Here is a 72,089-nt window from a genome sequence, read left to right on the forward strand (position 1 = left end):
GATCACTTAACTAGTAGGGTGATCTCTTATTAGAAACATCACCTTCATCTCAAGGCATTTCTTGCTTCTCTAGCAGATGAGGTTCTCGTTGTGCCAATTCATTTGGGCAATGTTTCGCTTCGGCCAATTAAGACCCTTGACGAGTCCCAACTTTCTGCCGACAAGTCTAAAGCTTTTGTTATTGAAGAAGTTGCTTCTACTCTAGCTGCTAAAGCTTCCACGGGAAAGGGCGTGACTGTTACTTCAAAAATTGAAAATGGGTAGGTTATCCAACCCTATTTGAAAAAATAGATCAGGATATAGTTTTCAATTTTCAAAAATTGTGGCTACCTAATCCTACCCACACATGTGTAAGTCTGGTTAGGGTTACCAATGTACAAATCTGAACTAGAATTTATCTAGTCATTTACTAATAATTTAGGAAAAGTTTATTTGCACTCCTATTTTTATTAATCACACTCACAATATCACTCTAATCATATAATTTTCATTTATTAGACTACACGATAAAATAAATGGTGGAACTGTAAATTTAAAAAATAGAATGCAAATAACATTTCCCATAATTTAAGTTAGAATGTCTATTATACATCTTCTTTTTCATAACTTATAAACTTATTTACCTAACCTAAACTACCATTTATCTTTTCCACTTTCTATTTGGTTGGTAGGTTTTTAGAGTTGTAAGATTAAATACCTTAATTAATTTAAGAGTTAATCTTATATATACTGTTAGTGTGTATACTATTACGGTTAGATGCATGACACACATGCAAATTTTGAAATTTAAATTCAAATTTAGATTAGTTGTGATATATTTAACGGTAATAGTGTATACACTAACAATATGTAGAAGATTAATCCTTAATTTAAATAGACATTGTATTGTTTACTTTCTTTTCAATCTGATTCCGATTTTTTCTCCTACAATTAGAAGAAGATTAAGTCACTCTACATATCCGGTCGTATATCATAGGTTAACCCAGGTGAATTGAATTAGATTATGGAATGTAATTTTGTTGAGCTAGTACATGCAATTAGGATCAGTAAAATTGCAAATGAACTGGTTACCTGGTCCATGGATACTCCTATGTCCAGGTATTTCTTTTGCCTTTGATTCTTCTCCATTCTAAGTTTTATTTTTTTTCTTTGGTTTTACACTCTTATTCTTGACTTTATTGCTCCCTTCTTTTACTTGACCGTCATCACTCAATCAACTACCTCTTTGACTTGCCAGATGATAGAAGAACTCGTAAAACTCAAACTTGCTGTCTCAATGGCAGCCACTGAGCTTGTTACCGTTTCTTAGGAAACATCTTCCACTGATTCCAAGAGGACATTTACTACAAATATTGAAGCCAGTGATTCCTTAGGTTCCGGTGGAGAGGACTTCAAGGCAGCTGACCCCAAAGGACAAGACTCTGTCATCGTTAATTCTTCTAGCGCCCTCAAGTGCTAGTGGTGGGAGACATTGCTGGGAATAACGTTGAGGATGCAACAATTTTGGCCATAGCCAAATCTCATGATGCACTTGCCTCATTTAGGCCTCCTTAGGTTTGTTATTACTCGCCATCCGTCTTGCTATTGTCCCCATCTTTTCCATTATCTCCATCTTACTTTGTTTCTTTATTTCAGATTCCATCGACCAATGCTATCACGACCAACGTTAGGGTACCAGTACTGTCCTCCTCTCTACTTCTACTTTCATTTCGTCTCCTCTACCACTGAGCTCACTTTCTATTCTTATCCAAGTTCTCTCTTCCATCTTTGCTTTTGTTTTTACCAGCTCGCTAACCGTTCATCTTACTCAATCAACAATCCACATCATGACGTTTCCTATTGCTATGGCTCCTCTTACCATATCTAACCTTCCTCCCATGGTCAACTTTCCTTTCTCATCAGACACCCTTTAAGGCGTCATGCCCATCTTGCTAGTATTACCATCCTTTGGTTTTTGGCATCAATGACTTGGCCACCTACTTGTTTTCTTGGGCAAACAGATTTCCTCACACTGTTACCACAACCACCTCTCCACCAGTCCATTTCTTATAATTAGAAGAACTTCCTTCTCCCCTTCGCCTTTACAAGTCTAGTCTTATTCAGAATGAACAAACTAACTTTTTTTTTGTTCTTTGCCTTTAATAAATAAAAAAAAAATTTGTTGTATTTTGCCATATTGCTGTCTTAATATTTGCTCATCCTATATCTGTTTGTAATTGAAATTGACAATTATAGAGGCCTTGAAACCATTTCAAATTACTCATAGTGGGATATTATTGTCTAGTGTAAATGTAGCAGAGGTTCAATTTTTATTAGTTGGCACCATCACATTAATATTTAGGTTTAATGCGACACTTTGCCAGTTGGTACCCCCAAAAGTATTCCAAATTTTTTTGTTTTTCGAAAGAAGCATATAAAACTAGAGAGTCCATGGATTTGTTAAACTAAGGAACCGACCAAACTGGCACTGCTTGATTATCAGTTTTTTGTTAATTCATTAATCATCAAACCATTTTGACCCAATCTTGAGTATTGTATAGGTAATTCGGCATTTGTTAGTTACCAGTCTTGAGTATTAGAAGGAGTTAGTTATTGATGACTACCAGTTGTTACTAGTCAACTATAAAACTGGAGCCCACTGATGTACGGAGGATAACGAAAATTATGAAGCATTTCTGTTTCCTTCTCTCTCTGATCTCACTCAATCCTCTCTTACTCTGAATTCTCATTTCTCTTCTTAATCTCTTCTTCCCTTTTTCAATAATCTCACCATTATTCAATTCCTTAAGCTCAAGAGCTTGACAAATTGGTATCCAGAGCTATTGATCCTTGGAGCAAATTCTGCTATTCTAAATGGCAGAGAGCATAAGATTCGAGACACTAGAAGAACAAGTTAAAAGGCAGGAAATCAGGCTTCCAGAAATAATGGAATCTGTGCATTCTTCACAATCTGCATAGCAACAGATCAGAAATGAGATAAAACAAGAATTGGAGGAAAATAATAAGAGAATGGAGCATCTGGTGGTTGGAATGGAATAGAACTTCAGTTCCTTTATGGAACAGAAATTCAACTCCCTCGTGATGAAGATGATGTCAAGAAAAGAGAAAATGGGGGAAGATGATGAGAAAAAAGAAGATTGGATCAAATTTCATCGTTGCCAACCCCACCAAGCCACTTAAGACTGCAACCAGAATCTGAACTTCAAAGAACCTTCAAGAAGGAGATGAGTAAGTTCCAAGTTCCAAACCCTCCTAAGATTGATTTACAAATTTTTTCTGGGGAGAAAGAGATTGGTTGCGTAAATTTAATAAGTACTTTTTGAATTATCAAATTCCTGATGAACAAAAATTAGAAGTAATTGAGATGCACCTGGATGGAAAGGCTAATAGGTGGTTTCAAGGGGTCAAAATTGAAAAACCCAATTTGAGTTGGGAACAGTTCCGAGAATTATTGTGCAGCAGATTCAATGATAGAAATTGTATGGATGTTGTTTAGGGGTTTAATAAACTGCAACAGGAAGGCAATGTTGAAAAATATCAGGAAAGATTTGAGGAATTATAACCATTGATGATGATTAGGAATAAAAATCTTGTTGAGAATTATTTCATTTCCAGTTTCATAAGCGGTTTGAAGGAGGAAACTAAACCAATAGTGAGAATGCTAAAACCAACAACCTGGTCTGAGTCCTTTGAATTATCACAATGGCAAGAATACTCACTCAAAGTCCGAAGTAAGGGCACTAGGAAAACTCAGAAGGTGGTTGCAGAACATAAGTTTGGAATGATCAGATCCACAGCAACAACTGCAATGGGACGTAATATGTACAAGGTGCCTTTTGCTAGCACTTTCAAGATTCCAAATTCAAGAGTCATCAGGATGATTCTCGAGACCCCAAGAAAATTAGAGCCCAAGAAATTCAATATAGAAAAAATAATGGACTGTGTTTCAAATGTGGGAAAAAATATGGATTGGGCCATCAATGTAAGTTGGGACACTTAAATTTCCTGATATGTGAAGAAGAGGAGGAGTCTATATTTGAAAATGCATTAGGGGAACAGGATGAACAGATTGGAAATGTTGGTCAGACTATGAACATGTCTCTTTTTGCCTTATTTGAAGCACTTAAAAGGAAGACAATTACAGTGACTGAAAAATTGGATAATGAAGAAGTTCTGAAACTGCAACAGGAAGGCAATGTTGAAAAATATCAGGAAAGATTTGAGGAATTATAACCATTGATGATGATTAGGAATAAAAATCTTGTTGAGAATTATTTCATTTCCAGTTTCATAAGCGGTTTGAAGGAGGAAACTAAACCAATAGTGAGAATGCTAAAACCAACAACCTGGTCTGAGTCCTTTGAATTATCACAATGGCAAGAATACTCACTCAAAGTCCGAAGTAAGGGCACTAGGAAAACTCAGAAGGTGGTTGCAGAACATAAGTTTGGAATGATCAGATCCACAGCAACAACTGCAATGGGACGTAATATGTACAAGGTGCCTTTTGCTAGCACTTTCAAGATTCCAAATTCAAGAGTCATCAGGATGATTCTCGAGACCCCAAGAAAATTAGAGCCCAAGAAATTCAATATAGAAAAAATAATGGACTGTGTTTCAAATGTGGGAAAAAATATGGATTGGGCCATCAATGTAAGTTGGGACACTTAAATTTCCTGATATGTGAAGAAGAGGAGGAGTCTATATTTGAAAATGCATTAGGGGAACAGGATGAACAGATTGGAAATGTTGGTCAGACTATGAACATGTCTCTTTTTGCCTTATTTGAAGCACTTAAAAGGAAGACAATTACAGTGACTGAAAAATTGGATAATGAAGAAGTTCTGATACTGGTGTGATACAGGAAGTTCTAATAGCTATATCAGTAGTGAATTATTTATTGGAATGGATATAAATTACCAATTAGTCAGCCCTTTCTCTGAGATTGTGGGAAATGGAGTCTGCATAACCAGCAAGGCCATATGTCCAAATGTAATTTGGGGAATTAATCAACACAAATTCAGATTTGATCTCAAGGACATGGAATTGAGAGGCTGGGACATCATATTAGGAGTAGATTGGATGGTGCATTTCAGTCCTATTACATTTGATTTCCATCAATTAAGGATTTCTATGTACCATGAAGGAGAGGTGATTCACTTGCAAGGTAAAGCAGAAGATTGTGACATGGACTTAATCAGGGAAAAGGATTTGAGGCATTTCATTGAGTATAAAAGGTAGACAAGCATAACTATGGATTCCAAAATTAGTGAAAAGAAGGTTGAATGCCCTGTACCTGAAAAGATACAAGAACTTCTAAGTGAATTCGATGATGTTTTCCACTGAAACCAGAAGCATGACCATTCAAGTCAAAACCTTATAGATATCCTTATTTCCAGATTGAAAGACAGATTACTGAGATGCTAAAGAGTGGGATAATTAAACACAGCAACAGCCCTTTTGCTTCACCTGTGCTGCTGGTTAAGAAAAAGGAAGGCACTTGGAGATTTTGTGTAGATTACGGAAAGCTAAATGAAATCACTATCAAGGATAGATATCCCATACCTAATGTTGATGAGTTACTAGATGAGTTGGTAGGAGCTATGTTCAAAGCCAGTGTGGATTTGACAGCAGGATATCACATGATCAGAGTAAAATCTCAAGACACTTACAAGACAGCCTTTCAGATTTATTGTGGACGTTATGAGTTTCTTGTTATGCCATTGGGGATAACAAGTGCCCCAGCTACTTTTCAAGCATTAATGAACCAGGTATTCTAACCCTATTTGAGAAGGTTTGTTTTGGTTTTTTTTAATGATATACTGGTATACAGTCCCATACTGGAGTCCCATGTACAACATATAAGGACTATGTTGTCTGTCCCGAGAGAAAACCAGTTATATGGTAAGAAATCTAAATATGCCTTTACCCAATAGAGGATAGATTATCTGAGACACACCATCACTGATGAAGGTGTCAGTAAGGATCAGTGAAAAGTAAACAACATTATGCAGTGGCCTGAACCAAAATCAGTTAAGGAACTGAGGGGATTTTTAGGACTGACAAATTACTACATGAGGTTTGTACAACATTATGGTCTTATTTGCAAACAACTCACTGAATTGTTAAAAAAAAGAGGGCTTTAAATGGAACTCAGATGGTCAGAAAATTCTTTGACCATCTTAAAAAACTCAAGTGTTCAGCCCCAATTTTGAAACTACCAGATTTTCAGAAATCTTTTGTCATTGAAACTGATGCTAGTGGAGGGGGGAATTGGTGTTGTACTAATGCAAGATAGTCATCCTATTTCATTTTTAAGCAAGGCCCTGTCTATTAAGAACTTGGGATTATCAGTCTATGAGAAGGAACTGCTTGCTCTTGTCATGGCAGTTACTAAATGGAAGCATTATCAGGTTGGCTATCACTTAATCATAAGGACTGATCATCAATCATTAAAATATCTTTTGGATAAAAGAATTGAACACTACAATCCGGCACAAGTGGATGACAAAATTGCTTGGGTTGGATTGTGAGATGCAGTACAAAAAGGGGGCAAAAAACATGGTAGCAGATGCTTTATCTAGAAGACATGGAGAAATTGAAACAAGTACAGGAGAAGGGTCTTGCCTTGCTGTTTCAACTGTTAGACCTAATTCAATTGAAGAATTACAAAAGAGTTATGAAACAGATACCTACTACCAGGAATTAATGGCCCAGTTACTGTTGGACCCCAATTCTCAAGGACCTTATTCACTGGCTGATGGACTATTGAAGTAGCAAGGCAAATTTTATGTTAAAAAATGCTAATAGTATCAGAACTCAGCTTATTAAAATCCTACATGCATTAGCATTAGGTGGTCACTCAGGGGAAAGAAATTGCTGGCAAAGGATCAAAACCTTATTCCACTGGTCAGAAATGAAACAGGATGTGATAGCATTTGTGCAATACTGTGATCTCTGTCAGAGAAACAAATCAGAAAACATTCCTTATCCTAAGCTATTACAGCCTATACCAGTGCCAAAACAAGCATGGTCCCATATCTCAACGAACTTCATGGAAAAATTACCCAAATCTGAGTCATACCTTGCATGGATACAAACTTGTGCCTATATCTTTGGGGCCATATCTGGATTCAGTCATACCAACAGCTTCACACATGCTTCAAGGAAAGGAACAGGCCAATAGCATTAAGAAGCATTTGAATAGAGCTCAACAGAGGATGAAATACTTTGCAGACAAGCATAGAACTGAGAGGAGTTTTTCTGCAGGAGATTGGGTGTTTTTAAAGCTTCAACCATATAGACAACAAACAGTGACTATTAGGAAATGTTTATAGCAATCAGCCCAGTACTCCTTTACAAGTGGAGGAAAACATTGGCATAGTGCCTTACAAACTAAAGTTACCAGCAGGAACAAGATTGCATCCAGTTTTTCATGTGTCCTTGTTGAAAAAGAAATTGGGACCACTACAAAATAGCTCTCCTACGTTGCCAGAATTGAATGAACAAGATCAGTGTCCGCTGGAACCTGAAGCTATTCTTAAAAGAGAGTCATCCTTAGGGAGGGCAAACCAATTATCCAATTTATGATTAAATCACTTGAGCTACGATGAAATTCCATGGGAAGACAAGTCCTTCATTGAGCACTAGTTTCCTGAGTTCAAGACTTGAGGACGAGTCTTTTTCTCAGGGGAAGGCATTTTCAGGATAAGAAGAATTATTGTAATTGAGGTGCCAAATTGTAATAAATTCTGGATTGTAGTAGTTATGAATTATGTGAAAGTTAGGACGTTAGTTGAGCTATTAGAAAGAGTTAGTTATTGATAACTACCATTTGTTACTAGTCAACTATAAAACTGGGGCCCACTAATGTATGGAGGATAACGGAAATAATGAAGCATTTCTCTTTCCTTCTCTCTTTGATCTCTCTCAATCCTCTCTTACTCCGAATTCTCATTTCTCTTCTTAACCTCTTCTTCCCTTTTCAGTAATCTCACCGTTATTCAATTCCTTAAGCTCAAGAGCCTGACGCCTTGCTGAATTCTGGTCCAACTTGATGACCTTAGCCTTAAATTTTTATTCTTATCTAGTGTGGATCGGTGATGAAAAGACCATACGCCTCTGAGAAAGACGAGATTTTTAGATTGAGAGGATCATTCTTTTCTGTGGCGTCCTACTCTAGGTCTGACTAACAATTGCCATAAAAAATATCAAGGTAAGAAAGGAAGGAAAAGTTTCCTTGTCAGATGTTTGGGAGATTTTCATGAAATAGAAAAGAAAGAAAAGAAATAGATTTAGAAGGATAAAACTTGTGCTAAAGTTTAAAAAAATTTTCCGACCAAATTCAGGCAAGAAATGAAAGAAACTCGTTGAAAGCCTACTAATATATTTTAAATATCCATCTTGCCCTTAAAAACCTATTGCATGAATTTGTATTGATTTATATGCTCAAAATCATACCATTTCTTTTCAAAATTCCTAAACAACATTATAATCACTTTTCTTCTCTTTGTTTCTTTTCTTCTCTCTCATAATTTAAGTTTTCTCGTCCTTTACTTTTTTACCTAAACTCACAAACTAGCTATTAGGAAAAACACTCAATCAAAAACCTAGAGCCCTTTTATTCTAAATGGTATTGAAGTTGCCTTTAGGGGCAAGGGTCTATGAATTGGGAGTCCAGCCTTAGGTAATAGGATTCATTCTTTCTTCCCCAACAATTGTTCTTTATCGTCAAACTAAAGATTAAATTTTCACTACTATCTCTTTTAGATATTCTCATTCCTTGCTCAAGTTGCATTTGACCTAGGATCTTGTAGACTCTCTCTCTCTCTCTTTTTTTTTAGGGTTATCATCTTGGGACGCTGGTAGTTGTTCTTCATCATCACTTTGCTTGGCAGTCTCAACATTTTAGGGAACCCCTAGTACTCTGTAATGTAACAAATTGAAATAATATATGGTTTTATGTTGGATTTTTTTCGACAATAATTAAATATATACATAACAGAGATAACTGGCCAATGGACAACCCTAATTACCTAATGAAACTTGACTGACTTATTCCTTTTGGTGAAAAGACGAATGACACTTGAGCCAACAAAATAACGAGGCTAAGGTCACGAGGCGTAAGAGCAATTTAGCTCTTTACGCTGTCATAGTGCCAAGTACAAGAACTTTTTCTTATTCCTCTCATCAAGCAATATAGTTTCTCACACTTCGAAACTTCTCAATTTGCTCCAGTCATCATAAATTCTTTGGAATTTGTGTTAATTTGGTCTATCATTAATTAGATAAAGACCTTCTGCATTAAAGAGTAATAGTCTAGCAAAATGGGACAAAATTGAGCTACCGCCAGTTTGACTAAGTTATGAGCAGTATAGCAAAGTAAGGTAAAGTTGTAATAACTATTTGAGCAAATTGTCCAAATAGCCACTAAACTTTTAGCTTGGAGTACTTTCGGTCATCTTACTATTAAAAAATTAAACTTACACACTAAACTCAATAAAGTCTACATTTCTAACCATTCTGTTTATTTTTTTTTTAGTTAAAATTGATAGAGCACAAAACATGCACGAGCAAAATTATAGGGTCATTTTTGTCAACCTAGAAAATTATTTTTTTGTTCCCTTTTTTCATTAGTTTTCCTTGTACTTCTTAACCATTTCCTCTCGAAAACCCTAGATTTGCACCAAGAAAAGAACAACATGAACTGTCAAATTTAAATCTAGCTCTGTTAAATTCCTTTTTTTCTCTCATTGTTTACAGCTCAATTAAATCTATCTTGGTCGAAGGGAGAGGAGGGATGTTTGGATAATTGGAAGAAATGAGAGATGGAAAGAAAACTCCACAGCAAAATTGTTTGGAAGCCTGAGAGGCATTCTCGAAGTTAAAATTGTTGCCACTCTTGAGCTAAGAGTAGGCATTGAACGTAAAAGAACTGCTTGGTACTTTCTTTCTTGCAAAGCTTAATAGGAAAAATTCATGTGGGTTTTTCTCAAAGATCTCGTTCAAAAAAAAATGTCATTTGAAAAGAACTAAAAAAAAATAATTAAACAATTGTTGAAGTAAATCTCTTTGAGAGTTACCCAATTGCAGTGGATATGATGGCTGGAGCTGGTGATTGTGGGGCAAGTGTTGGGCATGTTGGGTTAGTGGTAGCGTCTATGAAGAAGAAGAAAATTTTTAAAAGCCAATTAAATTTTTACAAACTTGGTATTTGACTTGCAATAGAGTTGTGCTGACAAATTTATCCTTGGTTTTGCTCGTACCTCACTCCCCTTCTCGTTTCCGTCAAGTTTTTACAGTAGAAGCCAGATGTAATGGCAAGAAATATATGCTTTTTGTTGAGTTCAGTGGGTAAGTCTAAATTTTCAATAATTGGAAGACCAAAAGTATACAAAGTTAAAAATTTAGTGGTTATTTGGATAATTTGTTCCAAATATTGGGGAGGAAGTGCTAATTGCCAATAGTCAAGGGGGCAAAATAGAATTAACCCTACCAAAATTTATTAGTAAGAAATGAATATTGTGAAAGCTTTATTCCACAGAAAGGTTCATATTATACGAAGCAGAATAATGTAATATTTTTTAAATATTTTATAACTCTATGTAAACTTCTTGTACATCTTTACAACAAATGTATGATATTTTGTTATTGCTCATATGAGTTTCATATGTAATAATTGTATTTCTGTTGTTAAGTTTTATAAGTAATTCATGTAGAGTTGCGCCTTATTCATGTAGAGTTGCTAATGACAACTATTTGTGCCCTTGATCTATATTATACTACCTTTTTTTAGTGACATCATACTACGTAATCGTGTGTAATAGGTAATTTTATACATGTAATATAAGTCTTTTTTTCTTCTTTTTTTTTGGGTGGAGCATGAGGCAACATAAGCCTTAACCAGTGTTGTTGATTAGATACTTGACCTTTTTCAAACCAAATGGATGTAACATATGTATCTTTAATTTTAGACATAACATGACCAGATGGATCCAGCCAATTTTCATCGGGTCCGTTTGAATTGCTTTTTTTTAGGAGTTTTTGAATAAAATTGTAGTGTGATAATTTGATGCATGTGATATAAAAAGGTGATTGGATAATGTATTCACGGAAAACGTAAAAAAAAATTTATAAAAAATCACAATCCAAACAAGGCGGATAAAAATTGGAAATAACATATGTAAGCTAGATTAAAATTATTGCTTTATTCAACATAAAGGTCCATATCATACCGAGCAGAATAATGTAACTTTTTTGAACATTTTATAATTCTATGTAAACTTTTTATACATCTTTACAACAGAAGTGTGATATTTTGTTACTGCTCATATGACTTCCATATGTAATAATTGTATTTCTGTTATTAAGTTTTATAAGTAATTCATGTAGAGTTACGTCTTGTTCAAAGAGTATTACATCGATCAGAACGATTGCTACTGACAACTGTTTGTGCCCTTAGTCCATATTATACTACCTTTTTTTAGTGACATCATACTATCTAATCGTGTGTAATAGCTAATTTTATACAGGTAATATATGTCTTTTTTTTCTTTTTTTTTTGGGTGGAGCATGAGGCAACATAAGCCTTAACCAGTGTTGTTGATTAGATACTTGACCTTTCTTTCAGACCAAATGGATATAACCAGATAGATCCAGTCAATTTTCATGTTTAAATTGCTTTTTTTAGGAGTTTTTGAATAAAATTGTACTGTGACAATTTGATGCATGTAAGATAAAAAAATGATTGAAAAATGTGTTCACGAAAAACTTAAAAAAAACTTTTGCGAGAAACCACAATACAAACAAGACCGATAAAATTGGATATAACATATTACTAGATTAAAATCATTGCTCACCATTAATTCAACGTGAATCACATCGAAAACGTTGATTAGTAATTAATAGAATCAACAGCTCTGCAATGATTGTGCATGTGGAGAAAGTTGATCAAAATGACCAAAGGGCAAAAGCAACCACTGAAAAAATAAAGATAACAGTACAAGAAGCGCACAGAAACAGACACTCTCTCACCATTTGACAGTCAGAAGATTCAGAATCAGAACAAACAGGGAGGTGGGTGTGAAGTCCTATGTGGTACAAATGGTGCCACTTACAGCCATGGCGATAGTGGAATGTTATAGACGCTGGCTTATCCACACCGAGCAAAGTAGCCATGTCCGAAGGAACGAGTCACTTTGTCTTTGTTGTGTACTCAAATGCTATTGCCACTTTATTCTCTTCCCTTTTTCCTTCGTCTTTGAAAGGTGTATTTGACCTCTTTAATTTTCTCTTCCCATTCAAACAATTTGAGCTGATTTTCAAGATTCCATTTTCAGAAAAATTAGGCCACATCTCAATTTGTCTCTCCTGTGTAAATTTTTCCTCCTCAGCCTCCTTGGGTATGTATTTTTGAATCCAACTGCTACATTTTAATTTTCTGTCTTGTTATTGAAATGGGCTGCACTCTTTTTTCTTTGTTGCTGAATTTCTGAAATAAATTACGCTTTTGCGGGATTACTATTATGCAGAATTGTGTGTTTACTGATATAAGTTACAGCTCTCCCACACTTGGATCTGCAACGACCAACTTAATCCCAGCTTTTACATTTTTGCTTGCTGTTATCTTCAGGTATCTCCTCGACCCTTTTTTTTTTTTTTTTTTGTAAATTTCCCCCTTTAATCCCCAAGCCTTACGGCTGTAAATTTTTGTTGGGAAGATACCCTTTTTTTTTTTTTTTTTTTTTTTTTTTTGTAACTGGTATGAGTCAATTCTTTATTGGGATTCTTAGTTTTGAATCTCGTTAGGTATTTATATATAAAACTTTTAAACAGACGAAGATGAAGGGAAAACAAATAAGCTTTAAATATATAATATTTGCTCATAATCGCCTAATTTGGGGTATGATAGAAAATTTTGCTAACGCATGCTAGAGTTTGGAATATTTGAAAATCAATCATGAAAAAAAATTTATTTGAGAAGATTAAATCTAGACACTATAGTTACTAGATGCATGTCCGTTTTCTTTTATAGGATGGAGAAATTGAACTTGAGAAGCTCAAGAAGTCAGATCAAAATCATTGGAACTCTGGTGTCAATTGCATGAGCACTGGTTTTAACCCTTTACAAGGGTCCTTCAATTGGCTCTTTTGTAACGAATTCCCTTTCACCTCCATCTGAAAGCTCTCATCGGCCTTTAAACTCTTCCTCCTATCTATTGGAAGTGAGAAATAATTGGGTTATTGGAGGCTTCTTCTTTGCAACTGCTTGTTTATCCGTCTCATTTTGGAACATTTCTCAGGTAAGTGCTATCAAGAATACCAGTCACAGATTCGTTTTTCAGAAATTCAGATGGACTAATATGTTACTCTGCACTCTTGTGAAGGCAGCACTGCTTAAAGGGTACCCCTCTCAGTTAACTACAGCAGCAGTCTATTGCTTATTTGGCTCCATTCAAAGCGCTGGAGTTTCTTTAATTGCAGAGAGAAACAACCCAAATCCTTGGAAACCAAGGCCAGATATTGAAGTCATTACAATTGTCTGCTCGGTTCGTACTGCAAACAAGGATTCGATTCTGATTCAATTTAACTTTTGGCTAGAAAACCAAATAAAGCTCGATGATAGGATCATATTTCTTCCTTCTCCTTTTATAATGGGAATTTGATTCTCTAAGTTTGCCTTTCGCTCTCCCCGTAAAATGAAATAAATAAAGGACAAATCAATTTTTGTTGTGACAAATGAATGCATTTTAAGTGATCTGATATTTCACAGGCTGTATTCGGAAGCATTATGACATTTTGTGCGCAAACTCGGTGAATACAAACTTAGCGTATTCACAGGAAAGGCCCCGTATTTGTGGCTATGTTCAAGCCTCTCGGCATAGCAATTGCTGATTTGCTGCAATGATGAGTGTCATCATCCTTGGCGACACACTCCATGTTGGAACGCAAGATATCTCTCAACATTGCTCTGCTGTGTATCAAGTCAAACCACTGACACCAGTTCATAATACAGCCAGTAGACCTACTTAATTACATTTGTGAACTTCGAAAATGCAAGTCAAAAGGTTCTTCAATGATGTGGAAAGTTTTGCTAAGACAATTTGCATTACAAGGAACAGAATTTCAGTGGGTGATCATAAAGACATAGAGAGGCACTTCATATGATTTTGGATGCCATAAGAATAAACAGATCAAAAAGGAGATTTTCAACCAGGTGCACTTAAGTTTTTTGTTTCTTTTGCAGTGTAATTGGAGCAGTGATAACCAACTACTTCTAGAGTACTTGGCCACCAGGGAGAGGTTTAAAGCTCTCCTTGGATGTAGGTCAAGGAATCAAATCCCTTGACTTGCATTCTTGTACAGAATTTCTCTCCTTGGGTATCGGTAAGGATTTGCATTCTTGTTCAAGATTTTCTAAAAAATTCCCCTTAGTGTAGAGTAGGAGTAATGTAGAATAAAATTATCGTGGCCGAAAAAAAAAGGTTTGAAGCAGTGATAATAATTGTCGGATTTTATCGAGTCATCTGGGCAAAGTCTATGATATTGTTCGTCAGGTTCTCTCCCGCGTGAGAGTTTCAAAATTTTCTCTCTATTGGGAACTGTGCCTTGTCTCCTTCTTTTGGGAGTTTCTCTCCCACGCGAAAGTTTCAAAATTTTCTCTCTATTGGAGATTGTGCCTTGTCTCCGTCCTTTGGGAGTTGAAGTTCCTGTCTAAAAATCTAACAAGCTTCTCTTGGGAATTGTGCCTTGTATTCTTCTTTTGGGAGTTGAAGTTCCTGTCTAAAAATCTGACAAGCTTGCAAAGCAATAAACAACACTGAAGCCCAAACATATGCGAATTAAATACATAGAAGTGCGTCTGCTCAAACTCAACATAAATGGGGCTCTTAAAGGCAAAGACAAAGATTCTCCCAGTTCCAATCCTGATTGGCTGATGGAGGGTGTAATAATCAGCAAAGAATTCCACTTTTCCTTCACTCTACCTTGATTTCAGCCTAGACAGATAGTTCCAAAATTATCACATGATAGATCTAGCCTAGTAGTTGTAGTACTCCTTTCTTCTAGCTTTATTCCTGGTTATTATTATAAACAAAAATAGTAGCAAGAAGGTTTTTATTTTTTTAAAAAAAGGTAGAAAGCTTTTTTTGGTTTTAGAGTCTGTGTTTTCTTAGCTATATGAACATACTAGTTTTCCCTATACTGTTGAGTTTTCTCAGTGATGGCTTTCAACTAGACCAAGATGGAGAAAAACCTAGATTTCCCTAAATAAACCTCTGTGCCTTTTGTCCTTGAACTATTTTGAAATATTCTGGTATATGGTATTCCTAAAGGATAATTGAAAGGTGAGTTATAGCTGATGAACTCACAGAAATCTTGCAAAAATTTGCTCTATCCAACATGGAGATGGACGGAGCTGAAATTCATCTAGGAGATGTTGGACCTAGTGTAAAAGAAAGTGGGGAGAACCTGGTGAAAGAATGAAAAGAGAAAAGATTATTAACTTTGTTGGGGTAAAAAATTTTGTCACTTTAGCTTTGGGATATCCAAAAGGTCTAAAAGTGGTGGAACAAGGAGCAAACCCTTTCCATTTTTCATCCCCAATGAGAAAGACAGGGACAGGATCCTAAAAAGAGATCCATGGATTATTATCAAATTTTGGTATAAAGACAATGGCTTGACGGATTTAAGGAGGAGGACGCAAAATTCAACATTGCCCCACTATGGATTCAGGTATGGAGCAACCTATATACTGGATATCTAAGGAAGGGGGAAAAAAGATAGCCTCAGTCTTTCAGGAAACTAGAGAAGTTGTAATACATCAACGACGAGGAAAGGAAGGTTGGCATATCTATTTACTGGTAATGATGGATATTTCTCTGCCATTAGTGAGAGGAACTGCTGTCAAACTGGAAGGAAAGGTGAAATGAATAAGCTTTAAGTTTGAGAGATGTATTGATTTCTATTATGAATATCAAAGAATAGGTCACAGTGAAAGGAACTGCAAGGAAATAGTGCTAGTGGAAAAGCGTAAATTGGAAAACCAATTTGGTCCATGGCTTAGAGCAGGCAATGGTAAAAGATCACCCCAAAAAGAATTGAGAGAATAGGTTATAGCACAAGTTTCTTCAAACAAACAAAGGTAGGGTTTCAAAGATGGGGAATTGATTCAAAAATCAAATGGAAAGAAACTAATGAAGCAGGACAAACTAGCAAAAATGAGACAGAAACCAGTGTTTCAAGAAAAAACTCTTCAAGCAAACATGGAGAAAATGTCATTTGGACAAAGGAAAAACAAATGAGGAAAAGTCCAACACGTGCAGACTTGACCAAAGAGGAAAAAAGGAACAAAAAAACAAATACTATGATGCCTGAAGGAGAACAAGAATCAAGGTACAGAAAGGAATTTGGAACAAAGAAGCAAGGAAATGGAAGATGAAGAAATGCAGGCGAATGGGAATTTGGATGTCCAAGTGGTAAAGACTAATCAAAAAACCACAAGACGGACCAGAAAGCAACTGAAATCACCTAACATCATCAGACAGCCTCTGAGAGAAATACAGAATAGTGTGAAAATATGATTGATGTGGAGGTGGGAAACATGATAAAAAAAAAAAAGGTTAAAGTGAAGACAATTGAAGAAAACTGTGCAGTTGCAGCAGAGGGGGTGGAGACTATCAATGGTATCAATGGCAGAGATTGTGGCAGAGGTTATGGGAAAGATTGTGGCAGATATTATGGGAAAGATTATGGCAGATTATATGGCAGAGGTTATGGGAAAGATTATGGCAGATTATGACAGACATTGTGGCTAAAATCTGTATATATTTCTTACCTAGAATAGAAAATCGGTTACAATAGTTGTATATTAGGTCAATCAATCAAGTATATATAGGGATTTACCAAAAATAGATTGTACAGGAATTCTTATTTAATAGAAAGGACCAGGAAGAGGAAAGCATCCGATTCCAGTCAATTTACTCAAATTTTGTCATGGTATCACAGCCTACCTTTTGAATCTATAAGATATTTTGAGTATTTTTTTTTCTATAGCTTTTTGGGTTGATTTCGAATCAACATTCTGGTTTTGATATTTCTTAGTTTATCAATCTGTGATTTCGGATTTGCATTTGAGTTTTGTTAAAGATGGCTGCTGAGAATTCTTTTGGAAGACAATCTGCAGAGACTTTGGGTATCAGACTTGCAGGGAAGAATTATGCAACATGGGAATTTCAGTTCAGAATGTTTCTGAAAGGGAAGGAGCTTTGGGGTCACATTGATGGGTCTTCTACTGCTTCTGGAACTGAGAAAGAAATAAGTCAATGGGAATCAAATGATTCACGAATTATTTCATGGATTTTAGCATCCATTGAACCTCATATGGTGAACAACTTACGTTCATTTAATACTGCAAAGGAGATATGGAATTTTCTGAAACGCATATATCATCAACACAACACTGCAAGACGATTTCAGCTTGAACTTGATATCAGTAAGTTCAGTCAAGGTAATCTCTCTATTGAGCAATATTATTCTGCGTTTCTAAATCTGTGGGGTGAATATTCTGATATCATCTACTTTGAGATACCTAAGGAGGCCTTAGCAAGCTTTCAAAAAGTTCATCAAGTTAGCATGCGTGATCAGTTTTTGATGAAACTGAGGCCAGAATTTGAGACTGCTCGGGGTGGATTGCTGAATCGAAATCCAGTTCCTTCTTTGGATGTGTGTGTTGGTGAGTTGTTACGGGAAGAACAAAGATTGGCTACACAGTCAATTCTAAGTGCAGCTGGTGGGACATCCGAGGTTGTCAATGTTGCTTATGCTGCACAAGGAAGGAATAGAGGAAAGGGACAAATGCAGTGCTACAGCTGCAAGGAGTTTGGCCATATTGCTCGCAATTGTGGTAAGAAATTCTGCAGTTACTGTAAGCAAAGTGGACATATTCTCAAGGAATGTCCTACACGTCCGGAAAACAGGCGAGCCAAGCTTTTCAAGCTACTGTTCCAGATGCTCCTGTTATTGGTCCGACATCTACAATCAGCCAGACTGTTATGACCCCAGAAATGGTCTAGCAGATGATTCTTACTGCATTTTCTGCCCTTGGACTTCAAGGTCAAGGTAAGCCAGCTTCATCTACTTGGTTTATCGACTCAGGAGCGACCAATCATATGACTGGTTCATCTGATTTTTTACAAAATTTGCGGCCCTATACTGGTTGCCAAAATATTCAGATTGCTAATGGTAGTAATCTTCCAATTACAGCTATTGGTGATATTGGACATTCTTTTCGCCATGTATTTGTTGCTCCTAAGTTGTCTACTAATTTAATCTCTGTTGGACAGCTAGTGGAGAATCATTGTGATGTACATTTCTCTCGTGGTGGTTGTCTTGTGCAGGACCAGATGTCGGGGAAGGTAATCGCGAAGGGGCCTAGAGTGGGAAGATTATTTCCATTGCAATTTACTGTTCCTAGAACTTTATCTTTAGCCTCTATGATTGTTGACAATAAGGCTGAAATTTGGCATAGACGATTGGGTCATCCAAATAATGTCATTTTATCTGATTTAATAAAGCGTGGTTTTCTTGGTGCTAAAGATCAAGGTTTTGCTCATGCATCATCTCTTGATTGTTCTGTGTGTAAATTGGGGAAGAGTAAGATGTTACCTTTTCCTACTTCTGTTGGTTGTGCTAGTGCATGCTTTGAGATAATACATAGTGATGTTTGGGGTATTACTCCTGTCATTTCCCATGCGCAGTATAAATACTTTGTGACATTCATTGATGACTATAGTCGGTTCACATGGATATATTTCATGCGCACTAAAGCTGAGGTGTTTACTGTTTTTCAAACCTTTGTGGCTTACATTGAGACACAGTTTTCCACTTGTATTAAGATCTTACGGTCTGATAATGGTGGGGAATATGTGTCACATGACTTCCAAGCCTACTTGCAACACAAAGGGATTGTATCTCAGAGATCATGTCCTTATACCCCTCAACAAAATGGGGTGGCTGAACGCAAAAACCGCCATTTGTTGGATATGGTTCGAACATTACTCTTGCAATCTTCTGTACCCCCTAGATTTTGGGTTGAAGCTTTGTCAACTGTTGTGTATTTGATTAATCGATTGCCTTCTCAACAATTGGGTTTTGATTCTCCTTATTATCGTCTTTTTGGTGTACATCCTAATTATCACATGCTACACACATTTGGTTGTGTTTGTTTTGTTCACCTACCACCTCCTGAGCGCCACAAGCTTGCAGCTCAGTCAGTTCGGTGTGCCTTTATGGGATATAGCACCACTCAAAAAGGATTCTTATGTTATGATGCTGTTGCTAATTGTTTGCGTGTCTCTCGACATGTCATTTTCTTTGAACATGAGTACTATTTTCAGCAGCACACTTTTCCTTCCCACAATGTTGTTTTTCCTAGCTTTGATGATATCTCTTCACCAATTCAACGATTTAGACCTGGCATTGTCTATCAACGTCGACGACCTCCATCAGTAGAAATCCTTCCCGATCCTGCTCCACTGCCTCTTACCACTTCTGATGATTCTGTGACTCTGCGACGATCTTCCCGTATCAGCAAACCTCCTGATAGGTATGGTTTCTCTGTCGCTTTAGTTGACACTGCAGTACCTTCCTCTTATTCTCAAGCAACTAAACATGCATGTTGGGTAAAAGCTATGGACGCAGAACTTCAAGCTCTTTTGGAGAATCATACTTGGGACATCGTACCATGTCCTACTGGTGTCAAACCCATTGGCTGTAAATGGGTCTATTCCACTAAACTACGGTCCGATGGAACGCTTGATAGACATAAAGCGAGATTGGTGGCCCTTGGTAATCGACAGGAATATGGAATCAATTATGAGGAGACATTTGCTCCTGTAGCAAAGATGACTACGGTACGACTTGTTCTTGCTATTGCTGCTTCTAAGGGATGGTCACTGCGACAGATGGACGTTAAGAATGCCTTTTTACATGGAGATCTGAAAGAAGACATTTATATGACTCCACCACCAGGGTTATTCTCCACACCTTCAGGTGATGTTTGTAAGTTGAAACGATCACTCTATGGTTTGAAACAAGCTCCACGTGCTTGGTTTGATAAATTTCGTTCCACACTTCTTGGTTTCTCCTTTGTCCAAAGCCAGTATGATTCCTCTTTGTTTCTTTGCAAGACATCTAAAGGCATTGTCATACTTCTTGTATATGTTGATGATATTGTTATTACCGGGACTGATTATGCATTGATTTCTCAACTTCAAGACCATCTTCAACGTTGTTTCCATATGAAGGACCTGGGTTCTTTACAGTATTTTTTAGGTCTTGAGGTATATTCTAGTTCCACCGGTATTTTCTTAACCCAGCACAAATACATTCGGGAGTTAATTGCTTTGGCTGGTCTTCAAGATGGTCGATCCGTTGATACCCCTTTGGAAGTGAATGTTAAGTATCGTCATGATGAAGGTGATCTTATCTCTGATCCGTCTTTATATCGACAGCTGGTGGGTAGTCTAAACTACCTGACTATTACTCGCCCTGATATCTCTTTTGCTGTTCAACAAGTTAGTCAGTTTATGCAAGCACCTCGGCACCTTCATTTGGCAGCTGTTCGCTGCATTGTTCGCTATTTGAAAGGCACTTCTTCTCGTGGTCTTTTCTTTCCAGCAAACTCTCCTATTCGCTTGATTGCATATAGTGATGCTGATTGGGCTGGTTGTTCTGATACTAGACGTTCAGTTACTGGTTGGTGCATGTTCCTTGGTACTTCTCTCGTTTCCTGGAAAAGCAAGAAGCAAGACAGGGTGTCTAAGTCTTCTACGGAGTCTGAGTATCGTGCTATGTCTTCTGCATGCTCTGAAATTGTTTGGCTCCGTGGATTGTTAGGTGAGCTCGGGTTTCCTCAAAAAGGGTCTACACCGCTTCATGCCGACAACACTAGTGCAATTCAAATTGCGGCTAATCCAGTATTTCACGAGCGTACCAAACACATTGAAGTGGATTGTCACTCTATTCGTGAATCATATGATGCTCAGGTCATCTCTCTTCCGCATATCCCCACTGATCTCCAGATTGCGGATGTGTTTACTAAAGCTCTCTCCAAAAATCGTCATCACTTTCTTGTTGACAAATTGATGCTTGTTGATCAGCCAGCATCAATTTGAGGGGGGATATCAATGGTATCAATGGCAGAGATTGTGGCAGAGGTTATGGGAAAGATTGTGGCAGATATTATGGGAAAGATTATGGCAGATTATATGGCAGAGGTTATGGGAAAGATTATGGCAGATTATGACAGACATTGTGGCTAAAATCTGTATATATTTCTTACCTAGAATAGAAAATCGGTTACAATAGCTGTATATTAGGTCAATCAATCAAGTATATATAGGGATTTACCAAAAATAGATTGTACAGGAATTCTTATTTAATAGAAAGGACCAGGAAGAGGAAAGCATCCGATTCCAGTCAATTTACTCAAATTTTGTCAGAGACCAACCTATTTTGGTCTCCAAAGGACAAATAAGGTTGCTAGTGTGGAATTGTCAAGACAGGGAGCCCTTTACAATTCCTCAGCTAAAGGAGGCTTGCAACCTCCTCTCTCCAAATCTGATTTTCCTCTATGAGACTAAAAATAGACAACCTTTTAAGGAAAAAGTAAAAAGACAGTTGAGATTTGATGAATATGTTATAGTTGAGTTTATGAATAAAGTTGAGGGCATGACAGTTATGTGAAACAATGATTTCAAAGTGATTGAGGTGCTAACAACTACTTTCACCATAGAAGTACACATTTTGGATCCAGAAAAATACATGGATTGGTGGTTTATTGGCATTTATGCTAGCACTGATAATCAAATCAAAAGAAACCAATGGAAAGTTATTGAAAGGAGGAAGGAACTGTGGGGTACCAGATGGATGATTGCAGGGAATTTTAATGGTATCACTTCAAATGAGAAAAAATGGGATGGAAGAAGAAGGGGGGAAGGAAGTTTCAGAGAGTTTAATGGTTTCATAGAAAAAAATGAGTTTATTGACCTAGACTTTGAAGGTAATCCCTAGACCTAGAGCAATCATTGGTCAGCTGAAGGGGAGATTAAACAAAGGTTGGAGAGAGCTTTTGGAAACAATGCTTGGAGCCAAATGATTGATAGAATTAGAGTCAAGCATATAGAAAATCTTAGTTCAGATCATAATATGATTTTTCTGGATTTCGATCCTCAATCTGAAAAGAGGAAAAAAAACATTTTTATTTGATAGAAGATGGTTGAAAAAGGACGGCATTGAGCAGGTAGTTAGAATGCTTGGGAAGAGGATCAGGATGGATCCTACATTTACAAAGTAACTAGAAAAGTTGCAAATTGCAAAGTGGCTATTTTGAAGTGAAAAGGCAATTTCCAAGAGAATGCCAGGCAAAGGATAGAAAGAATTAAAAAGCAGCTGGAGGAAATGACGAAGTCTGATTGCCACAACAAAAAAGATAGGCTACAGGAGTTGAAGACTCGGTTAAAAGAAGATTACAATGAAGAAGAACTTTTCTGGAACCACAAATCAAGGAGCCAATGGTTGAAGGAGGGTGACAAGAGCACACACTTTTTTCCACTCCAGTTTGAAGGGTAGAAGAAGGAGAAATAAACTGCGGAGAACTCTTAGGGAGGACAAATCATAGGCCAACACAAAAGAGGAAATAGGTGAGGAGCTGGAAAACTACTTTAAAAATCTTTTCTGCAGTAAGGGAATAGATCATAAAGTGGAAGACAAATTTTGGATAATGTTTTTTTGTCTCATGAGTATATGCACTATCTCAAAAACAAAAGGCAAGGATCTCAAGGGTTTATGGCTTTGAAATTAGATATGCCAAAGGTTTATGATAGGGTGAAATGGAACTTTTTGGAAGCAATTATGGCAAAAGATGGGCTTCTATGATAAATGGATTAACTAGATTATGGCTTGCATCTCAATAGCTTCTTACTCTTTCAACATAAATGGAGAATCAAAAGGATATGTCATACCTACTGGAGGGATCAGGCAAGGTGATCCCTTATCACCTTATTTATTCCTCCTAGTTTCTGAAGGCTTCTCAAACCTACTAGCTGAAGCAATGAGGAATAAACAACTAAGTGGAATGAAAATAAGAAGAAATGGACCCTCAGTCACTTATCTTTTCTTTGCTGATGATTCATTGATTTTTGCAAGACAAAGACCAACCAAGCAAAAGAAGTAATGAGAATTCTGAAGATGTATGAACAAGGATCAGGTCAAATGATCAATCTGGACAATTCCTCAGTGATCTTCAGCAAGAACATGGAACAGGAAAAACAAAAGGAAATCTGCAGAAGATTGGGAAATATACAAGTGGTGAAACAAGGGAAGTACTTAGGATTGCCCATGGTAATTACAAGAAATAAGGAACAAATGTTTGGCTTCATCAAAGAGAACTGCTAGAGAACTATGAACAGTAGGAGGAATAAAATGCTAAATCGAGTAGGAAAAGAGATTCTCATGAAAGCTATCACTATGGCAATGCCAATTTATGCAACGTCATGTTTCAAGCTTCCAGTAAAACTGTGCAGAGACATAAATGCAATAATGGCAAATTCTAGTGGGGGGGAAGAGAATGGAAAAGGAAAAATTCAATAGTGCTCCTAGAAAAAATTAACAACTAAGAATGATAATGGTGTACTAGGATTCAGAGATCTTCAAAGATTCAATAAGGCACTGCTTGGTGAATAGGTATGGAGGTTACTAACATGCCCAAATCTGCTGGCAAGTTATTAAAACAAAGTACTATCCCAAAGAGTCAATATTGAACTGCAAAGTGAAGAATAATGTATCTTGGATACAGCAAACCTTAATGGGAGCAAGAGAAGAGGTAAATAAGGGAGCTAGAAAGAAAATTCGAAATAGGAGAAGCACAAGAATCTAGAAAAATGCATGGCTACAGGATTGCAGGCTTGGAAAATTAAATTCACCTAAGCCTCATGATTGCAAGCCTAACGAAGTGGAAGAACTAATCTCAAATTTTAGATGGAATACAACACTCATTTTCAAGACTTTTAGCTTAGAAGAAGTAAGGAAAATCCTTAAAATACCTATAAGCCTTGCAAGAAGGCCAGATAGCTATTTTTGGAGCCACAACAGCACAAAGCAATATACAGTCAGATCAACATATGAAGCAATGACTGGTGAGCAGAAACAATAGGAAAGAAAGGCCAACAATGAGGAAGAGACAAGCTTTGCAAGAGAGAAAGAAAGGGCATGAAAACAATTATGGAAAATGAAAATCAAACAGAAACAAAAACCGTTCATCTGGAAATGCCTGAATCAAGTCTTGCCAGTTAGAGAAACTATTTTTAGAAGGATAGGAAAAGGAGAACTGATTTGCAAGAACTGTAGTGAGGAGGCTGAGACCATGGTTAGTGATCTCAGCTAAGCCCGATACAACTCAGCCAAGTCATAATTGAAACAAAGAGGACCGGTGCGTATCGATCCCCAAATTATGGATATATCTACATCCGCAGTGACTCGTTCTGACTAGACCGATACTAGCTGAGTCGAATTCATGATACTTGGAATCGGCCCAAATCTCTGAATCAATTCGGAATTGACTCAGTAATCAAACAAAGCTAGACAAAAAATTTACAGAAACAGAGAGTTATTACCCCCACCATTTTAGATACAACAAATTGGAGCTACTCTAACACTTTACAATAGTAATTGCTTGCTATCACATCTCTATTGTTTCACCTCTTTTTTTTAACTTTTATCGAAAAATTGAACACCTAATAATTGAAATCAAACAAAACATGAACAAAAAGATTAGGAAAAGTGATCCAAAAAGTGAATGAAAATAACAAAAAAATTACCACATCTAACTCAATTTTCCCAAACGAATTCAAAATCCTTGTAATAAGCACCAAGGCTTAAAGTTATCAAATGTCCTTCCCCTTATGCTTTATTCTTTTCTTTTTTAGCCACAAAGAGAAGGGAAAGGGGAAGGGCAAGATAAGGTATAGAAAATAGAGTACAGTAAAGAATCAAGTAGCAAAGAAACATACTGGCAATTTCATCACTAATTTGTTTTCAATCGGAGTATCAAGCAGTGCATTGGGTTGTCTTGTTTAAACCCATGATTCTCCTAGTGAGTTTGCTACATCAAAATTAGGAAAGAATAGAGAAGTTATTGCTGAAATTATCATTGAAGTTTGAAGTGATTGAGTGGATGGTGGTCCTAAATTGGAGTGAGATTTGTTTCTGCCTTTTGTAAACATCATCAAGAGTAGAGAGAAGACGAAAGAACGAAAGGAACGACTAAATTTGGAGTGAGAAAAATGAAGCTAAAATTGGACTAGTTGGGCTTTTTCCAGTGGAGCCAAAGAAAGAAAAAAAAAGAACGAAAAGTGAAAAGCTCTTAAAGTCCAAGTTTGGCCAGAGTAATTAGGGGATTGGACTCTTAATCTTAAGTTCAAGTATTAGGCCAAAAGGTTCGCATTTTCTTTCAATTTAGTTTCTCAATTTTAATTGTTTTTGAATTTAGTATTCAGATGTGATACTTACATATTTGTAAATTCATGTAATGCATTTTGGCATTTTTTTTTATATAATTAAGTAAATGATTAAATTGATATTTGTATATTTAATATATTTATATAATATCGGTTGTCTCTTATCTAAGTTCTAGTTGAGAAAACATAGAGTCATTATTTGGATATGTTTTAATGATCGGAAATGTAATTTATTTATTTCATATATCTCAATTATATTGGTTAAAATGATTTTCGATAAATTAATTAGAAAAAGGCATAAAAAAGAATTTAATTACAAGTTCCACTTAGTTAAACAAAAAAATTGAAGTGGGCAAATTGTGAAAGTATAAATTATCTTGTATAATTAAACTTGATTGGAAAATTTTGAAATATTTAGATAATAAAAAAAATTTATTGTTATCTAAATAATGCATATTAACATGTTTAACATCACATCTACAATTATTTAACTAATGTAGGGATAGCGTAAAATGACTCCAAATCAAGACATTGGTTGAAATTGTGCTACTCCAGCTGGTAATGACAGAAAGGTTACAAAGTGCAATTATTGTGATAAAATTGTACACAAAGGAATTATAAGTAGGGGTGGGCAAAATTATCTGCTAACCCGAAAACCCGCCATATCCGATCCGATCCGATCCGAAAATTAGGATATCTAATTTTTATTATTTGATCGAGTCAAAAGAGGGTCGGGTATCCGCTAAGATGTGGGGTGGATTAGGGTCAGATAATTAAAAATTCGCGGGTACCCGTTCCGCCCTGCATATATATTTTTTATTTTTATTTTTATACACACATTATAAAATAATAAGTTAGAACTAAATAAGTAATTTTATTGAACAAATTGCATTACAAATATGAAATACTATAGTTTATTTACAAGATTCATTTGTGGAGGCCATGATCTTATATTTTATAGAAAAAAGTTTAATTAACATGAAACATATATATTAAATATTATGCTACTTATTTCAAACTTTTATTGATTTTGAATTCTTTTAATTTTTTCCTTTATCTTATATTCTCTTCACATGCTTGTTTCTTTGTGGAAAACCTTTTTTTAGAAAAAAAATTTATTAAATCTTAGATGAATGTGTAAAATATAAAATTAAATTGATATAAATCATTTTTTTAAAAAAATTAAATAATAAATGGGGAGGGGCGGGTACCCGCTGACCCGACCCTATCTCAACGGGTGCGGGACGGGTAAGGGTCAGAAAATAGCTGACCCGCAAGGTGCGGATCGGGTCAACCAAATGGTGAATGGGGCAGGTACCCGACCCGCACCACCCCTAATTATAAGGATGAAACAACATATTGGACATGTAGCAAGACAAGTAGAGGTATGTCTTGTAGTTCCAAAAGAAATAAAAGGGCTTTTAAAGAAACACTTGATTCAATGTAAGAGTGCAAGAACAGCAATACAAAGGGAAAAAAAATCATTGCTCCAATCCATCAATCTACGGGATGAAAATGAGGATGATGACGATGATGATATCTTTGAACTTAACAAAGAAGAAATGGAAGCTTTAGAAAGAAAGCAATATAAGTGAGATATGGAAGAAAATAGATACATAGGATTTATGGAAGAGCAATGTAGGCATTCTTTATCTGGAGGTCAGCCAACTAATTTTATGTTTGGTATATATGCAATAATATCTAAGAATTAATATACCATTTTTAGGGTACAAGAAGTTTGATAAAAAATATTACAATCTTTTATGTGCTACATTGCAGGAAGTAGCAGTTCAAGTATACCTAATCTATTGTCTTCTGGAAGTAAAAGAGCTTTCTCACAAAGTTTTAAGCTCAAGGCAAGAGGTTTGGAGTCAAAAGGAGTTGATCCATCCATGTTTCCCTCCAAAAATGAGTAAAAAAAAATTTTTCCAAAGAAAATGTCAAAAAAATTAGTAAGGCAATTGCAAAATTTTTTCATTTTAATGTCATACCACTTCATGCGATTGATAGTGGTCCTTATTATCAATTGATGATTGACACAATTGCTAATGTTGGACCTAGACTTAATGGCCCAACAGTTAAACAAATTGGAGGTGAATATCTGAATAAGAAAATGGCAAATGTTGACCAATACATCAGTTCCATAAAACACAAATGGAAAACATACGGGTGCACAATCATGTGTGATGGCTGAAGTACTTGGACAAAGCATCCAATCATTAATTTCATGGCATACTGTGATAGAGATATGATATATCATAGCTCTGTCGACTGCACAAACAAGGCAAAGACTGCAAATTTTGTCTTTTCCTTAGTGGATAAGGTTGTGAATTCCATTGGAGAAAAATCTAGTATAAAGGCAGCCGAGGAGCAACTGATGAAGAAAAGGAAACATTTGTTCTGGTCATCATGAGCTGCATATTGCATTGATTTGATGTTGGAAGACATTGGTCAGATGAGGTCAATAAAGGATGCTATCAAACAAAATAGGAGAATTACCAATTTTATATACAATAGTGACAAAGTGATAAATCTAATGAAGACATACAAATAATAGAGAGTTACTGCAACCCAACATAACAAGATTTGCTGCCGAATTCATTACAATGGAAAGTCTTCTTCATCATGCTACTGAATTGAAGCGAATGTATAATTCAAATGAATGGCAAAAGTATAATAACAGTTCTAAAAGAAGGGAAGAAGTTGTTGAAGTGCCTGACTTGATTTCTCAGATAGATTTTGGAAAGGGTACAGTGCAGTTATAGAGCTACTAGTGAAAATCTTAAAAATAATCGATCAAGATAAAACAAGCTACACTACCCATTACATATAAGGCAATGGATATGGCTAAAATGACAGTACAAATTGCAGTGAAAGACTTTCAAAAGTACTGAGATATTATTGATGATGGATAGTATAAATAGTTACACCAAGACTTGCTTGCAGTAGGTAATTATGTTTACAATTATAAATAAATATTTTTTTTAAAAAATTATTTTGTACTAAAGATTTCCTCACCTGATTTTTTTTATATCATTGGTCCAGCATATTTCTTAAATCCAGTTCTTCAATATTCCAACACTTGTGAAATTAATACACCTGATATTAGAAGAGAATTGAAAGAAGTAATTAAAAGGTTTGAACCAAATTTAGAATTAGTGCAAGCAAAGGCAATGAATGAAATAAAAAATAGATAATTTTGCTTCATTAATGTGCATTACTTTATGTATTTTTTTCTTAAATTTCTAATAGTCTAATTTTGTGATAACCTTAGATAAGCATATTCTTGAATAAAATTGGAAAGCTTGAAAGTGCACTTGCAATTAAAACAGTAGCTACATCTTTATCAAGTTTATAACTACGATTTTGTCCTTTAAATTATATTATTCATTATTATATTATTTTAATGATACTCATTATATATGCATCATGTTAACTAGTTTTTTGCATTATATGTTTTTAATAGCTGAATGGTGAAACATGCATGGTGAAAAAGCTCCTGATTCCATTTGAATTAGCTATTTTTGGAATTGTTTTTCAAAAACAGCATTGTAGCATTTTGTTTCTCAAATACAAGTTCATTTGGATTAGTTATTTTTGGTGTTGTTTTTCAAAAACAATAATTGAAAAAATTTTACTGTAGATGTTTTTTGCATTATTTTTAGAGGTATTTTTAAAACATATTTTTGACTATTTTTATAATTTATATTTTTTATATTTATATACATTTATGTATTTATAATACATTTATAAATATTTATAAATAAATATATTTATACAATTATATAAAAATATATAAATGTATTATAAATGTATTATATAATATATAATACATAATATAAATATAATTATAAATGTAATAATTGTATATTATTATAAATGAATATTATATAAATGTATAAATTAATATATTATAAATATATATTAATATTATGTATAAATGTATTAATAAAATTAATATAAATGTATAAATATTATTTATAATTTATAATTTTTATTATTTAAATATTTATATACATTCATGCATTTATAATACATTTATAAATATTTATAAATAATTATATTTATATAATTATATTAAAATTTATAAATGTATTATATTATATATAATACGTAATATAAATATAATTATAAATGTAATAATTGTATATTATTATAAATGTATAAATTATAAATGAATATTATATAAATGCATAAATGAATATATTATAAATATATATTAATATTATGTATAAATGTATTAATATAATTAATATAAATGTAAAAATGTATTAATATTGTGTATAAATGTATAATTAATATTATGTATATTAATATAAATGTATAAATGTATTATAAATGTAATATATTATACATAATACATAATATAAATGTATATTATAAATATACATAAATATTTATAAATGTATATAAATGTATAATTACATATATATATACATAAATGTATAATATATATAATATATAACATTTATATAAATGTATAATTACATATTTATATTATATATAATTTATATAACATATAATATTTATAAAAATATATTAAAATATATTTTAAATAAAATAAAATATTTATAATATATAAAAATAAATATATAAATACATAATATATATAATATACATTAATATTAATATAAATTATATATAATATACATAATTGAAATATACACTTTAATATATATTACAAAACAAAATTGCAAAAATATATTTATAAATTTATATAAATATATATATAAATAAATGTATTTATATAAATATATAATATTTATTTCAATTGATATAATATATATAATATTATACATAATTGAAATAAATATATTCATATTAATATAATATATATAGTATACATAATTGAAATATACATATTAAATATGTATATTTGGAGTTGTTTTTGATATATTGTTTGGATATGGTGTTTTTGAAGTTGTTTTTTAAATACACATTTACTGTAATATTTGGAATGTGAAAAACAGTTTTTCAAAAACAGAAGCAAAAACAAAGAATCCAAACGCACCCCCTAATCTAAGAAAAATTGCAATTAAAGTTTTGAGACAAACTTATACATCATCTGGCTATGAAAGAAGTTGGTGTACATGGTTTTTATTACATACAAAACTTTGAAATTGATTGGCAATTGAAAGTTGCACAAATTGCTATGCGCACTATAACATGTGGTTCAAAGTGAAGAATTTGATGTACAAAAATGACACCGATGATTTTTATGACCCAATTGATTTAAATCACATTTTTTATGAAAATGATATGTTAGGTGAGTAGGTCCAAGAAAATGAGCCGTCTTTGATTCATGAAGATGATTGAATCAAAGATGATTTAAATTGGTTGGATAAAGCCATTAATGAAAGTGAAGGAAGAAAACAAAGTCATCATAATGATCATGATAGTGATATGCCTTTGTCCTAATTCATAACTAGTAAGAAAAAGAAGCATAAAGAGCAAGTATCTACAAGCGAAGACAAGAGTAATGGAAAGAAAAAAGTTATATCAAAATCCATTTCATCTTCCTTTATCAACAACTCTAGCAGTGGAGAAGATGACATCAGTAATGATGATGATAATTGAGGGACAAACATGAGAGATTCTCCAAAAAAAAAAAAGAATATTAGTGGTAGTGATAGTAACTATCAGGATAGCCAATTTACTGATGGCAAGTCATTGACTCGAAGAGATGATAACTATTGTGCTACTCAAGATACTGATCATGAATATCATCTGGCCATAGAAAAAACAACGGCAACATTTGAGCAAAATAACTAAATTTTTGAGCAAGGCGACTCTTCTTACTACTCAAATTCTAGGAGATATTTTGGATTTCACGAACACATACAAGATTTGATATAAGTCATTCATATGGAGTTTATGATTCTAGTAATAGTTTGGGTATGAGACAGTTAGGACATGAGTTTGAAGGATCACATGCAGCTCCCACTCGTTATTACTCTGAATACAGATCATATGGTGAACCTAGCCATCTTCAGAGGTCCACTAGTATTTCTACTAGTGGATATTATAATCGACCAACTAGAATATATGACGAGAGATCTGCATTTGATTCAAGTACCAATGACTATCATGGACACAATTATCATTCATCCAATAGCACTAATGATAGTTTGCACTATCAAGAGTTCGGTTACTACCATAAAGGTAAGGAATTTAAATCAAATCTAACACCTTTGCCATATTTTAATCATGACTCATCTAGTGCGTTATCAAATTTAAAAGATGTACAACATCATTTATACATTTCTCCCCATTCACATGAAGAAAATCAAGTGCAAATGCCATATTCTTACTTCAATAGATCGAAAGATAAGTATAATTTTTAACCTGCTCATCATTCTACATGGTATTAATAGGTATGTAAACAAAGTAAAAATATTTCTTGCTATATTTGATAGAATTCAAAATTTGTACATAATTCGTTAATTTTAATATTTCAGTGATATTTATTATTTATTATTTTAAAAAATTGAGATCAATCACCTAAACACCGCATTTGATCAATGTAAGATGAAAATGTAAACTGAGAATATGGTGAAAATGCTTGCTTCTTATGTAGGTATTTAGTAAATGGTGATAATGTCTATTGAAAATATGGTAAAAATGTTTATTGAGAATATGGTGATAATGTAAGTATTTAGTAAATTTAATTTGATAATTGTGCCTTTTATGATATTTTCTATTTTTAGCAAATTTTTCAATTTTTTTGAAAATTTTTATGTGATATAATGTGCGTATCAGCCAATATCCAACCGATATACCACGATCGATGTGAAATAACCACGACTGTGACAGCAAACCATGGTTGAGACACTGACAGATCTTTATTTTCAATGTAGAAAGGCCGGAGATATATGGAAAATGGCCCCCATGCAATGGGATGCATTATATGAACACATAAGAAACTTCAAGAGCCAGCGTACATGACTGCTGGAAGCAAGGAGAAGAAAGGATGGCATGGAACACATTGCTTTGACAGTGAATATATTGTGGGAGATATGGAAGGCTAAAAATGATAGGGAGTTCAAAGACAGAGAGACACCCTATGGAAGTAATTTGAAAAGCAGTGAATGATCGGGAGGAAAGGACTACAAACAAACCCAACACACACCAACACAGATGAGCATTTCAGAAACAGAAGGAGCTTCTGAACAAGAACAAAGGTATGCAGAAGAATAAAATACACGGAAAATATGTGTGGAAGTAGGACAACACAAGAAGGGTCAAAACATGGGGATTCGGATTTCTGTTGAAAACAACTAGAACCAGTTGCAAGCAGCATGGAAACTAAGGGAAAGAAATATTGGTTCTATGATTCTGGACTACTGGCAAGCCATTAAAATGGCATTGAGTAAGGTGAAGGAACTAGGGTGGGAGAGTGTTAAAGTCCACACATCTTGCTACCCAATCGTAAGTCTAATCAGAAAACCATCCTCAAGCGACATCAGAATTTCTCCACACCTAGAGGACGTCAAGGATTTTAGCTCAATGTTTAGAAAATGCTCATTTGATTGTCCAAATATTGAACAGAATAGACTAAGTAAAAGATTGAGCAAACTTGCTCAAAGTATAGCTTTTGATGAGGAATTCCTAAACCCTTAGTGTCTTAGTACACTTCTATATAGCTCATATTGAGCCCCTGCTCATTAAATGTATTATACTTTTGCCATTAATAAAATCTTCCATCATTGCAAGGAAAAAAAAATCTGGGCAAAGTCTAAGGAGGATTAAGGGAAGGATACGTATGAAGTTGATGCTCTATATCCGTCTGCATTAAACAAGCCTTTGTCGCAAAATCATAGAGCTGCAGAGAGTAAAAGGATAAACAAGTATGTACAGATAAACATACCTGGTCATTAAGAAGGCAAATTTGCAATGTATGCTGTGAATGTGAGAGAGACATGGCCAAGTAATATGACCCTTCATCTGAATTCAACCTTTAAAAGGCATGCTTTAAATGATCTCCTAACTGAAGGTGATAATGAGATGTATTTTGACTAGTAATAATGATTCATCCTAGAGTCATTCTTCTTACAGTGGATGGGTAAGCCTTCTTACCCTAGCTCCCATTCATTTCTTCCTAATATTTGTCTGAACAAACTGTGCATGCCAATAACTAGCAACATTTGTTCCTTAACAAAAGGGAGTTGGATTACTCCCCTAAAGGGTAAGAGGAACAACCTCCAAAACCCCAAAAAAAAAGGGATACTGAAAGTAAAAGACAAAAAATAGAAATAAAGTAAAACAAACACCTGGGAGGCAACAAGGATAGAAAGAGAGATTGCAGAAGCTTGCAAGTTGACTTCTTTCTCCATTATGCCACCTCATTCACTCGTTACCTACATTTGATTATCATAGTTTAAAACCATACGTGACTAGCTAACTAAAGTCCCTTCTACAGCACAGCACTGATTGATATCCCAGATCCTTATCTCTCAAATAATGTGAAATAATCGAAGCAGAAGAATACTAGGAAAAATGACTGAAGCAAGTCAGATTGTCGTGCAAAATCTGAAGTCATATCTTGAGGTCATCAGACATAGCAGAGGGTATACAGTGGGTAGTAAGAATGTCCAATGTTGCAGCTTTTGCACCCTTAGTCTGGAGGACCACAATCTGCAAAAAAGAGAATTAGATGCAACAAGAAGCAGTCTGCAGAGCTGTGTGACATGTCTGGTGCGAGTCTGTGTGTGTGTGTGTGTGTGTGTGAGAGAGAGAGAGAGAGAGAGTACTTGTTGATATTCCAAATCAAATTGCAAGAACTCATCATTGCAGCTCTCTACCATACTGGCCAGGTTCTTCAAATTTTTAACAGGTTTACCATTGAAAGCCAGAACCTGAGAGCCCCAAAAACACGTATGAACACACAAGGATAAGTATGGTAAGCAAATATCACAAAATAAACATGTCATGAACTTGTAGTGGAAGCAGTGGTATAAAGACTCAAACCTGAGTATTAACGATGTCCTCGTACCCAATATTGATGTCAGCGACGAGTACCTTTAACAAATTTAAAATTGGAAAGCATACGGAAGGTAAGCAGAATCCATCACGATAGCATGCTCTGGCCAGTCAATATTAGAGAAGATAGCGAGAGAACCTGGGAAACCACAACAATTTGTTCATCTGGTGATTTGGGCATTTCATGTAGGAGTTTGTCCAGAAGCTTGACTGGAGCTTCATACTCGTAGTCCTTTCCATACTGCAGTGTACATTTAAATGGTTTAAACCAGTACCAATAAATTCAAATGTTAAAAAAATCAAAATTCCCCAAGTAAATGAAGGCGAAAGGACAAGGATGTTCATATGCCTTTAGAGTTCAAAAAAGCAAACTACAAGATAGCAGCAAACACACAACAGTTCCTTTGGAATCAGCAATTAAAATTTCAGGTCAACAAGTGTCTACCAAATGATGAATTCCAAAATCCAAAATCAAATATGCCAGTTTCCAAAATTATGGTTGTTAGGAAAAGATACAAGCTCCAAGGAGAGCACCATGCAACTCAAAATTAAAACACAATGCTCACAAGAAGAATACATGATTATGCCATCTATCCATGTTATATTGAAACAAAATAAGCACCTCAGATCTCAGATATGGAACTGATACGGTTGTAAACACAAATCCAGCAATGATATAATATGATGGAGGTTTTCCCTTGTTGTGAGCTGGAATCAACCTTCTATGGGATGCGAGTTTAATATTGAATTTGATGGTCTCGGAATTTCGGAGAACCTTGATTGCTGCACTGTCTCCGGTATACTTCTGGGATACAAGGTAACTGAACCCAATTCGTTCTCCATGCCTAAATGGAACTGAAAATCAAAAGCAAGTAAATGATAATCATGATAAACAGAGACAAACGTAAAGATCAACTGCTAATCCGCTGCCATAGCCCAGGACAGCAAAAGCTACAACACCTCCTTTAGATACATCATAATTCATAAAGAAGCTCACCCAGCAAATAGTGTCAATCCCAGTGCTTGAGATGCATGACAAAAAAAAAACTGCCCAAGCTCACAAGGCTCCAAACCTAATTGAAAAAAAATATAAAAAACATAACAACAACAAGGCTCCAAACTGACTTCAACTGGAAAATCCAACCTTCAACGAAAAGTCAAATATACTCTCTTTCCTAGTCACTATATGGCAATTCACACTGCAATAGCTGCAAGAGCCTATTTCTTTTTAGTGTATGCTCATCATAAGAATGTAAGCGGGCCTTCATCCTGACTTGTCTACACTCAGTGACACATATATCCATCAAATGGGTTACATTATCAACATGAAGGCTACAACAGATAGAAAGTCAACATACTTCAATTTGCGAGAACTAACTGGAGCCATTTGACTCCACTAACATGCCAACTCTTACATATTTAAATCATCAAAGATCACAGCTATGTAAGGAAACATATGGATAAAGGTGTAGACTTAGAATCAGCTAAATGTGCAAAACTAAAGTAAACATACCCTAGATAGATAGGTTAACTATGTAAATATGCACCCCCTCCTTCCCTGATGCACAGGACTCTCTAGTGGGCTTCAAAGCTCAGAAAAGGATAGCCACTAACTTATACAAAACACAGAGTAAAAAGAAGGATGATCAAGATAATTAATTCTCCCAGAAAAATGATAATAGCAGAAAGAATAGCATCCTTCAGAGGCAAGATGTGAATCGTTAAACAAAAACAAATGTTTTACTATTAAACATTCTACTTCAGCATTAAAGAACAAGGGCATGCCGACAAGGAAATAATCTTATGTAACACCACAACTGGAAGTTGCAAAGTATTTTGAAGGGGACCACCAAAAAAAATTTCCCTAAAATGTGCAAGGAATCAATCCTTTGTTTAGATGAGGTGGCTTTGCTATTTACCAGTGTTTTAAAGAATCACAGGCTTCTTTTTTCCCCCTTTTTGGTGGGGCTATATGAAGCAACTTGACAAGCATTTGCCAAGGAGATTTGAATCACAATGTATGTTTTTTTATTAAAAAAATTGTAATATAATATCCAACACAATAAAATATCTAGCCAAACAAAAATCAAACACAGAAATGCATCTACCTGAAGAAACTTGCTGAGCGAGAACAAGATTTGATCAGAAAAAATTTGATCAGCAGCAATAAAGGGCAAGAAGCGGTGTTCACCAATGTAGACAAATTTTTAACAAAGTTGACAAGCAGGATCTAAAATGAGCAATACTAATCGCCTCAACATTTCTTATCTCTCATCTTCTTGCATTTTACAAACAACACTCTGAACTTAATAACCTTTCAAATGCTTTTGAAATGAGAGCAACACTGCACGACCATGAGCTTGACATGAACCCGAAAATGATAAAAAAGCAGATCCCAGTATCCACATTGAGGCCTTTTTCTCAATAGCTTATGAAAAGCTATAAGCAGCACTTTTTAAAAGTTAAAAAAAAAAAGGCTACTTTTGAAAATTTGTTATGTTTGAGAAGCTAAAAGCTTTTTCCAAAGGCAACCCACCTGCTTTACCAAAACAGCTTCTCTTAATTTGAAAATAAAACTGCTTTACAAGGTCAAGAATAAGCCCTGAGTATTGACCAAGAAAGGTTAATGTTTCTTCTCTGAATAACTAAATTTTCCACAAAGTACCTAAAATTTTGATATTTAAAGGTTGATAAAACAAGTAGGCAGTGCACTTAAACAAAGTTCTCAACTATTTTAGTTCCTCATATCTCTACCTGCTATCAACCTCCAAAGCAAGATCACAATTTTTCATATTCCTATCTGCACTCAAAATCTGCCATCAAATGTACTCTGAAGTCCACTGACTCCATCTTAACCATCTAGACTGAGACAAACTAAAAATGGGCAGCTCTTAAAGGTATTGTTAGATATCCAAGTTCCTTTCTTGCTGCATGTCCCCAGATGGGGTTCTGTAACAGAAGAGACAAAATTCAGTTAATTGTTTAAATGCTTTTTTGTGCGTGTGTTTGTATGCATATTGACTTTCTTGTGTTCCTAGAGACGAACAAAGAATCAACTGCTCCAGATTTGGATTGTCATTTTAACACTCTTTCTAATGAGCTTGGAATAAGCTATCCAAGCCCCTTGAATGAAGAAACATCCAACAATATAAATAAAATTCACGAATTAAAAGTTGGTGTTAGGTCAAACTGGAGCAAGATTTATGATACCCATAATCCACATACAACATTATCTAATTGCCCATAAACCTTTAGGCATCACACCTAAGGCAAGATTGTATCAGAGTCTTCAAGAAACAAAGTTTGCAGAAATTTGTTAACATACAAAAACACCCTCTCCTCTTAAATGAGAAGTACAGAATATAGTATCCTAAGCTCTTCCATTCCAATTAGGATTCACCTGGTCAGAATAGGAACTAAACTCCTTTTACAAGATTGATATTAAGTCCAAATCAGAATAGATTTCTAAGTCACTGAATGACCATATCCTAAATTACTAATTACCAAGACAGAAATTTCACTAAATACTCCCCACGTACTAAAATTCAGAAGATATTAAAACTCTTAAAATTACTAAATACTCTCCACACACTAAAACTCAGAAAATCTTAAACCTTAAACACGTACTTGAATATACTTAAGACATAATTGAACTCTGATAAACCTATTCATCTTTGAAAGTGTGCCTAATTGAAGCTCAAGCAAATTCTGGAAACCCTAAATCTTGGATTTCTTCAGCCATTTGTCCTAGTTGCACAAAACTCGACCTCAAACTTCGAAATTCGAGACTAAAGAACCCCAAGGTTGGAAATTCGCCCATGAGATAGAAGCACAAGACCTACAAAATATTTCAAAAAATTTGGAGATGGCATAGTCTGAATGTTGTAGTAGCATCTCCAAAGACAATCAATTTTTGGAGCAAATAAAGTAGAAACCTTGTCTTGGTTTCTCTCTGAACTCTCACAACCTTCGATTTTACAGGGAATTCATTCAGATTTTGCTTGGTCCCGACTTATCCAAATTTATGTCCATGAATTCCTTTGGTCAAGCAACATCATCATCCACCTGCATTTCTGAAATTTCCTTGACAAGCAAATCCTCTTTTGCTTCCACCTTAAGATTTCCTTTAGAACTTTGAAAAACTATTATTTTTTTCCTCCTCATCAAGTGAATTAAGACCCTTAAGCGATTCTGAAATTTCAGGCAATTCAAACTTGACGCTGATTTAGAATCAGCAACAAAATTTCCGAATTTTCAGCCTCAAAGGATTAATAACCACATCCTTTTCTGGTTGTTGGATCACCAATGAACAAAACTCCTTCTTTCTGTCGTAACGGCTTCTCAACTTCATCTGGTTCGTCCAACATCTGCTGTCCAAAACTATTGGCCTTGGAGCTGCTCATGCAGTTACTAGGTTTTTTCATTATCAATCCACCATTAATAAATTTCCTTAATCACAGTTCAGCATCAACCACACCAACAAAGGCATCTTAATATGATAGGTTGCCATCATTCCTTTTTTCCACCCTGAGTGGCCAGGCATTGCTGCATAATGGCTTATTATTGAGCCGTTGCAATTGTAACAGTACTGGCTGAGCCTGGGCACTTGTGATTTGCCCACCAAACCCCCCCCCCCCCAAAAATTACAAAAAAAAAAAAAAACCTTTGTCTTTTTCTTTTTTTTTTTTCTGTTTCTGCACCACAATTCGAACCAAAACCTCCAGGCAAGGTTCTGGTTCCAGGAGACAGTTCCTATTCTGGTTCAAACTAGAACCATGTCCACCCCTACGCCTTAAGACTTAAAATTCTAATTCTATATTGTAACAACATTTGAAGAGTTAAATTCACATCACTCTAAAACTATCTTGAGATCCTAAGAATAACCATCGACTAGGGGTGGCCATGATTGCAGTTCCAACTGGAAACTGCACTGTTGCATAGCAACTGCAGTTCTTCCTATCAAAACCAGCACCTGAAACATGAACCATGATTGGAACCTCACCTAGAGGTTCTGGTTCGAACTGTGACCCCAACAAAAATGAAAAGGGGAAAGCGGGTTGGGGGCAGAGGTCATAAGTAGGCTGTGGGCAACAGCCCAAGCCCAGCTGTTACTACCGCAACTGTTCAAGATTAAGCCATTACTTAGCAATGACAAGAAAGAAGGTAGCTACGGATCGTTTTACAAACAACTAAAAAGCAAGCATCCTCAAGAGTTTGATACTGACAGAAAACAAATGCAATTTAGCAGCGTCACTACTTCTAAGCTTTCTTTAATTTGATTGAATGATGAAACAGAAAAGAATGAATTAGCAAAAATGGTGGCTATCAAACATTTATCCATTGATTTTGGTAAGCAATTAGGTGTTATTAACTATTGTCGAAATGCTTTGAATCCTCAAGCTGGATGTGCTGTTAGGACAAATTCTAGCAACTGCAGCATAAACTGTGGAGATGGAAAAAACTTTTGGTGCCCATGAAAGTATTTCAGATTGACACCTGATCGAAATTAATTTCCAAAACACTAGAAATTCAAGCATGCGTGAATGATTGGATTCAAGTAGAGCATAGAAATCAAGAAATAAAGAAAAGTGAAGATGAAGAGTTCTTTCACACAAGCATCTATGAGATCGAGTTATTGAGATGTTTTTCCCTTCTCATCTTATTGTATTTACTATTTCGTATGAAGAATATCAAGTTCAAGTATCAACATTCAAGAACATTATGTATTTTTTTTCTTTTCAAAACAATAAGAATAGAAAAAATATGAGGTACCTTTTCCTAGACTGTGTTATCATATTTCTTTTTCTTGTTGCTAACAATACAATAATATAAAGTTCTAGTATTCTTCTGAACTCATTGCCTTTATTTTTGCCTTGTTCTAAATTCATTGTCTTATTACTTGGAAATCAATTTAATAAACGTAAATGTAACCAGAAAGAGCAGTAACTGTACCCAGAAAAAACTGTAACAGCAACCTTTACAGTTAAGGAACCAACACCGAAACCATTCCTACCTGCAACAGGCAGTTCCAAAACCATAGTGATGTCTATTAAGGGGTACTTTGGTCCTTGTAGCTAGGAAATTTTCAGCCATTGTACGATTGAGCTTTGTTTAGTTATTTAATTGCAACATAGATGGATAAAAAGGAACAAAGAAATAACAAAGTTACCATCCTAATATGATTTATAAGAGGGGCTTCTATCAAAGCAGTAAACCTCCACCATACCCAATAAAAAGGAACAAAGAAATAAAGTGGTTGTCACACACATATTACTATGCATGGGACGAATAGGAAGGAGTGTTCTTTAAATAAGGAATACCATAAAAGTTGAATACAACATAACATTCAAGTTTTTTAAAAATAATAATATTCTAGAAACAGAACCCATTACAACAATAATAAAGAAAGTTAGAAAATGATCAAACAAAATAGAAAAAGAAGAGAGAAGAAAGACAAACAGAATGAGAGCTAATGTATGTGAATAACTGCAATACAAGAATAAACTATAAAGAAATCCGGAAAAGAAGAGTGACAATCACCAGTACTAAAAGGCATACATGAAGTTAAGTTTCAACAAACTCAGTGCCACAAATGCAAGTCTAACAAATGTATTACAGAAATTACCTGTTCCATCATTTGCAATGTCAACTCCATCAAAGCTAAGGATAATATCTGATGGCTTCAACAAATCTGATTCTGGAGCAGTAGGATCAATTCTTCTTATACGAACACCCTTCTGATCAGGTTTCATTCCCATTGATAATCGTAGATCTGGATTTTCCATCTTCTGCCACTCAACCCCAAGTATTGGGAAACCTATAACAGGATGAATGATGAAAATTTCCTAAAACAAAATGGTTAACAGTTCAAGGCCTTAAAAGAAAACCAGCTAAAGCAGGAAAGCACGAAGACTACTTTGGAGAGATGCTTTGTACATGACTACAATGTTTTCACAGAATTTTACAGCTCCTTGTGTACTTCACCTATAAATATTAGATTCAACCAATATTTGGAAGCCATCTACCTAAAGGAAAATCTCGACCCCTTGTCTTCCTATATGACTGAAGGTGAAATAAAAAGATACGGTAAGTAAAAAATTGTTCTTCCTCAGTCAATCAACATGAAGCTCAAAAAAACTAGACTATCAAAGTTTGACCACCTGAAGCTAGACCAAACTAGGTGATTTTGTAATTTATCCCACTATATTTGCTATATTTGCTAAAACCCTGTGGCAAATATCATTCAATCAGACAACAAGTTTTCCAAAACATACAGGGAACAATGGATTTAAGTAATATACTGCCCTTTTCTTTTAAATTTCTTTTCATTGATCAAATGCATGCATATTTTCAGATTAAAGACTTAACTTGCAGAGGCACACTGGATGTTAGGCTGTTCCAACCCAACCAGCCCACTATTCCAACCAAAAAGAATAGAAAATGACAGAGGAACTTGTGTGCGCTATATTCAAAATAAAGTCACCATCCTTAGCCTCCTCTTCCCTATCTCTCCTCTTTCTTCCTCCCACGGATGTTTTGTACTAATTTCATTAACTAATTGAGCAAATATCTCAGAGATCGGAAGAAGAGAGGTTGTGAATAAATTACTGAAAGAATAACCTCAAGCAACGTAAAACTTTTAACAAAGAAATCACGCTACTTCACACATGGAACCAGCTTAAAGAGTACTGATCGAGAATCCAAGTTTAATGAATCAAGGTCTTGAATTGAAATTCTGCATGGTTGAAGATAATTGGATGAGAAATATAGAGAGTAAAATTTAATGCTAGCTCAATCTACACCATCTACCCAGTTTGGCTTCAGCATATTAGCCAGCGTACCCATATTTGAGCTTTCAAAGAATCACTTTACATTGCTGATTAGTCGGAGTAATTTCAAGTGAAGAAAAGGAACAATTTGTTTTGTTAACTTTTCCCAAAACCATGAGTACCCAACACTATCATACATTGGATTAATTCATCAATCAGCAAATAATCCTTGAAATTTTGGAAAAGTTATGTAAGCCAAAAGAATATGCCCAATAATTAGAAAAATAAGTGAATTAGCCAAATTAATCCAATTATTAATTATTTTAACAGTATATCTTGTTTATTACAATCAACTTACTCAGATATTGGTCAAGACGGCATTAGGAATAAATCTTGTCAAAGATTAAAACTAGCTAAGGCATTGTAGAAAAACATTCAACCTTTTTGGAGCCAATGACTGAGAGAAAGTAGTGAATTCCTAGTCAAAACACGTATGTAGAAGGCCACATCAGATTTGCCGCTTTCTCACACACTAACACAAAAAGTAACAGCACAAGCTGAAAGGACAAAGACAAACATGCATTTGTGGATCCATGACCTGTACTAAGCTAGGCATTTGTACATTGCTCAAGAAAGTCAATGCAGCATAAAGCTCGTAGCGTATATTTCTAATTTTGTAGATTATATCTTCTTCACGTGACATTGTTGTCAACTTTTAATTCGTCCAATATCTTCGGTAAGGGACAAGTGTATAATTTTAACTATTCAGGGGAGTAAGGCAATTTAATGAAACAAATTTTGAAAAAGTTCAACTCTTCTAGCTTAATAATCAAATTTTCAAACTGCAACTCCAGTTCAAACAACTGCAATAAGTCAATTGAACCAGGTAAATATTATTCAGGGCTTAGAATAAGATCTAAACAAGCACATTAAGGTTACATGCGTCTGCTAAGATGGTTATTTAAGCTAACAAGTAGCTTTGGTAACAAATTTGGGACTGTATTTTTAAAGCTCCCTTGATGTACACCTAACTTCAACACTAAACCTGAAAATTGTATGAGCAAATTTGTGTAAATTTCTTCTAAATGTAGAAGACATTCAATATTCCTTAGTATCTTTCCCGCACATAACTAATAGTATGAACAATGAATGATGAAGGAATTTGCAGCTTAACATCCAGGAGAGGCAAAAACCAGCTACCATACAGAATATGGGACCTTAGTAGGCCCATGTTGGGAAATCTTGCAGCCCAACATCATATGCAGACCAAGAAATCTATCCCTGTTAGGACCAGGGACACAACTTACTTCTCCAATTCTGCTGTTTCAAGCCATATTAGTTACTTCTTCTAGTCAAATACTTAAGCTATATTAATCTAATGCCCAATTTGATGTAACCAAAGAAAATACTTCATAGTAGGCAACTAGCTTGAAATAACATCAATTAGCGAGCAATTACAAAGTACATCACGACAAAAAACATGGAGCTGATTGTAGAAAGTGGGTTTTGTAACAAGTAACATTCAATTTTCAGATATTCTGAAGCAAGTCTTCCTAGGAGTGATTCCTCATTGCTAGGGATCAATAACAAAGTACACCACTACATCAGCAGAGACTTGTACTAATAGATAGTTTTTACATGTAAGACTTCATAGACAAAAGACTTTATGGCAAAGTCGAAAGGATAGACAAGTCACTTATGCTACCTTTTAGTGGCCTGCTTGAACTCAAGCTGTGGCCAAGTGTCAACTTCCAACCTCATTAAATTCCTTAAAAAGAAGAAAATCTTAGACACTCCATTCAACATTCTTAAGCAGCATGACCCAACAATTATTTCTGGATGAAGAGCTAGCAACATTTTAGATAGATGAATTAAAACGTGAAGGGTTGGATGCACAACTTCCATAGTGATCATTAACCATGAATACTTATTGACATTTCTTCATAAGTTTGATAGAAGCTTAAGCACAATAAGATTGAGGATCAAGATAAAGAAAATCCTTCTCAGTTTAGACAGTTATTCGTATTTGTAAAACCTGAAAAATTTCATGCATCTATATGTGTGTGTGTGTGTAAACAGTTAAAAAAGTTTTAAAATGTATCAAGCTAAGGCCCACTCTGTGAGCAACTTGTGCTCACCATAGTGGGAAGTATGACTTCCAAACAACGTTATTGTTAGTATCTTAAATTAAAACACACAAGTGCATAACCTTATAGAAATTCTCTTTCTATATTATGATTTTGATACAAAAGCAAGCATTTGCTGCTCTCAGTGCTGCTTCCCTACAGCTGAACTGCCCTATTGTCAAACTATTTATCCAAGAATTTTCTTCAAATCTAACAACTAAGGAATTTCTCATAACTTCTGTAACTGCCAGTATCCATCATGTAATTACATATGTGAATAACATTGCACCAGGGAGTCCAACCCGATAGACTCATTTTCATATCATCCTTGTGGCTCAAAGTTGAAGACCAAACAAGAAGTCACCATCAACTTGTTAAACTAAGACATTCTACTTAATAGTTGTGTATTTTACCAAATCAAGGTGGCAACTGTACAAAAGTTAACTACCTGCACGTGCTGTTACTACCGCATCATGATTTACCACACAGAGGAAGGCTCGTGACCCAAGTTCTGTAACTTTTAGCAACTGGATGAGATTTTGCAACCCAGTTAAGCACTTTATCACCAAAAGTAGATTTAAGATCATAGTAAAAGTTGGCTGAATACATTGAGCTGTCATTGAGTTTGAACAAAACAGTCTTGCCACAATCATTTGTGGATATTTAGCTTTTCAAAGTGGTAGCACCTGAATTACCAATCTTCAGTGGGCATTTGACTTGTTACCTTCCTACCATACCAATCCTGTGGAAGGCATTTAATGGGTGAAATTATTTGATTAAACCAAAGTCTAGAACGTAAACAATATGTAATAAGAATGTAGTTGAGAAGCACATGGATGTTGTTCTCGATAACTAAGATTATCGACTTAACATAAGCCTTTTCAGCCTTTCACTAGTCTTTTGTTTTCCCCCAGCAGCCTTTCACTAGCCTTGAGTGGATATATAGGGTTTAGGGATGATGTTGTCTAAATATCCATATTGATTTTCCTCTCATCAAAATATATGCATAAGACCATCACAAGCACATGGATTTTCCTCATGATCTGCATAAGTTCAGAGATTGACAACTATAAGTCGGCCCACCATTATTTGAATTGATTCTGTTACAACTTTGTTTGATCTGACTTAATAGCTTAATTACAAGAAGAGTTTCCAAATCCAAATAAGGTGCCATACTTTTGACTTGGCATTTAAAGCGAATGCAATAAGGTAATAATGTCTAGAGATGTTACATTAGGGTTTAGGGATGATGTGGTCTAGAGACGCACATCAATTTTCCTCTCATCATAAGATATGCATAAAAGCATTACAAGCACATAAATTTTTCTCATTATCCGTACATAAGGTTCACAAGCACATAAATTTTTCTCATCATCACAAGCACATAAGTTTCAGAGACTGACAACTATAAGTCGGCCATATATTATTTGAATCACTTCTGTTACTACTTTGTTTGATCTGACTTAATAGCTGAGTCTTGCATTTAGTTACAAGAAGATTTTCCAAGTCCATTAAAGGTACCATACCTTTGACTTGGCATTTAAAGCGAATGCAATAAGGTAATGATGTTGTCTCAAACTTATTTCTACAAAGTAATTTGTACTTTCATTTAATAAAAAAAACTCAAGCTACAAGAAAATTGACAACTGGACACAAAAAGGCCAAATTGAACTTTACAGATTACACATGTACAGGGTGATAGAGGAACATTGACAAAGAGATGGCAGAAAAAGCAGAGGAAGCGATACAATAGAACACCAAGAAGTCCTACAGCACTTGAGCCCATACCAGTATATGCTCCATTCTTCTCATAGTCTTTAATGAAGTGCAAGATGACAGGAGTTGGTATGACATAACCAATATTCTCCACATCCTCGTGTTTAAGGGATTGAAATGCAATACCCACGCAATTACCCTTTTCATTGAAGGCAGGACCGCCAGAATTTCCAGAGTTTATGGCAGCATCTATCTGCAAAAATCACCATAAATGCAAGAAACCAATTTCAGCAATCAGTCAGCAAGCATAAACTTGAGCATAACAGTCAAATGAAAAACAAAGTACCTGTAACCCCAGAAGTTCAGTGGATCCATGTACGTAAGACAGAATTTCTATACGTGAAACAACACCACTTGTCACAGAAATCGTGTCTCCCCCAATTGGGTACCCAACAACTGTCACTGCATCTTGAAGTGCAGGCAAATCTCCAAATTCTACAGGGGATACCCCTTCCCAGAATTCATCATCCTCCACTGTAAGCATAGCTACAGCATCAAAGAAACCAAAATGAACAACAAAATATGGGGAACAAATATAGGAGACGATATCCAATAGATCTAATCAACATTCTTATTAACCTTTTAATGATTTACAACCAGAAGTATCTGAAGAAAGCAGCAAGGCAATTAACAATCGATCCTACATGCATCCACCAAGAACGAGCAATCATCCAATAGCTGCATTCGTTATCTTTTATTGCTCCCCCTTGATTGGTGGACAAAGTATAATCCTCAAGATTATCTCTTTTTTTTTCCCTCCCTCTTCCACTGAAAATCCCTAGTAACTTGAACCTCATGCTTTCTGCATCCAACAGGACAAGATTTACAAGCAACAAACTTATGCATCACCAACCCCACAATCTACATTAGGATTACCACAATCCAAGCATTACTCTCCCCCTCCCCTCCCCCCCCCCCCCCCCCCAAAAAAAACAACAAATAAAAAAATAACATTAATCTTTTCCCAAAAAACAATAGCAACCTTTTCCAAATAAAACAATCCAAGCATCAATTTTTTCCCCAAACAAATCCAAGCATCAGTCTTTTTGTTTGTCAAGTATAAAAAACGGCAGAATCATTCAGATAAACTACAACAATTAACACAAGAACACCAAAAAACAAAGCAAAACACAAGCTTTCAGCCTCTTACCAATATCACATTCAGTTCCAATGGCAAGAACAGTGGCGACATACTTAGTATCCGATCCTCTCTTCTTCAATTTCACCTGCGTATAATGCTCGACTGAATGCGCATTCGTCAAAATCCTCCTCCCACTGATCACAAACCCACTACTACTCGAACTATACTGCCTCTTCCGCTGCCACGGGAGCGAAAAATTCGGCTCCGTGTGAACACAAAACACTTTCACCACAGCATCCATCGCCGGGACCACCCTCGCCGCCGCAGCAACACTCTCCCCCGCCGCCACCATGGAGGAGGAAATGAGGGAAGCGGTGGGGCCGTTGTTAGCTTTGTCTAGGAGAAGGCGAGTAGGGGAGGCGGCTCTTATGGCTTTGGAGGGTTCCGACGAGGGCAATTTCGTCTTCTTGGGTGGGCGACCACGGCGGCGACGCTCGTGATTGGACGACTGAGAATGGTTGTGGTGGTGGTGGTGGTGGTGCGGGTCGATGAGCTCGACGTTGCTGACGGAGAAAACGACGTCGTCGGAGTTAGCGGTCGGGCTTGAGCTCGGGCCCGGGACTGAGCCCGGAATTGTTGGGGTGTGGTTCTGGTCTAGTTCTAGCGTTTCCGAAACGGGGATTTTGGGCTTCCGGCCGCGTTTTCTTTTGTGGTCCACCATGATTCTTTGAAATTTGGTCAGTAGGTGAATTTGTGAGTGGGATAGCGTGTGAAAATTTTGCAGATTTTCAATTTGCAGGAAAGGAGGAAAGAGAGAGGGAGAAATGTTTCGCAGAGTTCCCTCTATTAAGCTCCACCAAACTGAGGGAAGAAGAGTCGCGGGATACGACATCGTTTTGCTCCCATTTCGTTTTGGTTTTTTTCTCGTGGTTTTTTTTTTTTTTTGATAAAAAATGGGATAAAGTAATAAGTTTGTCACGAAGTTTGTATAATTTGTAAATTATGGGGGGGAAAATGTGAGTTGGATAGATGGTATATTATTCAATTGATGTAGAAAATGTTGTCTCACCTTTAAATTACTTTCATGACCTCACTTCATTGTCATCACATTATGCAATTTACCTTGTCTTTGCTAATCACTAAATTTGCAGATGGACACAAAATGTCATTTACTCCTTTCCATTTATTCTCTAATTCATCAAAGTTTTAGCAAAATGGGAAAAATTCTTGCATTGAGTTATACAATAAAGATTATATTAAAAATTATAAATCTAACAAAAAAATCTGAAGAAGAGATTTAATAAAGAAAATCAAATATTAAAGAAAACTCTCACTAGAAACTTTAGAGAAAAGAAAACTTTCATCTGAAAACCTAACAAAAGTTAAGTCATAGCAGGACATTAATCGCAGACATATGTTAGAAAAAATAGAATGTTTTAAGGAAGACTCTCAAAGAAATCATTTACAAAGGATTTAATGTTGTTGTTGATAGAGGGTCTGAATTAACGGTTTGAAAAAGAATAAAGGCAAATACTTTATCCTTGACTCCTTTTTCTTTTTTTCGTTTTAGTTCCCTACTTCTTTCATAATAGAAGAAGACTTAATTAGACAAAGTGGCGATTATTAGTAGAAGATTGCCAACTATGAAGTTTACAGCTTGATCTTTATAAGTTTCAGTTATCGAAATTTTATCATGTTGAAATGAATTTGAATGATATGTATTCCTTGAAATATTGGAAGTTAGTCCTGTATTGATTTCCTAGTTATAATTCATGAAATATATAGTATAACACTGCACATTTTTTGTTCTACTATTAGTTTGATGCCATACTGCTCTTTATTTTATTGTATTTTTATTTTTGAATACTTGTTTTTTTCATAAAAAAAATATGAATGAGAGATTAAAAAAAAAAACACTTTGGTTTTTATGTATTATACGTTTAGCTCTTTTTTCTTTTACATTCTTTTTATTGGCCATCAACTTCTTAACTTATTTTTTTATCACATATTTTGTAATTGCTAAACAAGTATGAGAAAAGAAAGAAAATAAAGCATGAAGTCTAAATAAATTCTTTGACCATATAGAAGTTTTAACTCTCCAAAAGCTTTTGTCAGATTTGGAACTCTTCTCCGTGCAAATATACTATCATAGAGGTTTGCAGATGACAATAATATAGAATCACATATTTACAAATAGAACTTTTTATATTTCTTAACACTAACATACAAAAATATAGTTTCCACATATTTTAACTAACATCTATTTCAATACAGCAACATGCTACAATTCATGCAATAGATAAATGTAAATGGAAAGTCATCGAAACTACTGAATTTTTTTCACAAAAGTGTAAATATGAAAATAGGTTTCTAGAAAATTGAGTTTGAAGCAAATTTTGAAAAAAAAAAAAAAAAAGTTTAGTTCAATCAACGCAGTATGCTGTTAATTTCAGTTCAAGTCAATATACAATAATTTGACCTTAATAGATCCCTTTTCGGCTTGATTTATTATCATTACAAAACATGGAATATATCCAGGGTATTATTTATCACTTGAATGCTTAAGTAACAACTTTTTCTAACAAAATCTCCAATAACTATGTGGGTGATAGTGAATTATATTTAAACTCCACCTTTTCATCTACAAGTGCAATGAGTATATATAAATATACCAAGGATTCAATGGGAATCTCATAGGGAAAGAACAACCAAGTAATAAAATGTGTCAAACTACTCTATTATTTCAATAACCAAATGGTGCAAGAGCCTTAAATACAACGAAGATAAATTTATCAATTACAAAACACCAACAAATCGACAAATTCCAATATTCACTAGCAATAAAAAACTACTAGGACTTTGTATTTTGTCACTTGTCCTAGTTAATGAAAACTTTCAATTGATTGATTTTTTTCACTTTATGTTAATCCATGGTATAATTTCCTACAGTATATGGTACTTGCTTTCACTAGTGCACTCGCCATACCATATCAAGTTCATATATTTTCTTAGAAATAAACTATATATAGATTAATTAGGTTCTTTAAAATTACTTGTTTTAATTACAAAAGTGTGCCTTTAGTTTCATGAGTCTACAATCTAAGTGAAATGCTTTAATCAACTAGTATTGAATGGTAGATTCACTATAAACATGAAAATACAAAAGTATGAATAATTTGAACAAAACATAACATTGACCAACAAGAATTATACCATGTATTAGGGTACAAATGGTTCTATCTTGACCCTAAGTACAAATAACTTAGCCAGACACAGAAAAATCAAAAGAAAGCTTTATAACAACATTGAAATAAACATGCATTTAATAAAATAAATGGAAAAAAGGGTAAAGAAACTCTTATTCTAAAATAGGGGAAGAGCTTTTTATCCTCTTCCTCTAGGTTTCTTCTGATTAGGTTTATAAGGCTAGGAAAGTTAGTGACAATTATCTATTCTAAGACCTTCTACTCGTCATCTTTGTTCCTTAGTATCTTATATTTATGTGGAGGCTAGAAGGCTACAAATACGTGAAGAAAATAAGTAGCGAAATCCCAAAGTTGGTTGGCCAATACTCTGATCATCTCATTACCGGTGGTGAAGTTGGTGGCGAAAGATTTTTGAAAATGGCAGTAGTATACAAAATCTTAACCTTGCAACTTTTGGTCTCAACTGCTTCTAATTCTGGCTAGCTCTGACTTAGATTGGAATCTCTCTCTCTCTCTCATTTTCTTCTTGTTTCCAATATATGTCTACTTGAAAACACCTCCCAGTATTCGTCCAGATATACAAAAGGCTTCCATAAAATTTGAACAACTAAGTTAATAGAAGAGGCAATCTTTTTACTAAACAGTCAAATACGAAATTACCTAAAACCCTAGTAGATTTAAACAAGAAAGTCAAAGCCACACCAATAAAATCACAAATGATGACACAGTGGGCAAGTATGGCATTTGTACCTAAATCTATGCACCCTAATACAATCCATTACATGAGTTTTTAGGAACATATAATGTTTCAAGGAAAAACTGATTGATTGAGGTTCAAATCAAGCTTACATGGTGATAAACCACTAATACAAAAGTAGATTGGTTCCACTTTAATAATTTAGTAACTTTTGACATTGTACGTATGATAAAATTCCATTTCTTTTGTTCCAATTGATGCCAAAATAAGGAAAAATAATCAAGGTGTAGACTCTTTGATCATCTCCAACACAATAGACTAGGCTTCTTGATCGCCTCCAACATAGGAAGGAACGCACTCAACTTTACCTCATCAACTTCCTCTTCAAGTACTATAGAAGCCAATTCACCTCTAAAGTGGTTGTAAAAGCAAAATCGCTAGTCTAGTAAAACTTACCTTCTAAAAGCAAGAAATTTATATTTTAAATTTTTTTATTGGTTTTGATGTCAAGTTTCAAAAGAATTATAATAAATGGTTTTTGTTATTCAACAAGGCACACATGTCTTTTTCTTTCAATTTTGTTTGCCTTTAGGGGTAATAACTAATATGAATTTCTTGATTGTACATATTTTTGTAGCAACATTCTGGGAAGAGCAATAATGTGACATTTTTGTGGGGTCAGATGTATTTGAGATTGTCCAGAATAGCAACTTTTTAATAAATTGCCAGTTACTTAAAGGAAAGAACATAAATGAGGCTAGCTTTATGGACAAGAATACATCATAGCATGTAATGTGAAGCAGAGTTGCAGACCATTTAATGTAATTAGTGAAACAAAGTTGCAAACCAATAAATCATAACAATGGGTTTGTCATAACTCAAATGAATCTCCCCATCTTTCCACTAGAATTGTCCTGTATGCTCTAGACTCTAGGGCTTTTAAAAGTACTAGTGTTATATTGGATCAAAACTTATGTAATGTTGGAATTAAACCAAATTGTATGAAGATTTGTATATATTTACAATTATATGGCTTTAATTCCTCAGTATACTAATTTTTCTTTGAATCAAAGCCTTATAAATTTCACAAAAGGTAAACAAAATGAATCACCTATATTTCACAAGTTACAAATAGTCACCTAAAAATTTGATTTCAGCAAATGCATGGGGGGTAGCAACGGTCTTAATTGGTGTCTTCCTATTAGACCTTCAATTCTTTTTTCGAAAATAAATTATTGAAATCAACTTTTCTAGACATTTCTCAGATGATGTACAAATCCTATGAATGACCAAACAATGTATCTAATTCATGTAACAATATCATGTTTATGCAACTATTTGTACAATTTACCTAATCATAAGTTTTTACGGCCTAAAGATCTACATCAAGTTACTTGGTTATATTGGACACGGTAGAATCGATTGGCATTGTTTTAATTTCAATTGCAAATATATCTCTTGTTCCTAAGACATTCCATCCATCAAGTAGGTGAATTAGTCCAAATACTTATAGATTATCTTGTATACCTCCAAATAAAAAAAAAGATAATTATTCTTCGATGTTGTGAGTTGTGACACCAATTTGAGCAAATATTCTGAGCCATAATATATATGGACTAGCCATATGCATTGGATCTTATTTTTTCTTATTTTTAAATAAAAATCTGTATCACTTAATATTAATGAACAATCCCAATCTAATAAGAATTGATTGTTAACAAGTTGAACTGAAAATTTAAGGCATTGAAATTGGATTTACTTTATTAAATTTATGTCATTTACTATTAGAATAATAGTAGTACTATATGCATTGGATCACTGTCTCACTATGATGGAGGATAATAATCACATATTAGTGTGTCTGATATTTGGATGATATTTCCTTTTGAGAAATTTTATCTAGTATCTAGTAACTTTTGGTTTACTTACACAATAAATTATTGGTAGTAAGAACTTTTAACAATAATAAGGTATTTTTTGGAATATTGTTTGTAATTGAAATTATGTGTGGAATTCTATCTCTTTTGTTTTCATATATAGTTCTATTCTTGTGGTTCACTTTACTACCCACATTGAGATTAGTAACTTTTGATATCACATTTGAAGTACCTTTACTTTTAATTCTTATAGCTTATTACCAAGGCACTTGTTCATCACTTCAACTTCTTCTATTTTATGTTACCTATTGTTGCTCATAGTGTTTTGAGAATTATTCTTGGAGGTAGAGTTTGGTCATAACGAGATATTCCTCATAAACTTATATTAAAGTAATAGAATGTGATAGGAAAGGCTATTCTTTGTAGAGGGTTTAAGGTTGTTATTAGTCGAGCAAGGGTTATATCTATATTCAATTATTTAGAAAATAACAAGAGCAATGCATAAAGGATCCTTTGAAAAGGCATAAAGCATAGTATGAAGGTGACAATAACTTTATCCTTGGTTCATTTCTTTCTTTTTGGTTTCTGACTTCTTTCAATCTTTGTCATTTGTAGATCAAAAAATTTGGAAGGCCGTTAAACTATTAAGTTAGTCAATTTTTAACTCTCCAACTATTAAATGCATATTTTTGCTCCTTGAACTTGTAAAACAATATATTTCCCACCCTTTTGACTAGAGATAATTTTAGAAATCTCTCTGAGATTTATGTAAATATTTACTTGGCATTCCTAGAATTTCAAAAACATTATTAACCTCCCTTAAAAGCATATTTTTTATAATACTTTCACCCTTGTATCATTAAAATATTCTTATAATAATCATTTAATGAGAGAGAGATATATTTTCTCTCAATTCTATCCTTTTGTGTTGTCTTATATTGAATTCTCTACCAAGTTTATGATAAAATAATATTTACATGTTTTGCCCAAAAATTTTATTTTTCATAATGTTTTATCTCAAAATTGTTACAAAGTGAAGATAATTTTGTCAATTCGTGTGTTATCATAATGACTAGTGGTCCCATCTCACTAATATGGGAATTGAGTGATATTTCTAAAAGTTCAAATGTGTCAAGTGATATTAACATAAACCTCAAAAGAGGTTTCTAAAAATATCTCTAGCCAAAAGAATGAAAAGTATACCCATATATAAGTTTGAGAGGCAAAAGTTTGCACTAAATAGTTGGAGGGTTAAAAGTCAACCAACTACATAGTTTGAGGGCCATTCAGCTTTTTTTCCCTTATTTTTATGATCTTACTAGCCAACTTTTTACTAGATGACATTCAGTTAAAGTTCATTATTTTACTTTATTTGCTTGTTAGCAATAGTTCTTATCAACTGTCTTTACCTTTATGATTTTATCATCATTTCTGGCGTGTCATTGACCTTAAATATTTGTCATTTGTATTCTTATTATTTGCTCTCATAGGAGTAAAAGACCGCTTTAAATATAGTGATAGTAATTGGCAAAAGAATGCCAACTATTTAATTAATTAGGGGACCATTTTTTATTTTGAAATGCCACTAGTGTTATGAGACTTTTTTTTAACAAAATAATAGTAAATAAAAAGAAAGATCTTGAGAAAATGATTTTGTTTAAAAAAAAACATAAAATGAGACTTTCAAAGAATACAATAGTTTGGATAAAAAAAACTAGGACTTGATTATTCAAATCATAAGCATCAGTTTACACCTATCAAAGCTAGTTGTTATGTTTAGTCTAAATCTTCTTAAAACAACTGATAATTGTTTATTTTGCATATTTTAAGTGTATTTATTTGATTATTTTTTGTGTGATTTTAGGGTTTTTAAGAATGAAATTTGCTCTTTAACCCTCTTTTTACAAGCTTCGTTTTATAGGCAAAACTTGCATTTGAGTAGTTTAATGTGCAAAACTTGTTGCATTTATAGGATTTGGAGATTAATGATCACTCTGGATCAAGAAAAATTCATGCAATAGCATTAGATGTGATTCGAGAATATTTAAAAATGATAAAATGAATAAGTGCAATTTTCTTAGCAATAAACGTGTAAGGATCGAAAACAACCTAAGAGGGGGGTGAATTAAGTAGTTTTAAAAACTGGCCAAGTTATGAGACATTCTTTTTGAGTACTTGCCCTCTTTTTCTAAAAAACCACACAATGGAGCAATTGATAAGAAAGCACAAGTGCTTGTGAGTAGAAGAGATAAGCAATTAATAAATCAAGACGGTAAGTAAAAGAGATAGAGTATCAAACCAAATATCAAACTCCTCTAGAATTTGAATATCACTTTATAGAGCAAGTTTTTTCAAGTTTATCAACTTACAACCAATCTTTTTGTGTACAATGGAAGGATCACTTCCTTCTTACCCCAAGCCGCACTTGGTCAAGTAGGGAAGTTTTACTATCAGTCGGATAACCCTCACAAAGTTACACTATTGAAGTAATTGAATCACACTAGAAAATGTTATCGAAAATTACACAACTAAGAGTACAGATTCTCTTTGAAGAGTATTTTACCACTCAAATCACTCTTGATCTAATGTAGTCTTAATGTGCAAAGTTATTTTAGAAGTGGTTGACTTTGTCCTATTTATATGGGATCAAAAAATTTCTCAATTAATGCTTCCAACGGATAGAAGGCAGCTGAAAACTCAACTAACCGTTGTTAGTATCGGACGTCCGGTAGACCACTTTCTTGCATCTGATTGTAGGCAGTGAGTTCAAGAATTTTTCTTGAATTATTTCGGACGTCCGGTACCTTCAATGTATGCGTCCGAGGGTAGGAGATGAAATTGAGAATTCTTCTTCAATTCTTTTCGGACGTCCGGTGTTTCCAATGTTTTGCGTACGAAGTGTTGCAACGTTTGTCGGACGTCCGGTGCTCTGATAATGTGCGTGTGATCAAGGTCAGTGAGTTTAGAAGGAATGACTTAATATCTTCGGACGTCCGAGGGTGAAGTTCTTCATGCGTCCGAAGTTGTGCAAAGATTGTCGGACGTCCGATCCAGTTTTCTTGTGCGTCCGACAGTAGTTTCAGTATCCTTTGTGCTTAATCTTTGACCATGCATCGAGGAGTGAATACTCCCCCTCAGAATGATATCCTCTTACGTGTGAATACTCCCCCTTAGAGGACTTCCCCTTTATTATACTTGACCTCATTAGAGGCCAGTATCCATTTCTCCCCCTTTTTGTCATCATTAGGTCAACCAGAGGCAATAATTATCAATACAATCATTAGATCAACTAGTAATCAATCAGCAATATAATCAACAATTATCAACAGCAGTCCATATTAGAGGCAGCAACCAGCAATTGTCAACAGCAGTCAATATCAGAAGTTAGAGGCCAAACAGAGTTAGGCAGAACATAAAAATAACATTAATTCAAACCACAAAAGATAACCAAATAGTTTTTACAGAACAGCAGAGGAAGGGAAATAGAATCCTTAGTACAGAACACACAAAATGTTTAAAAATGAAAAGCCTATTATGAACTACCATCCTAATCATGAAGTGTATTTGCCTAGAAGTGCCTAAATGGTGATTTTGGAGGATCCAGGTTTTCTTCTTGCTAGGCGAAACTAAGCAGGATCTTCTTCCTCTTTAGTGTCCTCATCATCATTATCATTCTCATCATCATCAGTTTCTTCTTCAATTGTTAGAGCCTTTCCCTTGTCCAGTGGCTGAGAACTGGAGGCACGATATTCCGAAGTAGTTTCAGTAGTTGGCTCAGTTCTAGACTCGTTTTGGTGCGCATTCTCATTGTCTTGAGGAGTGGGAGGCACCAGCAGATTTCTTTTTTCAATGAAGGTGGCTTGTTGTTCGGATGACATTGTCATCATCAGACCATCTTTAAGGAGTAGGATGTGTTGTTTGAGGTTCTCAAGCAAAGAAATGACCTCAGAGTTGGATGAAGAGAATTTAGTAGATGATTTTCTATGATGGATATTGAAGGTGATACATACATGGACTGATCTCGAGGAGTCCTAGGAGTGACAGGAGTTTCATGAAGATTCTTTCTTCTAGACTCCGAAACAGTTTCTTTGTAACACCAATGACCCTCAAAAAATTTTAGATTTTTCGTTTCAAAATAAGTCTTAGAAAAAACAGTTGATGCACTTTCTTTTGGTAATTTTTCAGTGAAGGAGATTTCAAAGTGAGCAAAGATAGGAGTCAGAAATTTTCCATAGAAAAGTTTCCTACGGCTATCAGTGCTGATTTTGAGCAAAAATTTGCACATGACAAACCCAAAATCAATTCTGATTTTTTCAAGAAAGCAATAGAACAGATAAAGTTTTATTTTGTTGGCATTAGTCCTATGACCATCAGTAGGCACAAACAGATTCGAAATTATGAAAAAAATAATCAAGTTTTGAGGATTGAGATCATCCAATCTTGCCTCAGCAGGAGTATTAAAATGAGTTTGAAAATAGGTCATTAATTTTGCAACATGAAATTGATGGTATGCAGAAGGAAATTTTTCGTATAAAAAGAAGTTTGTAATTTTTCCTTTAAAACCATCTTCAATTTTGGTTTCCAAAACAGTGTTGACAATGTCAGGATTCAACTCTATGTTAACAGAATTGACACATGATATAAGATCAGTATGTGATCTACCCTTCCTAAGGTTGGCAAAGAATTGATAAAGCATGTCAGGATAGTATGTGTTTGGAATAGTCAGAAGATGGATCCATTTTTGAAATTCAAAAAGATTGAGAACAGATTCAAAATCAAGCTTACGGAATTCGTAAGGGATGATGGTCCTCTGAGTGATGAAACCTTTCTGCGAGATCCATTTGAACCTCTCCCTGACATCATCATCAATGAACTTTGGCAAGGGGGTAGGTTGCTCTGTAGTTTGAGCCTCAAGTTACTCATTTGCAGGACACTTTTACTCATTTGCAGTACCCTGGACACCAAACCTTGTCCTTGGTGACTTCCTGGTAGATGGTTCAGCAGTTTGCTGTACCCCAGCATTTTTCTGTGCAGCCTGCTGATCCTTCTGGGGATCAGCAGTTTGCCTTTCCTTATGTTGGGCCATCTTCTTCCTTTTGGCGGTCCTTTTTCCTTTCCTGGGTGATTTCATGGCGGATGTATCTGCATTGGTGGGTTGCTCCAGTTCCTCTTCACTGCCACTGACTGGATGCTCTTCAGTTTGATGTTCCTCCATCTATTCAACAGATGGTTCTCTAGTTTGAGCAATCTACTTCCTCTTTGCAAACTGCTTCATTTTTTCACCACGAGTTCCAGATCCCTTCTTGGGTGATTTGGTAGGAGGTTCCACAAACTGAACGTCTTCATCCTCTTTATCTCTAAGCCTGAAGATGCGTCTGGCACTCACAGATCCTCCTCTAATCCTTACTATGATTGCAATGCAGTGTTTTTTGTTGTGGAATGTAATGCAAATAAGTAACAAGGGATAGAAAGTGCAGTATGAACTACAATAGATGCTTGAACCGTCCATAGAGAGTGAATTTGAGTGGCTAGGGTTTTGGATGAGAATTGAGATTTATAGTGCAGTTGGCAGTTGGGAGAAGTTATGATGAGCAATAAACGCGTAATAGGAATGTAATGGTGTCGGTCAGAGTAATTTCTCAGAACTTGATCCGAAAAGAAATGAATTTGAATTTTGAAAAAGAGAGAATATGAAGAGTTGTGTCCGAAACAAAAGGTAAAATGAACTGAATGAGGCAGAGGACTTCCTCATAAAACGCGATTTTTGGATGTCGGACGGCCGAATGAAGTAAAGCGTCCGACACAACCATCCGCACCAGAACTTTCTGGAAAAATGGTCATGAACATTGTCGGATGTCCGTTCTAACACATCAGACGTCCGATAAAGAGTAATCAGAGAATTCTTAGAATATTTTTTCTGAAACGCCCAATTTTGTTCTCAAAGACACAAATTGATCCAGTGGTAGGGTTTTTGTGAGAATATCAGCAATTTGATCTTTTGAACAGACATATTGAACACAAATTTCACCCTTATGAACAAGATCGCGAATGAAATGATACTTTATGTCTATGACTTTGTTCTAGAATGCTGAATGGGATTTTTGGTCAGGTTTATGGCACTAGTGTTATCACAATACATGGGCACACAATCATATATTAATCCAAAATCATTCAATGTATTTTTCATCCACAATAATTGAGCACAACAAGCTCCGGTGACAACATATTCCGCTTTGGTTGTAGACAAGAAAATAGCATTTTACTTCTTACTAAACCAAGATCCTAAGCAATTTTCAAAAAAGTTACATATACCCGTAGTACTTTTTCTATCTATCTTACAACCACCAAAATCAGCATCAGAGAATTCACATGAAGGAAATTCATGACCCTTAGGATACCATAGGCCAAAGTTCAAGGTTCCTTTTAAATATCTAAGAATTCTTTTTATCGCATTCAAGTGAGATTCCTTTGGACAAGACTGAAAATGAGCACACAAGCACACAACAAACATGATATCTGGTCTACTGGCAGTTAAGTAAAGCAAACTACCAATCATACCTCTATACTTCTTTTCATCAATTTTTGTACCTATTTCATCCTTGTCAAGTTTGGTAGATGTGTATATAGGTGTTCCAATTTACTTTGAATCTTCAATTCCAAACCTTTTGAGTAGCTCCTTGGTATGTTTTGCTTGATTAATGAACGTTCCTTCTCGGGTTTGAACCACTTGGAGCCCAATGAAGAAATTTAACTCTCCCATCATACTCATTTCAAACTCTTTTTGCATAATTGTAGAAAAATCCTTGCACAAACTCTCATTAGTAGTATCAAATATAATATCATCCACATATATTTGCACAATTAAAAGGTCATGTGAATTTTATTTAGTGAAAAGAGTAGTATCTACAATGCCTCTTCTAAAACCATTTTCAATCAGAAAATCACTTAAGCGTTCATACTATGCCCTTAGAGTTTGTTTTAATCCATACAAAACTTTTGAGAGTTTAAACACATGATTAGAATAAATTTCATTTTCAAAACTAGGAGGTTGATCAACGCATACTTCTTGATCAATAAAGTCATTTAAGAAAGCACTTTTAACATCCATTTGAAACAATTTAAAATTCTTAAAACATGCAAAGGCCAAGAACATCCTAATTGATTCCAACCTAGCTACAGGTGCAAATGTTTCATCAAAACCTATTCCTTCTTCTTGAGCATATCCTTTTGCTACAAGTCTGGGATTATTCCATCCTATCTCACCTTTGTCATTCATTTTGTTTCTAAAAATCCATTTTGTGCCAATGATAGGATGATCTTGAGGTCTTTCAACTAATGTCTAAACCTTGTTTCTTTCAAATTGATTTAACTCATCTTCTATAGTTAAAATTCAGTTCTCATCTTTCAAGGTATCAACAACATTTTTGGATTCAAAAAGTGAGACTAATGCAAAATTATCCATCAATGATTTAGAGGAGGAACGAGTTCTGACCTTCTCTGATGGATCACTAATGATGAACTCCTTAGGATGGTTTTGAACAAATTTCCAGGCTCTTGGAAGATTGTTAGGTGTACTAACATCTCTGTCATTGTCTTCCAGTGCTAGATTGTCTTGAGTATCATTTTCCTTTGTGTCATTTTCTGGTGAAGCAGTGTCTTGTTCAGTGATTGTGAGTTTCTTTAGATCTTCTTGAACACCGGTATCATCATCCTCACCACAACTTTTGGAAATATCACCATTAGATTTATCAAAAGTAATATGTATAGTTTCCTCTATAACCAGAGTTCTTCGGTTGTAAACTCTAAAACCTCTCTTATTCTTACAATACCCCAAGAAAATTCCTTCATCAGATTTTTTATCAAACTTACCAAGATGTTCTTTGATATTTAAAATAAAACATTTGCAACCAAAGACCTTGCAGTATCCAACAACAGATTTTTTATCAAACATCAACTCATAAGAGGTTTTGTTCAAGATTGGTTTTAAAAGAATTCTATTCATAGTATAGCAAGCTATATTTATGGTTTCAGTCCAAAAATATTTTGACAAATTACACTCACTTAACATGGTTCTAGCAGTCTCTTGAAGTGTTCTATTCTTTCTTTCAACAACCCCATTTTATTGTGAAACTCTTGCAATTGAAAATTCATGTGTAATTCTATTGTTATAACAAAATTCTGGAAAGCCACAAAAATGAAATTCTGTGCCATTGTCACTTCTGATCTTGATGATTTTCAAACCAATCAGATTTTGAACCTTTGTAAATAGTGAAACAAAGTTTTTGAAGGCATCATTTTTATGTGCAAGAAACATCACCCAAGTGTATCTAGAGTAATCATCAACAACAGCAAAGCAGTATCTTTTGCCACTTAAACTAGTCGTTTGTGTAGGACCAAATAAATCAAGATGTAAAAGTTCCAGAGGTTTTGTGGTAGAAACACATTTCTTGAGTTTAAAAGAAACTTTAACTTATTTTCCAAATTGACAAGCATCACAGATTCTGTCTTTTTCAAATTTAATTTTTGGCAGACCTCTAACAAGTTCCTTTTTGGAAATCTCTTTTAACAAATCCATGTTGAAAATGGCAAAACCTTTTATGCCACAGCCAAGGGTCTTCATTAGCAACTTTAAGACATTTAAGATTAGACGAATCCACATTTTTCAGAATAACTAAATAGATGTCATGAACTCTTTTTTCTTTAAAACTAGTGTTTAATTTTGAATCAAGAATAAGACATTCGTGCTTCTTGAATAATACAAGCAAATTTCTATCACACAGTTGACTAACACTTAACAAATTATAACTCAGATTGTCAACTAAAAGAACGTTGTGAATAAATGTTTGACCATTCTTACCAACATCACCAATTCCAACAGTTTTGGCTTTGTTATCATCTCCAAAAGTTACCTTTCCGCTTGTTTTTGGTTTGAGTTTGATGAATTGTGATGGGTCACCAGTTATATGTTTTGAACATCCACTATCTATGAACCATTTTGATTTCTTGATAATATTTACCAAATTTACCTACACAAAAGTTCACAAGATAATATTTGGTACCCTTTACATTTTGGGTTCTTGAGAGTTAGTATTATATTTAACTATCCATATGCATTTCATGCCATTTCTCATATTCTTCCTCACATAACAATTACTCTCCATGTGATCAATTTGACAATAAAAACTGCACATAGTCAGTGAATTATTCGCATGGACATGTTTAATAAATCTGATTTGCCTTCTCTTATAAATGTTGAATTCGTTTGCACTAGAATTCAATCTTTTCTCATGAATGCCAAAATGAGGTTTTGTATCATTCATTTGAATGCAGTTTTGTTTCTTATGTTGAAACAACTGATTAAGATCATCCATTCTTTTTTTAAACTCCCTTGTTCATTTTTCAGCATTTCACAGAAGTTGATTTTTCTATCGAGTTCAGCATGTAAATCATTTTCAATCCTTCTCAGGTTTTCATTTTCATTTTTCAGATTCTTGTTTTGTTGAAAAAGATTTACATTATCTTGAATCAAAAAATTAATCTTTTGTTTCAATTCCTTATTTCTAACATAAAATTCTTACAAGTTATTATACATTCTTGCTAAAAAAGAATTAACATCATCATCAGATTCATTATCACTATCAGTTTGAGAGTTACAAGTAGTTACCTTTTCATTACCAATGGTCATGAAAGCCATTTGGGCAGATTCCTCTTCTTCTTCGACTTCACCTTCTGAGTTGCAGTCACTCCATGTGATCTGGAAGTTATTGAACTTTGATTTTCGTTCAATTTTTTCTTCTTTCTTTTTCTTCATTGGATATTTGCTAGCATAGTGTCCAGGTTGGCCGCACTCGAAGCATTTGTCAGTTTATTTTTTATTGAACTCTTGTTTCCCTTTGTTCTTTGAGTTGTTGGACTGATTTGGAAATGGATTGCTAGATTCTCCTTTTCTGAATCTTCTTTTGTTAAGAATTCTTTTAAACCTTCTTGTGATGAGTGCAATGTCACTGTCATCACCTTCCATATCGTTTCCATCCACGGAAGCTGAGTCATCTTCATCTTGCGAGGCCTTTAGAGCAATGCTCTTTCTCACCTTTGCATCTTTTTCCTCCTGCACGTTGGACTTGAGTTTTAGTTCATAAGATGTTAGAGAATTAATGAGAGATTCAATAAGTATGAAATTTAGATCTCTAGTTTCTTCAATGGCAGTCACCTTACTCTCCCAATTCTTGGATAAGGCATTCAGAATTTTTCTATTTTTTTCATTTAGAGAGTATTCATTTTCCAACACTTCTAAATCCTTAATGAGATCATTAAATGTACAATACATCTTATCAACATTTTCATGAGGTTTCATCTTAAAAGATTCATACTTAGTGACCAGAATCGATTTCTTTTGTTCTCTCACATTCTCACTCCTTTCATGGATTTCTCTAAGTTTATCCCAAATCTCTTTTGCAGATTTACAGTTTTTGACTCTAATAGACTCATTTGAATCTAGAGCACTGTATAGCACGTTCATAACCTTGGCATTCAAAGTGAGGTGGGTTCTATCATCACCAGTCAATTCATTTCTAATTTTTGGTCTTGGTCTATGAGTGGCTTCATCAACTATCGAGACATTATATGAACCTTCATTCACAATAAACCACAACTCTATATCAATAGATTGTAAAAAAATAATCATCCTTTCCTTCCAACTCACATAAATTGATCCATTGAACATTGGAGGTCTAGTGACGAATTGCCCTTCAAAGAACATGGTATTGTTGGTTGTCATTTTTACTTCAAAGCCGATTGAGTTTAATCTCTAGGAGACCAAACTCTGATACTAATTGTAAGGATCGAAAACAACCTAAGAGGGGAGTGAATTAGATAATTTTAAAAACTGGCCAAGCTATGAGACACCCTTTTTGAGTACTTGCCCTCTTTTTCTAAAAGCCCACATAATGGAGCAATTGATGAGAAAGCACAAGTGCTTGTGAGTAGAAGAGATGAACAATTAATAAATCAAGACGGTAACAAACCAAATATCAAACTCCTCTAGAGTTTGAATATCACTTTATAGAGCAAGTTTTTTCAAGTTGATCAACTTACGACCAATCTCTTGTGTACAATGGAAGGATCACTTCCTCCTTACCCCAAGCCGCATTTGGTCAAGTAGGAAAGTTTTACTATCAGTCGGATAACCCTCACAAAGCTACTATTGAAGTAATTGAATCACACTAGAAAAGTTTATTGAAAATTACATAACTAAGAGTACAAATCCTCTTTGAAGAGTATTTTACCACTCAAATCACTCTTGATCTAATGTAGTCTCAATGTGCAAAGTTATTTTAGAAGTGGTTGATTTTGTTCTATTTATATGGGACCAAAAAGTTTCTCAATTAATGCTTCCAACGGATAGAAGGCAGTTGAAGACTCAACTAACCGTTGGTAGTGTCGGACGTCCAGTAGACCACTTTCTTGTGTCCGATCGTAGGCAGTGAGTTCAAGAATTTTTTTTGGAATTATTTCGGACGTTTGTTACCTTCAATGTATGCATCCGAGGGTAGGAGATGAAATTGAGAATTCTTCTTCAATTCTTTTCGGACATTCGGTGCTCTGATAATGTGCGTTCGATCGAGGTCAGTGAGGTTAGAAGGAATGACTCAATATCTTCGGACGTCCGAGGGTGAAGTTCTTCATGCGTCTGAAGTTGCGCAAAGGTTGTCGGACGTCCGATCCAGTCTTCTTGTGCGTCCGACAGTAGCTTCAGCATCCTTTGTGCTTAATTTTTGACCCTATTTTGCTCCATTTCTGAAAAGGTCTATTTAGAGAATATTAGTAACATCCATTTGTTTTGTAATTATCAAAAGTTACGGATTGAGATAAACAAAACGTGACTTTAATATGCTAGAGAACTGTTTTACCTCCTCGTTTTTGTTGGAGTAGAAAAAGACAAAAAAATACAAGGGAGGCAATACGCGACCTTAAGGATGTGTATTCTATAATGGGTCTACAACTTACCCAGCCACTTGCTCTGATTTTTCACAACTTTTTATAGTTCAATTCTAGCAAGAATTTCGGCTGCAGCTATAAAGAAGAACATGGAGACTTGTAAAAGAATATTTTGGGAATATCAAGAAGTATTTTACATTAACTTTAACAACTCATTTGGAGTTTGAATTCCTCTGTAAATAGGGGGTTTGAAGACACATTTTCATAACTTTGGAAGGTTAGAGACACTATTAAAATGTAGTCTTCACTAGTTTTTCTTAGTTCACTTATATAGTATAGTTTGTGTAGTTTATCCATCTTGTACTTGTAGCTAAATTTGGATGAAGAATTAAGGAGTTAGATAAAGAGTTAAAACTCATGTGACAAGGGAGATTTCTCTCCGATCATTTTCTCTTTTGTATTTGAATTCATATTTAGTTATAATATAAGTATGGTCTTTTCTTTCATTCTCTTTATGTTTTACTAAAGTTTATGCCTAAAGTTATGGATAAACTTTTTATATTTTGTTTGCAATACTTACTTAGTTATTTGATGATATTATTTTGAGTAATTTATTTAGTACTTTTGCTTATGTAATCATGATTAACTGGTCATTAATTATGATAATCTTAAGTTGCTAAATTTACAATGAGAATTGGGATTTTATGCTAATTCAAGGAAACACTAAATTTAGGGAATATACTCACGAGAGTAGAGGAGCACCTTTATGGCTTTAGTGGGTTGCTCCATATAATTTCATAGAAGAAATGGGTTTGTAGTTAATTTCATAATCATGAGAATTGATATGGCTTAGCAACACATATAGTTGATTCACTACGAGAATAGGTTTCACATACATTAGAAAATTATGTCATAACTAATCAAGATAATAACATTCAATTAACCGGTAATTTTACTTGCAAGAGTAGTGAGGAATTCCATACCTCTAGGAGTTTTCTATTGTTATTTTAATTACTTTTATTTCATGTTTGTAGTGTAAATTTAATTTCTAATATTTGTGGTAGTCTAAATAACGAAAGAGTTCGAAAACTATCGGTAATTGACAATCTTTCCCATGGGATCGACACTTAATATCCCTATATTCGATAAACGATCTATATACTTACAGAAAATGAGATATTTAGGTTTTATTAAAATTTGGTCCATGACAGAGTCATGTCAACAATCTTCTGAATTTTTTGCATTTTAATATTATCTATATGAATCGAAGACCTAAAACTTATGGGGTTGTTGGATCAAGGCAAATTTTCCTCAAGTTCTAGTTGGTGGCAATGCATTGATTATGAAACCTTAAGTGAGATAATCATGAGCAATACAAATGAGAGACAAAAGAAAAAAATATAGTTTATATAAATAGGTATAGGTGGACAAAAAATGAATGTAACATAACGGGTGCGGAAAACTAGAAATAGTAACAATAATATTCCTTCTTGTAGAGGGATAGTGGCATATTAATGTTAAAAAAGTCATACTCATCATCTTTTTCATATTTAAAGGGTGATTATCTAACTTAATTTTAAAAAATTAACTATCTACTTCCTAATTCCTACTTAACAATGAAATTGGGAAAAGAGTCACAACTATCATTCGACTAATGTGGTGTTATCAAACATTTATTATTATATATATGAAAAAGCAAATAAAGTGAGTAAATACATAAAAATACATCTAGCACATAATACATAAAGCATAATATCTCGATTCAAAGCCTAAAAAAGTGACAAAACACATAAGCACACAAGCCACGTAATCTTATTTATTACATTGGGTGCTTAACTATCAATCTAAATTTTAAAAAAAATAACAAAATAAACCTATCTATTATATTGGATGCGTATATACATTATAATATAATGGAAAGAGTTTGAAAAGTAATTAAACAAATGAATAAATAAGAAAGCCAAATAATAAGTATAAGAAATAACAAAAACCAAAATACATAGGGTATTTAAAGCATATAAGCACATAGGAGCACATAATTGTAGTTTAAGAGGAACATAGTTATCGCGCTTTAAGTGGTAGCTAAAGTGAAAGAAACAAATTCATCTAAAACCAAGACATGAATTAATGGGCAAACGTACTAATGTAATGAATAATAAAATTTCAAAGATGAATGGGAGCTACTTATATATGAAAAAATGCATTAAAAATTTGAAAATAACCCAATAATCAATATTACAAAAAAATACAAACAGAAGATTAAAGAAAAATAAACAACTATTATTAAGGAAAAAATCTATCTAGGACTAAAATTCAAAAATAGTAAAATTTCTATGGTAACATGCAATTTTCCTAAAGATAGAGCTAAAATGTAAGTTTTGTGAAATAAACTAAGCAATTAATTTTTATACCTAAATCTACTAAAATTAAACTTTGGGAGGGACTAAATCCACACCTTCACATCCTTTATCCACATTTTAAAATTAATTTGACATTAAAACCCTTTGCACTTATTGGTTTTCTTCTAACCTTTTGCAATTCCAAATCTATGCTTTCATACACTACAAGCAATTTGGTTAATATTGTTCTTTTAACCATTTCTTCCATTGCTTTTTCTTCTAAATTTTTTCAACAAAAATCACACAGGTATTGAAAAATCTTTAGACTATAGGACCTACAATGTTTATTTTTAATTTATTTTTCTTCTATTTTTATTTTAAGTTTTGTTTCTCTAAATATATAACACTCCAAATTATCATATTATTCATGTTCTTCATAAAAATTTCTAATATTTTGGTATTTATTTGTAACCACATTGGAGCTTTTAGCTATTAATTAAACATTATACCAAACGTATGGATGATTGGATGTTCTTTTTGCATTTTTAGTCTCTTTTGTATAATGCATATCTGTCATGTTGAAATGATGAAGTTATTTGTGCAGTAACACAATGATCAGATATAATCCTATGATACTCGTGGTCTGTCATGAAATAGTCAAATTTCTTGTACCACTATCTTGGTGTCTGTTTAAGCTCATACAAACTCTACCTGAAATAGCATACAAGGTTCTTTTGCAACTTTCTTTGAACCCCTCCAATTGCTCCATGTAACTTTCATTTTTTAAGTCACCACATAGGAAAGTTGTCTTCACATCAAGTTGCTCAATCTCCAAATTTAAACTAGTTGCAATACGAAGAAAAGCCCAGATTGATGACATCTTTACCACGGGAGAGAAAATTTCCTCAAAATCTACACCTTTCTTCTAACTAAATCTCTTCACGATCAATCTTGCTTTGTATTTTGGCTGTGAGTTGTGCTTTGGAGTCTTCAATTTGTAGGCCCATTTATTTTTCAGTACTCTCTTACCTTAGGTAACTTCACCCAATCATAGGTATGGTTCTTATGCAAGGACACCATCTCCTCTTTCATGGCTCGCAACCAATTTTCTTTCCTCTTGTGCTCTAAAGCCTCATTGTAGGACTTTGGTTCCCTTCCATCTGTCAACAGCACATCAATACTAGTATAAAAAGGGGAGTTAGCTTATGAATATGACCAGCGGTCATGGTCCCCTATGGGCACCATGACTAGGTGGCTAAATTTGGAATTTCATCTTAACATGTTAGTATTGTACAAGTTGAGTTGGGTTAGTGGTACATTACTTTTGTTGCCTTATTACGTGGAAGCAATTGGAGGCTCACCCGTTTATTTTAACTTTTTGTAAACCCATTTAAATTCATTTTTGTAAACTAAGTTATCAATTTATACCACCCTTTGCACCCAATATTAGTTTCAAATATTTACTTATAATGTTTAATAAGCTTAATTACCAATTTTTTTCTCATCCGTACTCTATGTTGCAAAATTACATACTATTTAATAATTGAACAATAAGAATATAAAATTTTGAACTAAGTACTATAATAGTTAATATAAAAACTTAATTCAAAAATTTTGAACTCCTAACATTTTTTTCATGTGTAAATTTAAATTTTCATTTTGGAAAGGTAGGAAAATAAGCTAAAACTTGTAATAAATTGGTAATGCTAAAAAAATGAACAAATTAATAAACTAAGATAAAATAAAATGATAAGATAAAATCAACAAATAATAATAATAATAATAATAATAATAATAATAATAATGAAACAAAAGTAGTTAACATCCTGAAAAAATGAAGAATCTGAAGAAAAAAAATAGGTGGGGGGAAGAGAGGAGGTTTGGGAGAAGACAATTCTAAATGAGTTAATTGGATTTGATAGGTTACCCAATAAAATTAAATGGGTATTATTGGGTAACCCATTTATGCTCATATATAAAAACTTAATATACCCATATCCATCTATTCATGGACGGGTATGGGTAAATTTAACTAAATAGGTTTGTTTGCCACATATAGTTTTGCACTAGCTGTTGACATTAGTTTTCTACCATGCAACCACCTACTTTTGTTAATGTAAATAGTGCTTTTGTCTACAGCTCTTTGTATGAATTTTCTATCCTGTAATGACCAGTTTTTGGTAATGTACAGACTGCTACAAAACAATGTACCTACGTATCCTGAATTACCACTCTTTCATCATCAAATTCACACACACCCACTCTTAACTCTACATACACAACTAACAACTTCACCAAAACTGGGCACCCCCATGCATCGCATGAGGCACAAATAAACTAGTATTCATTAGAATTATACCTGTTAGAAAGTCTCCTCTCTTTGGTAGATCTCTTAGATTCATCTTGTAGTAGTTGTGGAGTTGGCAGTATCTTTTGCTTAAGTTCATCAATAGTAGTATCATCACCATCAATATCCTCTCTCTACTCTCTCATGATCAAAATCAAATGGGATTGGAACTAGATCTAGATCTAAACTAGCACAAATGTCATCTAAGAATCTTGGCTTATTATCTTTATCAATGTGCTCAATGGTTTGATTTTCAAGGAAGACAATATCTCTGCTTCTAATCAATTTCTGTTCAACATAATCATATAGTCTGTAGCCAAACTTTTCATTACCATAACCCAAGAAAATACACTGCTTTGATTTTACATTAAGTTTTGACCTCTCATCTTTGGGAGTATAAACAAATGTCCAGCAACAAAAAACTTTCAAGTGTTTAAAGGACACATCTTTCCCTGTCTATACTCTCTGTGGGATATCACCATTTAAGGAAAATGTCGAAGAAAGGTTAATCAAATCAACTGTAGTCCTCATTGTCTCATCCCAGAAGGATTTTGATAGCTTAACATTAGAAAGCATATACCTGACCCGCTCAGTGATGGATCAATTCATTCTCTTTGCCATCCCATTCTTTTGAGGAGTCTTCATTACAGATTTTTCTAGTCTGATCCCATGGAACTTGTAGTACTTTCAAATAGTCCCTTGAACTCACCATCATTGTTAGCATGAATACACTTCAACTGCCTGCTAGTTTCCCTCTCAACTTTGCTATAAAAGTCTTTGAACACCTCCAAAATCTGGTCTTTGAATTTCAAAGCAAACACCAAATTTTTCTAGCAAAATCATTAATAAAAGTTACAAAGTAAACAGCACCACCAAAAACCTATCTTTTATATAGCAAACATCAGTGCACTAATTCTAATGGATTCAATTTTCTAGATAGAGAAAAAATTTAAAATGCAACTATGCATTGTTTCCCATAAATAGAGTCAATACAAGATTTAAGTACATTACCTCTAACTTCAAGTAAGAGCTACTTGCAAACAAGTGTCTAAATCCTCTTTTCACTCATGTGTCCAAGTCACTTGTGTCAAAGGTCAATGGAGGAATCATAAATTGCATTCACTTCTATCTTCTCTAACTTGGCTTGCATCAAGTAGAAGGTACTCTACTTATTTCCTTTGACAACAATGAAATTTCATTTGTTGAGCTTCCATTTGCCTCTGCCTTGCAAGCTATGGTAGCCCTCATCATCAAACTTTCTCATGAAAACAAAATGACGATGAATATCAGGAACATATCGATTATTTCTCAAAACTAGCCAGTACCAGGTATCTATGTCCAAATATATGTCTCCCATGCTAATAATTTTGCTTGAGACCTAATTTCCCATTCTAATATAGCCAAAGTCTCTTTTAGTATTAGGTTGAGAAGAAATACTTGTGGGGGGGGGTGGGTAACATGATAAGATGCACTTGAGTCAATTATCCAATCACTATTATGATAGGTAATATTCATATGACCATTATCACAGAACACAAACATATCATTATGGTGTGCCACAACTATTGTAATCTCTTTTTCATCTTTTTTCTTCGCCTTCTTTTGCCCTTTTCTCAGCTTGTTCTTGTTTCAAGATTTTGCACTCGTTGATGTAATGCCTATTCCTTTTGCAATGGTAGTATACATAACTTTTTTGTGACTCAGACTTGCCTCAGAATTTATCATTCCTATTGCGGGGTCCTCTACTCTTACTTCTCCTTCTTCTTTCTTTTCTATCATCAGGGAATAGGATTCATTCACAACTACTTGTTCTTTCCTCTTGAACTCTTCATTCGTCACAACTTTTTTTGCCATGACTATGTTCAACTAGGGCTGCAAACGAGTCGAGTCGAGTCAAATTTTGGTCTAATCGAGTCGAGCCTTAACTTATTTTTATTGAATTCGAACTCGACGAGCTAACAATTTAAAGCTCGAGCTTGAGCTCGGCTCGAAAAATAATTATTTTATTTTTTAAAAAATAAATAAAAAAATATTTTTTCTTAATAAATAATAAAATATTAAGGATATATATGTAATTTTACTATTAAAATAAAAAATAAAAAAATATATATACTATTAAAATAAAAAAATATATATATATACTCGAACTCACAAGCCGGCTCGTGAGCTAACGAGTTTAATATTTTGAACTCGAGTTTGACTCGAGCCAGTTCGAGTCAAGCTTGACTCGAGCCGCTCGCGAGTGGGTTGGTTCATTTGCAACCCTATGGTCAACACACCTTTTGGAGCTGAATTACGGACAGAAACCACCATTGTTTCCCAATTATCCGACATTGAATTGAATAACAACAAAGCCATCTCATCATCCACATTCAAGTTCAACATAAGTGCTTGGTTTTATCAAACCTTGAAAATTACTCAAGTGCTCGTCATATGTGCAC

General features: G+C 34.3%; 1 protein-coding gene, 3 long non-coding RNA genes and 1 pseudogene across 5 annotated transcripts; 4 read left to right on the forward strand and 1 right to left on the reverse strand.

Moving 5' to 3' along the window:
* The first annotated feature begins 1,263 nt into the window (after positions 1-1,263).
* Positions 1,264-2,256, forward strand: LOC140005725 (uncharacterized). Its single transcript, XR_011813292.1, has 2 exons — positions 1,264-1,554; positions 1,636-2,256. It is a non-coding gene; the product is annotated as an uncharacterized lncRNA (long non-coding RNA).
* Positions 2,257-12,377: 10,121 nt separating this feature from the next.
* Positions 12,378-13,738, forward strand: LOC113740836 (WAT1-related protein At5g40240-like; annotated as a pseudogene).
* A 3,497-nt stretch (positions 13,739-17,235) lies between these two features.
* On the forward strand, positions 17,236-17,972 carry LOC140005726 (uncharacterized). Its single transcript, XR_011813293.1, has 2 exons — positions 17,236-17,506; positions 17,593-17,972. It is a non-coding gene; the product is annotated as an uncharacterized lncRNA (long non-coding RNA).
* A 93-nt stretch (positions 17,973-18,065) lies between these two features.
* On the forward strand, positions 18,066-18,593 carry LOC113741538 (uncharacterized). Its single transcript, XR_003460646.2, has 2 exons — positions 18,066-18,117; positions 18,396-18,593. It is a non-coding gene; the product is annotated as an uncharacterized lncRNA (long non-coding RNA).
* Positions 18,594-33,459: 14,866 nt separating this feature from the next.
* Positions 33,460-48,107, reverse strand: LOC140006073 (protease Do-like 9). Of its 2 annotated transcripts, none has more exons than XR_011813663.1 (9): positions 47,315-48,107; positions 46,451-46,650; positions 46,177-46,357; positions 41,119-41,310; positions 35,213-35,348; positions 34,633-34,734; positions 34,482-34,532; positions 34,265-34,369; positions 33,460-34,148 (listed from the first exon to the last, which is right to left on the reverse strand). XR_011813663.1 is itself a non-coding variant. In XM_072047706.1 (9 exons), exons 1-9 carry the CDS (start codon positions 47,964-47,966, stop codon positions 34,050-34,052), a joined length of 1,815 nt encoding a protein of 604 aa, XP_071903807.1. In that variant the 5' UTR covers positions 47,967-48,106; the 3' UTR covers positions 33,460-34,049. The 2 variants fall into 2 exon arrangements, 1 of the variants encoding a protein (XP_071903807.1); XM_072047706.1 differs by having other exon boundaries at positions 35,116-35,348; positions 47,315-48,106.
* Positions 48,108-72,089: the final 23,982 nt, after the last annotated feature.

The sequence above is a fragment of the Coffea arabica genome, chromosome 4e (genome assembly GCF_036785885.1).
Source record: "Coffea arabica cultivar ET-39 chromosome 4e, Coffea Arabica ET-39 HiFi, whole genome shotgun sequence".
Classification (NCBI taxonomy): Eukaryota; Viridiplantae; Streptophyta; class Magnoliopsida; order Gentianales; family Rubiaceae; genus Coffea; species Coffea arabica.

Bases quoted from the DNA above. Each gene is read 5' to 3' on its own strand.
- LOC140006073 (XM_072047706.1), bottom strand. From the start codon at position 47,966: ATGGTGGACCACAAAAGAAAACGCGGCCGGAAGCCCAAAATCCCCGTT. The intron at 34,735-35,115 runs GTGCTTATTTTG...TGTACACTGCAG, and splicing joins TTCCATATCTGAGATCTGAG to TATGGAAAGGACTACGAGTA. The intron at 34,370-34,481 runs GTTTGAGTCTTT...TGGGGCTCTCAG, and splicing joins AGGACATCGTTAATACTCAG to GTTCTGGCTTTCAATGGTAA.